This window comes from Pan troglodytes, chromosome 4 (assembly GCF_028858775.2).
Source record: "Pan troglodytes isolate AG18354 chromosome 4, NHGRI_mPanTro3-v2.0_pri, whole genome shotgun sequence".
In the NCBI taxonomy this organism is placed as follows: domain Eukaryota; kingdom Metazoa; phylum Chordata; class Mammalia; order Primates; family Hominidae; genus Pan; species Pan troglodytes.
Genome location: NC_072402.2, coordinates 52,671,762 through 52,743,850, shown reverse-complemented (window position 1 = coordinate 52,743,850; position 72,089 = coordinate 52,671,762). Strand labels below are relative to the sequence as shown.

Below are 72,089 nucleotides of genomic sequence, written 5' to 3'. Positions count from 1 at the left end.
AGATTTACTGAAATAATAAGGAATCCGCTCTGTAGTCTCATGACATTTTATTGGCAAATTCTGCTGAAACTAGTTTGGATCTGATTGTAATCATTGTGTAGGCTGAAAACTGGCTGGAACATATTAAAAACAGAGCTTCCTGATCCCACAGAAATCAAGCAGGTGCCCTCAGGGTAAATAGCAAGTCTCAATGTGGCTTCCTTTCCAAATCCGCAGCCTCTAAAAGCAGTTCCATAATAACTGCAGCTTGGGTTCCTCAACTAACTCTGGCCAAGTTACTTAGACAATTACTCTGCTAACTCTATGTCTGTCCACCTTGGTTTTGACAAGAAAGTTCTAGAAAACAGACATCATTTCTGTTTTTCCTGCATGTACTGTCTGGACCCCGGGTTCTACTGGCAAGGTCTGAGAGGAGTGAGATAGATGATGACACTGCTTAATCGTTATCTACCAGGCACTCTGTTAAACATTGTTTATACAGTATCTCATCATATTATCTCATCAGTTCTATGTGGTAAGCATTATTTTCATTTTATGAATGAGGAAACAGGTCCAGAGAGGCTTAGAATTTTCCTGAGTTCATGGGAAATGAGTCTGCCTCATTCCAGAACCCAAATTGTCCATCAATCCCATGTCCTGCTGCCTATGTAGGATAGAACAAAGAAGATGGGTGCTTTCTGTGTTCTAAAAGGAGAAAGAGGTAATCGCTTTTTTCACCTCCCTAAAGAACTCAGAGTTGGAGTGCACCTAGAGGAGATGTTGCTGCTAATTTGAGAATGGGTTTGGTCTGATGGTGTCTGGGCCTTCCAGAGTTCTGAAACAGGTATAAAGTTTATCTTTGTTATCCCCTCCTATCTTTTTTTTTTAATTTTAATAAGCTTTAATTTTTGGAACAATTTTAGATTTACAGAAAAATTGGGAAAACCGTACAGAGAGTTTCCATATACAAACCCACATGCAGTTTCCTGTATTATTAGCATCAATATTAGTGTGGTACATTTGTCACTGATTAACCTATGTTGACTTTATTATTATTATTATTGTGAGACAGGGTCTTGCTCTGTCACCCAGGCTGGAGTGCAACGGCATGATCTTGGCTCACAGCAACCTCCGTCCTCCCTGGTTCAAGCAATTCTCATGCCTCAGCTTCCCGAGTAGCTGGGACTACAGGCAGGAGCCACAATACCCGGCTAATTTTTGTATTTTTAGTAGAGACAGGGCTTCAACATGTTGGCCAGGCTGGTCTCAAACCTGACCTCAAGTGATCCGCCTGCCTCGGTCTCCCAAAGTGCTGGGATTACAGGCGTGAGCCACCGCATCTGACCTTCAATGTTGACATATTATTATTAACTAATGTCAATACTTTATTCAGATTTCCTTAGTTTGTATCTAATGTTCTTTTTTGTCCCAGAATGCCACATTACATTTAGTTATCCTTTCTCCTTAGGCTCCTCTTCACTGTGACAATTTATCAGACTCCTGGTTTTTTATGACCTTGACAGTTTTGAGGAGTATCAGTCAGGACCCAAGAAATACACAAGGTGAACCTTGATGTTCCCTCAATTTGGATTTGTCTGATGTTTTTCTCAAGATTAGACTGGCATTATGAGTTTTGGGGAGGAAGACCCCAGAAATAAAGTGCCATTTTTATCACATTGTATCAAGGGTACATACCATTAACATGAACTTTATTACTTATCAATTACACTGCTAATGTTGATCTTGATTATCTGGCTAAGGTAGTGTTTTCCATCTTTCTTCACTATAAAGCTACCATTTTTTCCCCCCTCTTATCATTATTGCTCACTTATGAATTCACTATGCACAGCCCAAACTCCCCTCTCCTTAAGGGTAAAATATCTACACAATTTATTTGGAATTCTTCTGCAGGAGAGATTTGTCTCTTCTCCTCTATTAATTTATTTATTCAATCATTTACTTATATCAGTATGAACTCATGGATGTTTATCTTGTACTTTGAGTTATAATCCAGTACTACTTTATTTATTTTGTTGTTCAAATTGTTCCAGCTTTGGTCATTGGAAACTCTTTCAAGTTGATACCTGTGTCCCTTTGACATACCCCATCATTGTAGCCTTTTTTTCTTTTTTTCTCTTTTTTTAGCATTTTGTTACTTTCTGGCACTACAACATGCTCCAGGTTCATCTTGTGTATGTCCCCAGTCCTGGAGTGAGCAATTTATTCAAGGAGTTCTCCTATCCTTTTTGGGTAAGGAAATCCAAAAGATCTTGAGGGCAAAGGGATATTATGAATAATATTAGGCAGGCAAGTAAAATTGTCTGATCAGATTTTCATTTTAGAAGGATTGTTTCTGGCTGGATAAGTCTAGAACTAAAGGCAGAAAGTCAGACCACAGAGGAGGCTACTGTTGCAGTCCACTTAAAAAGAAAAAAGCAAAAAAGCAACAGAGAAGGATAGACATTTGGGAGGCACCTTAGCTTACATTCCTAACAGAGCCATGGTAGTCTGGTCCTGGGATTCAGTCTACCCTGCCACAAAGCGCACAGAAACTTTCTGAATGGAGGAGAAGGATAATTAGAGTAATAGCTAATATTTATTGAGCACTTACTATATTCCAGGCACTGCTCTAAACACTTAATATATAACAACTCATTTAGTCTTCACAACAACCCTTTATGCTAAGCACTATTATTATTCTAATTTTACAGTTGCAGAAATTGAACAGTGAGAGAATAAGTGGCCCAGAGTTTCACAGTGAGTATGCAGCAGCCAGAGACACCAGCCCAGGGGCACTGTGCCCAGCCCCGCACTCTTAAACACAGTACTATAGTGCCTCATGCTGAAAGATGGCTTCAATGTTGACAGCCCTTACTGCTAGAGCCTCAGCATGGCTGCCTGGACCAGCTGACAGGATTTCTAATCCTCAGCTGACTGCAACACTTCTGTTCCCTCTGATTCCTAGCTTATCCCCCAAAGCCAGTTCAGACTGGCCAACCATCGTGCCTGACTCAACGTCTGCATCTGGATCTTCCCAGGCCCTGCTGCCCATTTGATGTGACTCCCTTGCTCATTTTCAATGTCAAAAGCACCTCTATTGTCTGGCACTGTCATAGGTGCTGGAATACAGAGGGTGTGATATTCCTGTCCTCAAGGGGCTCACAGTATGCACATGTGAGTGTGTGTGTGTGTAAAAATAGTGTCATATTTAGTTCTGCTTACTCTGTAACTCCTAACCATGGTATCTGTGCCTCAGTGCTGGGCTGCCCACTTGACCTTAGACCGTCTTCAAACTCATAGCATCCAGGCTTATGCCCAGGTACTATCCCTCCTGGATCTGTCACGACTCTGCTTTCTGCTTGTCTGTGGGGCTTCCGGTCCATGCTGTCGCTCACCCACACCTCCGCCACTAGGAGCCACGTGGCCATCTTCCTCTTTCCCCTGCTGTGAATGGAGTCAGCTGGGGAATGTGCCCGGCCAACCCAGTCTTCCAGACTGCTCTGCTCTGACTCATGCTAAATTTGTTTCCAGAATTTGTTTTCATTCACAGCACTGTGAGAGCTTCAGTCTCTTCTTTTGCTCCAGAAGAAGTAGGAGGTGAATTAGAGATGATTAGCAGTCAAATTTCTTCCACCACTCTCTTCAGGCCCATCTGGATTTTTCTATTTGACTATTTTCTAATTTGAGCCTGAGTCATTCTCCCACCAAATAGTGAGACCGTTTAAATATTCTGCATTGTTTCTCTGATGCTTCAAGTTTCAAAATCCATCTCATACACATTAATGTCTCCCAAAGGGATACTGCTACTGCCTACTTGGTTTGGGGAAACACCTTTACTAAGTCTGACGTAGTGAAACCATTGCCATGATGGTGCAGGGAGATGCAAGGAGATGGGTAATCTCTTGTGAAACTTTTTTTTTTTTGAGATGGAGTCTCGCTCTGTCTCCCAGGCTGGAGTGCAGTGGCGCGATCTCGGCTCACTGCAAACTCTGCCTCCTGGGTTCACGCCATTCTTCTGCCTCAGCCTCCCGAGTAGCTGGGACTACAGGTGCCTGCCACCATGCCCTGCTAATTTTTTTATATTTTTAGTAGAGACAGGGTTTCACTGTGTTAGCTAGGATGGTCTCGATCTCCTGACCTCGTGATCCGCCCGCCTCGGCCTCCCAAAGTGCTGGGATTACAGGCGTGAGCCACAGCACCTGGCCGAAACTTTTTAAAAAGGATGCTAACAGTTCTCTCTCCATTCTCTCCAAAGATTCCAAAAATATTATGCAGTTAGGTTATGTGACATAATGTTCAGTTAAGTAACACACTTAAGACTCACATTTTCTTCATCAGCTTATTTCTAGACATCTTAAAGACATCTTTTATTTTTATTTTCCCAGTTAGAAATAAAGAGCCTTCTTGGTCCTTTCTCTGGCCTTTCTACATTTATGGAAGGGTAAATCTAGATCAGAGACTATGGAGAGGGTGGAAAGGAAGGAAACATAGAAAAATTCTGTCTTATTCTCTTGTTAGACACGTGACTCTCCTTTCACACACCCCACCCCCCCCCCACCCCCGCCAACATGTCACTCACTCTCTGGGACAGTTTCCTCATTGTGCTCCCATAATCCACTGTCAGAAGTTGCTTTGTGAATTATTTGTAGCAAATAAATACCAAAGTGAGAAAATAATTATTTCAATACATGATTGTGAATTCAAAGTTAAAGCTAAGATAGCGTGGCTCGCATTCTCTTACATGCGACATTCTCTTATGATCCACTTTCTTGAGTGGGAGGGAAGGTGGAGGAGTTTCAGTGTGTGCAACAGTTGCACCTAACCCACTGCAGTGTGTGTCTTGTGCATGCTTCATGGAGATTTGATTGACAACCACAGACCAGGGTATCTTTTCCACAAGTGGCATCTATTCACTCCTCCAGGGCAAGAGCCTTCTGATATTTTCAGTGGGTTCTGCTGACAGCTGTGAGGTAAGTTAAGTCCTGACCCCAAGCAGAGACCCTCATCCACTTGTCCTGTCTGCAGGGTAGAAGCTCTGTTAGTAGCTTCTGGTCATTTCTGGCTACCCTAAGTCCCCACCAGAAAACTCTCAAAGCCATAATAAGGTGAGAATGAGCAGGTCACCATGAAGATCAGCTGTGCAATGGGCAATGAGTGGACAACCACTGCTTGGACACATTCTGTGGACACAGCCTCTCTGATGGGCCTCCCCATGCCTGGGAATGGCTGGATATGGGGTGTAGCGAGTGACACATACAGCTGCTTTGAACGAGTCAAGAAGGAGGAGAGGAAAGAAGAGTTTAGTTTTCTATTTGGAGGAAGTAGATCAGGTCCATAGATGCCTGCAGGGACTGGAGATAGTCTTTTAAAGGTTTTTAGCAGTGGAGAGAAGAGTAGCCAAGAGTGTTGTGTTTGTTGCTTGTTTTCTTTTCTTTGCTTTTTGAAGAGGAATTGCACCACCTGTTCTTCCCCTGCTTCCACCCTTCAAACAAGCCCAAATGGATGTTTCCGTGCAGGTCCTTTCCATACAGACAATAAGCATCAAAGAACAGTTTGGAACAGCTGAAGCAGAACCTTTGCAGAAGCCCCTCTGTCGAGTCCCCCGCCCTGCAATCAGGAAGCCTCTATGTTAGGCCAAAGTGTTCACCAAGAAAGCTGCAGCCAGAGACTAAGGCTGGGAAGGACAACAGGAGAATATTTTCGCAAATGCTTTGCCTCTGTCCTCCCTTTCTGCCAGTAGCCACAGGAGACCCACAGTCAAGCAAATTCTGCCATTAGTTCCTGTATCTGTTTCAGAAATCAATATTAGCCAGTTTTTCCTCTACACCTTGTAAACTTCAGGCACGGCTGTCAGCTGCACTCTGTGCTCCCTGAGAGTGAGCCATCGGAGGGCTCCCCCAGGGCTGGGGAAGCGAAGGGAGGCCAGTCTTCTGTCTTGCTTGCCTTCATTTTTTAAAGTGCATTTTCAAACAGTTTGAAAAGACTGCTGGCTGCTGCTGGGCTCTGTTTCTGGCTGGTTGCATCTGATCCGCTAGATAAATGTTGCCTCTAGCAGGAATTGCGGTGTGTGTTCAGAAACATAAAGTTGTTGCTTAATGAGACCAAGGAGGTGACAGGGCCAGCCTTAACATGAAAAAATGCTGAGGAGGAGGTACCTGTGGGGTGTGATTCAAGTCCCCTGGACAGGAATGGAAATTCTCATCACCTTAATTCCATGGTGATACATTCTAACTTCCTGTATGTAGCTCACACAGTAGCATGGAGGAAGTAATAATGATAATAATAACATTATAGTACTTTAAGGTTTACAAAATACTTTTACATCATTGCATTTTTGTGGAATGGTCCCCACTTAGTCAAGCTTCAGATAAAATTGTGTGGGTGCTTCTAGAAAAACCTCTCGCTCATTGTCCTACTCTTAAAACTATTTCTCTGAGTGGTTTGCATGGTAAAAAGGAGCCTATCAGGAGAAAGTATTTGTTATCAGTCTCTGGGAGGCAGAGTAGGTGACATAGGAGAGGTCAAGATGTTAGAAAAGCTGTGACCTGTCCCCACCCAGCCCCACAAACCAGTCTTTGGGTCACTGATGGAGGAGATGGGAAGTTGCTATTTTTCTCTGGGGCTGGAACTGGTGGTCCACACAAGGCTCTTCGAGATCCAAATGACTTTCCATATAGCACAGAAGAACTCCAAATAAAACATGTAGATACCCCCCCGCAGGGGGTGGAGCTTAACCCCCTCCCACAGAATGTGGGCTGGACTTACTAACTTATTTCCAAAACATAAAGTATGGAAAGGCAAAAGAGAGCAGAGTGGAGAAAGCTGGTTAGCACCAGCAGTGATATGTTATGTTGATTTCAGGGACCCTCTGATCAGGCCATATCACCACTAGGTTTTCTTCCCAGCATCTGAAAATCCTATCTTAATCATGAGAAAATATGAAACAAACACAAATTGAGGAACATTCTACAAAATCACTGAAGAGTAGTCTTTAAACTGAAAGGTCACCAAAAAAAAAAAAGCAAAAAAAAAACCAAAACCAAAAAACCAAAGCACACACACACACACACACACACACGAAAAGAATGAGAAACTGTCACAGATTGGAGAAGACTACGGAAACATGACGACTAAAGGTAACGTATTATCCTGGACTGGATCCTGGAACAGAAAAATGACATTAGTGGAAAAACTGGTGAAATCCAAATAAAGTGTGTACTGTAGTTAATAGTATTTTACCAACGTTAATTTCTTAGTTTTGACAAGAGTACTCTGGTTATGTAAGATGTTAATATTAGGGAAAGCTGGGTGAAAAATATACAGGAACACTCTGTTCTATTTTTATAACTTTTCTGAAAATCTAAATTAAAAGTTTTTTTTAATGTTTTAAATTACTAGGAAGCCAGAGTACAAAGACAACTGGAGAATACACACGTAGAATAAATAAGCTGAGAATAATGGAAAGTTGGATGAGAGAATTGACATTCCACAAAGGTTTTACTTCTCCAAACAGTTGTTCAGATCATCTTGGGTCATCTGGATTTTGGCCATTTCGTCACAGGAAAGGCAAGCAAAGAGTAACAGTGATCTGTGTGTGTGTGATGGGAGCACTGGGGGGCAAGGGGGAGATCAGAGATTCCACCTAAAAGTTTGTTGTTGGGGAGATATGCTTATCCATGCATTGGGGAACCAGGTTTAAAACTAGTTCTTTGGGAATGTCTTAGAAGACCAATCTAAATCAAAAACTGAGTTAATGATGTTTTTACCTACCATTTTTCTCTAAGGTCTTGAGGCTTTGTTATCAGAGAGGTTGGGATTCTCATTTGTTGAAGGCATTTTGCCCTGGCATTGTGCCAACAGTATAGAAAAATCAAGAAACCTTCCCACATATTTTCAAAAGATGATACCCACTTGTACATTTCTGTTGGGACCAAAGCTAGCCTTTCAAGTATATGTGAATAATGGCTTAAAGGTTATCTCCAATTCAAGCTGATCTATTACTTTAAAATCCTCTATTAACAGTTTCTTTTTTATGTTAAGCATACCTCTTGCCAGCCTCTGTATCTTTTCCTCTGTATTTGACGGTGCGACTAAACAGACTTAGAGTCTCTTAGGTTTGCATGCAAAAGGTTTATTTGGGTGTGCTTTTGGAATTAACACCTTTGAGGGGTGAGGAAAGCAGAATTTAGCAGGGAGAAAAGTTGAACCATAATGCAGTTGCAGTAGAGGTCTCAGACAAACCTACTGATAATGTTGGAGCTGAGATAGCCCTTTATATTTCAACACATTGAGGAAAGAGAGTGGGGGTCCAACCTATAACTAATTATTAGATATATGCCAGGCAGTGATGTAAACTTGGGTAAGGTATCTCCCTTTGGCAGAGGGAGATTGCTGGAGAGGGATTTGAGTATGAGCTGTCAACAGCCAACATTCTGCAGCTAGAAAAATAAGTACCTTGATCCTGAAAGGGGATCTCAGAGGCATATCAAAGCATCCCTACAGTCGTATCATTGCAACACTTGAATATTCTTCCAGAGGGAGTTAAACACATGTGGAAATAGCCTCAGGATTTTGGTTGGTTTATCTTTATATGAAAACTTACAATATGGTAATAGAGTGAACTGTACCCCCACCACTGTAGCTGATCTCGAAGCCAAAACTGGTGTCCTTCATCTTCTGTCATTACCCATTCTAGATTCTTTTCACTCTCTATTATATCTCTGATAGTCTTGGTGGCTAAGCTGAGAGGGAAATCAGTCTTTATTCTTGAGTGTTGAGGTACTGGTCACCATGCCCATCTCAGGCAATAGCTGCTATTTGACTACATTTACTGAAGATTGGCCAGAGGAATACCAAGAGATGCTCCAGTGAATCACCTGTGTGTCATAGTATTCCCTGTCCTCATTGTGTAACTTCCCCAAGAACTGGATCAATTACCACTGCCAAGATGGTGACTCCTTTCCTTGCCTGCTAGTTTCTTGGTGTAAGAAGAACAAAGTGACTGGGCCGCAATGATAGCTTACAGTTTAATAGGATTCTTGCTGTATCTCCTGGTGAAAATAATCATAACTTTTGGATCCAGCACCTTTAGACCTACAGAACCTAGAGCTGCAGAAACAGAATGCAGAAATTCCTTCGATCACTGCAAGTAATGCTACCCCAACCCTGGATTCTTAGACTTGTTCATGGGGAATATGTTATTGACTTTGGGTACAAGTTACATCCTGGAGGATGAAATCTGATACTGTTAGGGTATCTTCTTTAAGATGTCAAAATCAAAAGGTTCTTCCCTGTCAAAAGGTTGTTACAGAAGTTCATCAGATCTGGAAGGTGAGGAATATGATAAAACTAGTGAATCCTAGGATTCCAAATTGGTGGCATAGAAGTAAGCTGGCTCCACTCCTCACAATAGAAAACCAAAAACAAATATACAACACTGAGATTATCACCAGCAATATCCCAGAGCTCAAATATGAGAAGGGGACAGTTCCTGGGGCCACAGAGAAGTGAAAAAAGTCCAAGAAGATGGGAAAGGAATCGGATGTCCACAATGCCCCCTGCTCAATCTGCCCAGCACAAACGTGAAAAATTTGCTCCCAATTCATAGTTTCCACACTGGAACAAATGAAGTCGAGGTGGACAGCAAGTTTTTCCACCATCTTGGGTTGCCTGGCAGGAGACCTATTCCTGCTTCAACCCATGGAAGCACTGAGAGTACCTGAAGAGAGAAATATTCCTGTGGACAGCCAGAGACTAAGGGAGGGAAATGGGACCACCATCCCCAGCTCTGGAAACTCTTCTCTGGAACTTGGCCAAAGGAAACAGCAAAGCAAAGTGGCTGTTCAGCAGCACCACACTTTAGGGGGTTCATTCCACAGGTCCCCTGGGCATGAACCCCTAGCCAGCCTGCACACATTACTGGGTTATGCTTTTTGTGACCTCCCCTATTCAAGATGGGTGGCACTCTGTTTACTGCAGTAAAGGCAAAGCTGGGCTTAAGGCATCATTTAGTGCCGAAAAGGAGGTAGTGACCTAGCAGGAGGGGAAAAAAAAAGAAAGAAAATCAACAGGTAAATTAAGCAAGAGAAAGAAATAAAGAGCATTGGAAGAGGAAAGGAAGTCAAATTAGCCTTGTTTGCAGATGACCTGATCTTATACTTAGAAAATCCTAAAGACTCCACCAAAAAACTCTTAGAACTGATAAACAAATTCAGTAAGTTTACAGTATACAAAACAACATACAAAAATCAGTAGCATTTATATATGTGAACAGTGAATAATCTGAAAAAGAAATTAAAAAGCAATAGCTACAAAGAATAGAAAATACCTAGGAATGAATTTAACCAAAGAAGTGAAAGATCTACAAGGAAAACTATAAAACACTCATGAAACAAATTAAAGAGGACACAAAAAATGGAAAGTTATTACTTGCTCCTAGATTAGAATAATGAGTATTGTTAAACTGACAATACTACCCAAAGCAATTTATATACTTAATACAATCCCTATCAAAATACCAATGACATTATTCACAGAAATAGAAAAAATAATCCTAAAATTTACATGAAACCACAAAAGGCTCCAAATAGCCAAGGAAATACTGAGCAAAAAGAACAAAACTGGAGGCATCATACTACCTGACTTCAAAATATAATACAAAACTATAGTAACCAAATCAGCATGGTACTGGCATAAAAACAGACACATAGACTAATGGAAAAGAATTGAGAACCCAAGTATAAATTCATGCATTCACAGCCAACTCATTTTTGGCAAAAGTACCAAGAACATACAATGGGGATAGGACAGTCCTCTCAATAAATGGTGCTGGGAAAGCTGAATGACCAGAAAAAAATGAAATTAGGCCCCTCTCTCTCACCACATACAAAAATCAAATAGAAATGGATTAAAAACTTAAATATAATACCTGAAACTATGAAACTACTGGCAGAAAATACTGGGGAGATGCTCTAAGACATTGGTCTGGGCATATAATTTTTGTGTAAGACCTCGAAAGCACAGGCAACCAAGGCAAAAATAGAAAAATTGGATAACATCAAGCTAAAAATCTTCTGCACAGCAAAGGAAATAATCAGAATGGAAAGACTTCTCACAGGGTGGGAAAAAAAATCTTTGCAAATGATCCATCTGACAAGGGATTAATAACCAGACTATATAAGGATCTCAAGCAACTTCATAGGAAAAAAGGAAATAAATCAATTAAAAATTGACAAAAGGTCTGAATAGACATTTCTTTTTTTAATTTAATTATTTAATTATTATTATTTTTTCTTTTTTTATTACACTTTTAAGTTTTAGGGTACATGTGCACAACGTGCAGGTTTGTTACATATGTATACATGTCCCATGTTGGTGTGCTGCACCCATTAACTCGTCATTTACATTAGGTATATCTCCTAATGCTATCCCTCCCCCCTCCCCCCACCCCACAACAGGCCCCAGTGTGTGATGTTCCCCTTCCTGTGTCCATGTGTTCTCATTGTTCAATTCTCACCTATGAGTGAGAACATGTGGTGTTTGGTTTTTTGTCCTTGCGATAGTTTACTGAGAATGATGGTTTCCAGCTTCATCTATGTCCCTACAAAGGACATGACCTCATCATTTTTTATGGCTGCATAGTATTCCATGGTGTATATGTGCCACATTTTCTTAATCCAGTCTATCATTATTGGACATTTGGGTTGGTTCCAAGTCTTTGCTATTGTGAATAGTGCCACAATAAACATACGTGTGCATGTGTCTTTATAGCAGCATGATTTATAATCCTTTGGGTATATACCCAGTAATGGGATTGCTGGGTCAAATGGTATTTCTAGTTCTTGATCCCTGAGGAATCACCACACTGACTTCCACAGTGGTTGAACTAGTTTACAGTCCCACCAACAGTGTAAAAGTGTTCCTATTTCTCCACATCCTCTCCAGCACCTGTTGTTTCCTGACTTTTTAATGATTGCCATTCTAACTGGTGTGAGATGGTATCTCATTGTGGTTTTGATTTGCATTTCTCTGATGGCCAGTGATGATGAGCATTTTTTCGTGTCTTTTGGCTGCATAAATGTCTTCTTTTGAGAAGTGTCTGTTCATATCCTGTGCCCACTTGTTGATTGGTTTGTTTGTTTTTTTTCTTGTAAATTTGTTGGAGTTCATTGTAGATTCTGGATATTAGCCCTTTGTCAGATGAGTACATTGCAAAATTTTTCTCCCATTCTGTAGGTTGCCTGTTCACTTTGATGGTAGTTTCTTTTGCTGTGCAGAAGCTCTTTAGTTTAATTAGATCCCATTTGTCAATTTTGGCTTTTGTTGCCATTGCTTTTGGTGTTTTAGACATGAAGTCCTTGCCCATGCCTATGTCCTGAATGGTATTGCCTAGGTTTTCTTCTAGGGTTTTTATGGTTTTAGGTCTAACATGTAAGTCTTTAATCCATCTTGAATGAATTTTTGTATAATGTGTAAGGAAGAGATCCAGTTTCAGCTTTCTACATATGGCTAGCCCATTTTCCCAGCACCATTTGTTGAATAGGGAATCCTTTCCCGATTTCTTGTTTTTGTCAGGTTTGTCAAAGATCAGATAGTTGTAGATGTGTGGCATTATTTCTGAGGGCTCTGTTCTGTTCCATTGGTCTATATCTCTGTTTTGGTACCAGTACCATGCTGTTTTGGTTACCGTAGCCTTGTAGTATAATTTGAAGTCAGGTAGCGTTATGCCTCCAGCTTTGTTCTTTTGGCTTAGGATTGACTTGGCAATGCAGGCTCTTTTTTGGTTCCATGTGAAGTTTAAAGTAGTTTTTTCCAATTCTGTGAAGAAAGTCATTGGTAGCTTGATGGGGATGGCATTGAATCTATAAATTACCTCGGGCAGTACGGCCATTTTCACAATATTGATTCTTCCTACCCATGAGCATCGAATGTTCTTCCATTTGTTGGTATCCTATTTCATTTCATTGAGCAGTGGTTTGTAGTTCTCCTTGAAGAGGTCCTTCACATCCCTTGTAAGTTGGATTCCTAGGTATTTTATTCTCTTTGAAGCAATTGTGAATGGGAGTTCACTCATGATTTGGCTCTCTGTTTGTCTGCTATTGGTGTATAAGAATGCTTGTGATTTTTGCACATTGAGTTTGTATCCTGAGACTTTGCTGAAGTTGCCTATCAGCTTAAGGAGATTTTGCACTGAGATGATGGGGTTTTCTACATATACAATCATGTCATCTGCAAATAGGGACAATTTGACTTCCTCTTTTCCTAATTGAATACCCTTCATTTTCTTCTCCTGCCTGATTGCCCTGGCCAGAACTTCCAACACTATGTTGAATAGGAGTGGTGAGAGAGGGCATCCCTGTCTTGTGCCAGTTTTCAAAGGGAATGCTTCCAGTTTTTGCCCATTCAGTATGATACTGGCTGTTGGTTTGTCATAGATAGCTCTTATTATTTTAAGATACGTCCCATCAATACCTAATTTATTGAGAGTTTTTAGCATGAAGGGTTGTTGAATTTTGTCAAAGGCCTTTTCTGCATCTATTGAGATAATCTTGTGGTTTTTGTCATTGGTTCTGTTTATATGCTGGATTACGTTTATTGATTTTCATATGTTGAACCAGCCTTGCATCCCAGGGATGAAGCCCACTTGATCATGGTGGATAAGTTTTTGATGTGCTGCTGAATTCAGTTTGCCAGTATTTTATTGAGGATTTTTGCATCGATGTTCATCAGGGATATTGGTCTAAAATTTTCTTATTTTGTTGTGTCTCTGCCAGGCTTTGGTATCAGGATGATGCTGGCCTCATAAAATGAGTTAGGGAGGATTCCCTCTTTTTCTGTTGATTGGAATAGTTTCAGAAGGAATGGTACCAGCTCCTCCTTGTACTTCTGGTAGAATTTGGCTGTGAATCTGTCTGGTCCTGGACTTTTTTTGGTTGGTAAGCTATTAATTATTGTGAATAGGCATTTCATAAAAGAAGACATACAAATGGCCAAGAAGTACATGAAAAAAATGCCCAATATCACTAATTATCAGAGAAATGCAAATTAAAATCACAATAAGATAGCATCTCACTCCAGTTAAAATGGCTTTTATTTTAAAAAGACAGAAAATAGAGAAAGGGGAACCCTCCTGCACTTTTGGTGGGAATGTAAATTGGTATAACCACTGTGGAAAACAGAATGGAGATTCCCCAAAAAACTAAAAATGAATTATCATATAATCCAGCAATTCCATTGCTATATATATAGCCAAAGGAAAAGAAATCAATATATGAAAGAGATGGCTGCACTCCCATGTTTATTGCAGCACTATTCACAATAGCCAAAATACGTAATTAACCTAAGTGCCCATTAATGGATGAACGGATAAAGAGAATGTGATTATATGCACAATGGAATATTCTACATTTATATATTAAAAAAGGATAAAACTCTGTCATTTGCAGCAACATGGATGAAACTAGAGGTCTTTATGTTAAGCAAAATAAACCAAGTACAGGAAGACAAATATTATGTATTCTCACTTATATGTGGAAACTAAAAAAGTGGATCTTATAACAGAGAGTGGATTGGTGGTTACCAGGGGCTGGAAAGGGTAGTGGGAAGAGGGAGATTAAGATAGGCTTATTAACAGGTACAAGTATACAGTTTGATAGAAGAAATAAGACCTAGTGTTTGATACATTTGTAGGTTGACTATAGTTTACAATTATCTATTGTACATTTCAAAATAACTAAAAGAGAATAACTTGAATGTTTCTCACATAAAGAAAAGACAAATATTTAAGGTAATGAATACCCCAATTTCACTGATTTTATCCTACAAATTATATGAGTGTATTAAGTTATTACACGTATCCCCAAAATATGTACAACAATCATGTATCATTTTTAAAAAGTGCATCCTATGGTCATGTGCATAGCATTGTATCTCCCTTGTAGGAAAGTGGGTCCCATGGTCAAATGTGATGTAATGCACAATCCTGTGTTGGTGAATCAAACACTCTATAAGGCAAACTCGTACTCAGAATGTGTGCCAGTTTCAATCAAGATATACAGTTGCCCTTTCCAAGTTAGAAGGGAGTTCAATTTAATCAACTGTAAACAAGCAGCTGGTTAGTTTCTTCATGGTATGATATCAGAGAATTATATTATATATCTTAAAATTATCACAGTCTACCTTCAAGTGATAGCATATCACTCCATGTATAGTATAAAAGTCTTTCAGCAGTATGCTTCCTTTCTCCCTTTCTGGCCACTGTACTATTGTTGTTATACATTTAACTTCTATAGATGCCATAAAGTGCACACTACACTGTTATTATTTTTTATTTAAGCAAGCAATTATGCTTCTAAGAAATTTAGATAAGAAAATGTCTATATTTACCCAAGTAATTACCATTCTCAAGTCTTTTAATTCCAAATTGTCTTCTAATATCATTTTACTTCTGCCTTAAGAACTTTCTTTACATTTCTTATAATACAGGTCTGCTGGGGATAGATTATTTCAACTTTCCTATATCTGAAAAATCCTTTCTTTTGTCTTAATTTTTGAAATCTATTTTTGCTGGGTTATGAATTTCAGGTTTAAAGTTAGGTTTTTTTAAATTTTTCCTTTCAATGCATTTTAAATGTTGCTCCATTGTCTTCTTGCTCACGTTGTTTCTAGGGAGAAATCTGCAGTCATACCTATGCTTTTTCCTCTGTACTTATCTTTTTTATCTGTCTGCTTTAAAATTTTTATCTTTGTCACAAGTTTTAAGAAATCTTATTATGATGTGCCTTGGAGTTATTTTCTTTTTTCTTTCTTTTTATTCTTGGAGTTTGCTGAGCTTCTTGTATCTGTGAATTTGTAGTGTTCATTAAATTTGGAAAAATTTTGGCCATTATTTACTCAAATATTTTTTCCATATCTCCTTCACTCATCCAGAGACTCCAATGTGCCATTAATCTCATCCAGCATATTTTTCATCTCAGACATTTTAGAAGTTCTATTTGGGTCTTCTTAATATCTTCCATGAGTCTATTCAACATGGTCAATCTTTTCTCTAGCATTCTTCTAGGTCTCACCTTATTTGTTTGTTGTCTCTTGGTAATCACCATCCTTCATTCCCTGCTGTCAAATGTCATGAAAATCATTGGATCACATTTTTTTCTGGGTTTTCAGATGAGAAAGTAAATCATGTCCCTGTTATTCCGTCTTGGCAGCAAATTAAAAATAGTCTAGGTTCTTTTAAAAATCTCAATCTTTTAAATGTAAATTTTATCATAAAGAATGACCAACTAAATTCCTAGCACCTCATGACAGATATTTATGGCTACCCACCTAATAACTATTATCCCTCTTTCCTTGCTAACAGAGCCAATTTTGCTTTAATTTGAAGGTTCTAATCCTCAGGGAATGCAATAGCTTGTTCCATGCCATGGGAAAAAAAGGAGGCAGTTTTATTATTCCTTGTTGATGATTTGGTCAAGGTGTAGGTATGTGTCCCAGTCTGCTGGGGGATTTCTGGAAAAGATTTTCTCCCAGATAAAACTTAGAGCTGAAGATAAAACAAAGCTTTCTCTTTCCCTGTTTCATTCTTTCATTTGAAGATTTTTGTGAGAGGATTTGATGCTTGGATGTGTCAACCAACTTACATCCATGTGGCAACAATCTAGAGTAATATTGTCAAACACAGAAAGTAAAGAGAGGAGAATCATAGAGAAGCTGACCCCCACATTAAACCACAGAACTATCCCTGGGCTCACCTACCTTTAAACTTCCTATTAGGTGAGATAATACACATTCTCAATACATAAGCCAGTATTTTTTAGGCTTGTAGCCAAATACATCCCACTTGATGTATTTTACCACGTCTCAGTTTCTCAGATTTATCCAACTGCTTTCTTCCACAATCAGAAAGATGATGTTCTGAGAATGAAGGCTGCCATCAGAGGAGGTGGAATCTTAATGGCATAAAAACTACTTCATAATTTTTTAAAGGAGTGGCATTGCGTAGCCATAATCCTAGGCAGTCAGAGCCCTGTAGGCTTTGCCTCTTAATGTTAGAGTCACTTAACAGACAATGGCTATGCAGAAGTTGCAATGATAAGGAACTTGATGGTAATGTCCCCAGGAGAGCTGTATTGATTCTTGAGTAGAATACTAACTTCTAATGACCAAAATCCACAGGAAAAAAAAGCCCTAGCCAAAGATACTTGAAATAATGTATATTAATACAGTTCCATCATAAATAATACATACTATTAATATGGTTTTAAATAATGTATAATGCTAGATTTGCATAATAAATAATACATAAATATGTAATCAGCCCGTGAAGTCATATGAAATTAGTAACCATGAAGGAAACAACCTAGTAACATGCTATGAGAGGAAAGGAGGCCTTAATCAGTGCTGCCGTGTCATCTTGTGGCTAAGAGAAACACCAACCTTGTATAAAGAATTTGATCTACATATTTTACTAGTGAAGAATAGTAGCTAGTAACAGACCTCAGTTACAGTTAATAGACTTCCTTTTGGTCTATAAAGAAAACATTGCTTTTTAGCAGTGTTAAAATTAGAAAAAAATCTCTAATCCATCACTGATTGAAAGGGTATAGAAGAGTTGTTTCCTAAAGCTGATACAACACAAACCATTATCATTGACCCTTTCAAATTCTTCCATTTTTTTCAGGAATTCACTTGTGTTATCTTATTTAGTCTGTCTAGTAACCCTATGTGATGGACAATATTTTTCTCATTTTCCAACTCAGGAAATGATGGATGAGGGAGGTTAAGTAGTAAGTTACTTAACTTACCCAAGGTTACACAGCTAGTTGATGACAGAGACAGGCACTCAACTCTTCTGAAACTAAACCCTATTGTTTTTCTACTATATTACCCTGTCTATCATTTTTAAGGTATCTCTTCTCTGTGGATTAAGATCCTGGATATTTTATAATTCAAATTTAGCAAACCTTTGAAGAATTTCTTCTGTGTGCTTAACATGATGTTAGACATCTCATGTAGGTGATGTCATTTATGCCCCACAATAAACCTATTGGGTATTTGTATCTTCATGTTACAGATTAGGAAATAGAGGATTAGAAAAATGAAGTGGCTTGTCCAAAGCCTCAGAGTGTGAACCAAAAGTTGAGCCCTGTGTCTCCATACCACACCACACTATATCTCTGGCAAAAGGCAATGAAATGTGACCCCTTGTTTTAGCACCAGTTTCCTGAGGAATTCTCCAAAGAGCAGACCCAAAGCCCAGGCTCCTTTAGAGTGTTGACTCCTGCCCAGCAATATTAATTGCTTTCTTCTGGAATAGGAAAGGTAATGTTCTAGGAGTGGAGGTTGCTGCCAAAAGATTGGCGGGGGGGCATTACCAACTGCAGACTTTCTTCACAGACTTGTAAAGACACTATGAGCAGCCTCAGTCAAGCCCACTCAAGGTACGTTAACAAACACTCAAATTCTTGAGTCCCTCATGTTCATGTTCCACTCCTCCACAATATGTAGTTGGCGAAAAGTCCCTACTCCTTTTAATAGCATTCTTGGAAATTGTGCTTTCAGATCAGTTCTTCTGGGAAAGACATAACCTGCTGAAGAAGTACTGAGAAAGGCTGAAACTGTAAATGTCGAGTCTACCCAGGAGAGTAAATATAAACTGCTTGCATCTTTCTGGCTGACTTATAGCTTATCAAGCACACATTAAACCTTTAAGCCTTTTTTTTTCTTAAGTAAGAATAAATCTAAGTTGACTATTCCAGCATATGTATTTGTTTTCCCTACACTGTCTATAAATCATGTCCAAGGTGAGTATTTATAAGCCTGAACAAAAACTAGACAAACAATTCTGAGAATAAGTGACAACTGTAACAGTTCATGATAACACAGTCACAACAAAGGAAATGCTATGCATTAAGTGATTTTTCTTGCAAATCCTTTATACATATGTCAGGTTGTGTGCTGGCAGAGTGAAAGAGAATAAATCAAAGAGAATGCCCATATAAGAAAGGATTTTTAGGCAAATGATGTCTTGTATGCATAAATCAAATAGTTATTGTAAAAATTCAGAGGAATAGCATAGGTTTCTATGGAGTTTTAAACAATGAGGTTATTTAGCAACTGCACAACAATTTATTTTATGGAGCAGCTTATTTGCTCATTAAAGCTTATGCCATTTCAGGTAAGTAGACCCGTACCATTAGTTAATTTTATAGACAAGATAACTGAAGCAGGGAATTGTTAATAACTTCCCCAAGGTCACATACCAGGTATGGGTTGGGCAAGGACTTAACTTCAGAACTCTTGCCTTCATAATCCTAAGTTGCAGGTCAGGGTAGTGGTGCAGCTGCCTGTTAGCTCTCTCTTCAGTGAGGGACAGGCCAGGGGGACATGCCTAGACATCTGGGGTTGGGTGATAAAGGCAAAGACTCCTGGCAGTAAATCTAGAAGTGCCAATGATTGGTGTTGCCGTTAGCATTTCAGCTGGACCATGAACCCCATCGGGATGCCTATGAGAGGCAAACACACGTCTGTAATACAGCCTAGAGTGAGATGATCATGACAGTAGATCTAAAGCTGTAGTTCTCAATTCAGGCTGCAATACCAGGAGGGACCTTAAAACCCATGCTCCAGGATCAATTAAATCCAATTCTCTGAGATTGGGGCTTGGACCGGGACAATTTCAAAAAGTTACCCAGGTTTTTCTAACACGTGGCCAGAGTTGAAAACCATTGGTGTAAAGATCCTTCCATATTTGCTGGATGTGGTTGGGCAGGTTGTTCATTGCACAAGGACACCTAACTAAAGAAACCAGAGAGAACTGAAATTCAGCCCATACATAGTGTGCCCTAATTTGGGGGTGGCATTTGTTCTCAAAAAAGTCACTTTTTATCTGATTCCCACAAAGAAGGCCCTGGATCACTCTCTATTCTTAGGTCTGCATTGCTGCATATGCTACAAATTCTATTTTCAGTTTATTATGCATTCTTTACAATTATATTGGCATCTATTATATGCTGGGCACTGGGCATACACCGGGGGTGCAACTACAAAATGATCACAGCTCTAGTCTTATTGAATCCCCATTGTTGGGCAGGACAAGTGATTACACAGGGAGTTACACAACAATGTGGAAAGTGCTCCATTGCGGATGACTACAGGAAGCTGGAGAGGATCTAGAAAGGGTGCTCCACCCAGCCACTTTGGGGCTAAGGGACCTCATAGTGGAAGTGGTGTAAGAGCTGAGACTGGAGGAGTCACTGGCAAGATAAAAGGAAGAGGTGGTATTTGAAGCTGAGTGACAGCATTTGAAGAAACTTGGAGTCAAGAGAATGTGGGTTATTGGGGAATGGACAGTGGTTCAGCCTGTCTGCCTGGAGCATGGAGGAAATGAAGGTAGAGGGAAGGGGGCTGGGACTAGGGTAGGTTCTGCCCATCTTCCAAGGGCTGGATTGGCCACTTGCAAGCTTAATCTCTGTGCCTTGCTCCTCAGTCCTACAACCCTTGTTCCATCTTACCATGTTCTCTCACTCCCTCCCTTCTTCTTTTCAGATACGGTTATTAAAGCAGAAAACACCTAAAACACTTGTAGTCAACTTCCTATAATCTATAACTCTAAGCACTAGAAAGAAACAAAAAGTTTGGAAGCAAAAAAAGGGACAAACAAGCACAAGATACAGATGCCACCTCTTCACTTGGTGCCAAATGGCACATCCTCACAATTGGCACAGATTCCTCCTTGCCCACTGCTCTCCTTCCTGGATATGCCTGATTTCACATTCAAAATTACCATCTCAATCCCTGGGCCAGTGGGGGTGCAGCAGGGTGGGGAAATGGGGTGGTATAAATGAAACGAGCTTGGTCATGAGCTAATAAAATTATTGAAGCTGGGTGATAAGTACACATGAGGATTTATCACACCAGTCCCTCTATTTCTTATTATGATTGAGATTTTCCATTATGAAAAGGAGAAAAACAAAAACAAACTTAAGATCCTCTGCTACTTCTTTTCTTCTTCCATTTTGGTTACCATTTCTTCTAGTGACCCTCTGGTTCTTTTTGTTTGTTTGTTTGTTTTGTTTGTTTGTTTAAATCTGGTTTGATTTGACTCAGGTTCCATTTTTTTTTTACTTTAAAATTGTATGTTTTGGTTTTATTCATAGGACTATTTTAATGAGCCAAAATTCCCAGTCCATTAGAATTATGACTTGGCTGATCGACATACACTTCACTCCCTAAAGTTTAGGAGAGTATTGTACAATATGCTCATCCATTTGCCTCCTATTTGGCCCCTCACAATTCTGATAGATAGCTTTCCTTCCCTTCCTACTGGAGTCATGGCAACTTCCAGCATTCAGAGATTCAGTCAGGCCAGTCCTCCGTTTATGTGTCCCTTGTGAGATCAGAAATGTTTCTCCACTTACAGGTGGATAACCTGCAGTGGGAATGAAGAAGATGGACATATTCAGCTTTTAAGCAATTTCAAACCTTGCACCTCCAAGCCTCTGGGATCCCATTTCCACACATTAGCCTGCAGCAACTACGGAACACCTAAGTTCCGTAGATAAGAACTAACACTTGTAAACTAGAATGGAACTTTATACAGCCTCCAAGCCAAGAAGTCATTCACTTTGTTTTATAACATCTGTCCAAAGCCACATCCTGGAGTAATGTAAACATGTTTGCCAAGAACTGTGATCTCTTCTGGACAACCAAGTTACCTTGTACACACATCTACTATCCACAGGTATCACAGTGGGTTCTACACACTTTATATATGTTCTTCCCCATAGATGGAGCTCCTTGAGGACAGGGCCAGACAGGATTTTCTCAATCCCCAGTACCTGGTGTTCTATTTGACCATAGGTGATCCATGTGTGTTTGCTAAGTGAATGAATAGCCTAATTATGCTAAAATTTAAACCTATTTCCTCTAATTTAGAAGAAAATTATTTGAAAATACTGTATTTGGAAATAAAGAATAAGTATATCTCATATTCAAGTTCTCCAGGCAAACATGGCTATGTTATACCCATCTTCTGAGGGCCTCTGCTTCCCCAACATGTGAGCTATGGCTTGGCTTCCTGAGGCTGAGTGTGTCTGACAGAACACAGTCATTCTGCCCCAACTCCTACTTCCTCCAAATCAGTCACTTTAACCAAATAGAGAGAAAGAAGAAAATCAAACTTTTTGTGCTTTTGTCAAAATTAAACAACCAGCTTATTGATGAAGCATTTCTATTATTACAACCAGTGTCTATAATTTCATATGGCTACAACTAAAGTATTTATGGCTCTTGTGTATTCACAAAGGCCAATTAATATCCCTCTGTGCTGTTATTGCCAAGGGACATGATATGGCTTACATCTGTGTCTCTGCCCAAATCTCATGTCAAATTGTAATTCCCAATGTTGGAGGTGGGGCCTGGTGGGAAGTGATTGGATCATGGGGGCAGTTTCTCGTGGTTTAACACCATCCCCCTTGGTATTGTCATGGCAAGAGTGAGTTATCACAAGATCTGTTCCCTTAAAAGTGTTTAGCACCCCCACCCCCACCACACTCTTGTTCCCGCTTTGGCCATATAAGACGTGCCTGTTTCTCCTTCACCTCTGCCATGATTGTAAATTTCCTGAGGCTTCCCCAGAAGCAGAAGCCACTATGCTTCCTGTACAGCCTTTAGAACCGTGAGCCAATTAAACCTCTTTTCTCTATAAATTACCCCATTTCAGGTATTTCTTTATAGCAGTGCAAGAATGGATTAATATAGGGCCCAAGAATGGGGTTGATGAGAGTATAAAGGAAGAACCTTCTCTGCATCAGGGAAATGGGGAGTGGGTTTCCTCCACCTTCTCTTCATTGGTTTCATCACCAGAACACAACAGAAATAAATGAAGATTTGCAACCCATTAGGGAGGCACCCCTACGTTGCACTGCTGTGCACCTAGAGAGAAACACGATGGAGAATCAGCGGGCTCCGCCCTGCCATGCTATTGAAAAGCTACTAGATCACACAGGCATCCAGCTATACATTTCCTTGTACCAGCATAAAGCATACAAATGTGACAGAACTGAACATGTGCTAAAGCCAAATGTGTGTATTGTGATTCTTTTGTAATCTCCTTAGCCAAATCCTAAAATGAGAATTTCATAGTTTTTCCCCTCATTTGAAATCTTACATTTTCTTAATGGGCCTGAAAGGTGGGGGAGTCTTGGACAGCTGTAGCTGAAGCACCCCTCTTCTCATTTCCTCGCCCCTGCCAGTGTTCAGTGCCCTCTGACCACAGACAGCCCTCTGTCTGTGGAAGGAGTTGCACAGACACTGGCTTTGCCACTCCCCAGCCACTCAGTGGAGTTCCTTTTTCAGCTGAGAAACTGAGGCATGGAGAAGTTGACACCATTTCCCTCACAGCATTGCTTGAGTATCTGATAGGTTCACCAATAAAAAGGCCATTAGCATAGGCTGCCATGCGCAAGGTGACCAGCAAACGGGAGGCGCCCCCTCCTCCAGGTTGCCCTCACTGATGTGCTGCTTCTCCAATATTTGGCAGACACATCTCCACTCTTTTCTCTGCCTCTGTCATTGCCCTGGCTGCTCCCCAAGGCCAGAGCCCCTGTCTCCTCTTTGTCTCGTGGCCTTTCTCTCATTAGACACTCAATAAATGCTGTTGACAGACCGGCTGGCTGCCTGGCTAAGATGCCATCTTTCCACCAAGGGCAAATGTCCTTCACTGCCTTTATTTATTGCTTGATGTCAAATCAGCATGAATTCATTTTCCTGAAATGTACATCAGGATTAATGAGAGAGTTAAAGAATTCAAAATTATTGGAGGGTATTGGCACTAATTAGTATCATAGCACTGTAACAGGGCTTGAGTAATGTCTTCCAGGTGTAGAAAGCTTTGGAGTTAAACACGTCAGTCTAACCCTGATTTTTATCTAAACATCCCCAATTTTTATGACATCATTTGTATGTATATCAGCAAATTTCCAACTGTGTGGTTACCTCCTATTACTTCAACTTTGAGAGACAAAAATTAAGTATAAGAATCACATTTTATGTTGTTTAACCATTGTTAAGAACGAACACACCAAATCATTCCTGTTTTTAAAAAAATTGAAGATCCTCTTTCCTTTCAGCACATTGTCAGCAGGCCTTGGGATCAAAATGAAGGCGTCTTGGTCCCAAGCTATGTTCATCAACATTCTTGCTTATATGATCTGCAAGAAGAGAGGGAAAACATATTTAAGTTCTATAAGGTTCTTGAACAGTTTTTTCCTTAGTAAAACATGAAATAAACACTCTTCCCCCCAATAACATAGCATATCCAGTTTTATGAGGCTTATGAAATCGTTCTGAATTTTAAAATAGCTCATCCATTTGTCACTTCCCCTTACCTGACATCCTTTTAAAACCTCCATCACCATTGCTTTCACAAACACTCCCCAAATGCTGTCAGATGGGTTATCACTGCCTTGCACTTTTGTTCTGTTGTTAATTTTGGAGAAAGTCCTAGAGTGTAGCAATATTATTGAACTCATTTCTGCTTAGGTCTCCAGTTTCCATAGCTCCTCTGTTACCAAGTGGCAGTGCACCCTATAGGCACAATAAATAAATAATACAACACTGAAGCTATAACAAATCACAAAATGCATTATTAAAAAATTAAGAAATAAATATCCCCCTCTTACTTAAATAGAGATTGATTTTATAATGTGGAATGCTGAGGAGAGCTGCTCTAAGATATATTAAAGCCTGGGGACAGGGAGAATACACTATAATGGGCATTTTGCTCCCTCAGCCAGAGGAAAAAAAATCCTCAGAGTGAATGGATGTATTTGTGAAATGGAAGTTGCTATTCTCTGTTTGTTCACAAGCCAGGTATGATGCACTGCTGGCTTCATCATGTGAGGGTAGAAAGACCTGCAGGACACATCTGTCTTTCCTAAGCACAAACTGTTAGTCTGGATGAGGGTGATGAAGACAAATGCTTTCCTGGAACTGAAGTTGGAGAAGCACTGTTTCTTTCCTTTAACTTTAAATCACAATTCTGGCTTCCAAAAAGATGTTCTCAAACCAGGATTCTGCCAAGCATCCTCCAAGGTGTCTTATTTAACAGGAGGATATGGCATAGATCTCTCCACAAGGTGTACCCTTCAAGAGGAAATATTACATAGGATCACTTCTCCAGAAACTTGAAGATTTTCTTTTCCTTTTTTTCTTTTTCTTTTCTTTTGGCCACTCTGTGGCCCAGCCTGGACAGCAGTGGCACAATCAAGGCTCGCTGCAGCCTCGACTTTCTGGGCCCAAGCCATCCTCCCACTTCAGCTTCCTGAGTAGCTAGGAGTACAGGCATGTGCCACCACTTCCAGAAAATTTTTATTTTTTGTACACGTGGGGCCTCACTATGTTGCCCAGGCTGGTCTGGAACCCCTGGACTCATTTCATCTAAGTTTTTGACTGGGGAAGAATCTGCTTCGAAGCCCACACATGTGGTTGTCAGCAGAATTCAGTTCCTCAAGGACTATTGGACTTACAGCCTCAATTCCTTGCTGCTGGTTGGCCAAGTTCTGCCCTTAGTTTCTTGCCATATTGGCCTTTCCAGCTTGCTTCACCAGAAACAGCACACATGAAGAACAAGAGAGAGGCTAGCAGGATGGAGTCACAGTGACATACCATGACTGTTACATATTCTATTTGTTAGAAGCAAGTCACTTGATCCAGTCCCCATCAAAGGTGAAGGGGTTACACAAGGACATGAATACCAGAAGACAAGGATCTTTGGGAGCCATGTCAGAAACTACCTACCAGCGTGAGTAAGAAATAAACCTCTCTTGTATTAAGCCACGGAGATTTCAGAGTTGATTTGCCACAGCAGCTAATACCTTGAGTAACACAAGAGAGAAGAGCAGCAGATGGTTCTGGTAAAGTGGAGTCAGGGCAGGCCAGATCCTACAATGCCTTATAAGCTCTGATTAAAACAAAAACAAACAAACAAACAAAAATGGCATTTATTCCAAGTGCAATGAGAGATCATCAAAAGATTTAAGCATGAGAGAAAGAATTGGGGTTTTGTTTTATGATTATTCTTGCTACTGCTTATAAATGCATTGAGAGGAAACAAGAGTAGAAGCAGAGAGGCTTGTCGGGAGGCTATTGTCATCTGATTCAGGATTGGGTAATAAAGAAAATAGGGGTTGAGTGGTTAATTTTATGTGTCAACTTGGCTTGGCCATGGTGCCTAGATATGTTGTAAAACACTGTTGGAGATGTTTCCATGAGAGATTGTTTGGATGAGATCAGCATTTAAATCAGTAGATTTTGAGTACAGCAGATTGCCTTCAAAATGTTGGTGGGCCTCATCCAATCAGTTGAAGGCCTGAATAGAACAAAAAGACTGATCTTCCCCAAGCAAGAGTGAATTACACAGATGGCCTTCAGACTTGAACTGCAACATTGGCCTGTCCCTGGGTCTCCAGCCTGCTGACCAACCCCGCAGATTTTGCATTTAGTAGCCTCCATAATTGTATGAGCCAGTTTCTTAAAATAAATCTCCCTCTCTCACTCCCTCTCCACACACACACACACACGCACACACACGTGTACATGCACATACACATACACTCTATTGGTTCCATTTCTCTGGGGAACCCTGACTAATGCAGCTGGCTTAAGCCCACCCAATACCCAGCAGTAGCAGCAGCTGTGCCAGCAGATTCTGCTGTTTGTTAAGTACCTATAATGTGCTCCAGGCACTCTGCTAGATATTTTGTATGCATCATCTCATCCAATCATCTGACAAATATAGATTTTTACACCCATTTTACCAATGAGGAAATCAAGACTCAGAGAGTTAAGTGAATTACCCAAGGTCACATACCTTGTGGCACAACTGCCTGATCAATTTGTCAGGAGCCCATTTTTTTCAAATGATGGAATGAAAAAAAAAATAACAAAAAAAAGTTTTGTGCTTGAAATCTGAAATGCCATTTTGCTGATGGTCAAAGCAAATTCATTAAATCCAGTACAATTTCCTTATGTATTAAAATAACATTTGCAATCTGTGAGGGGCCTTTCTTTTTGCTAACGCATGGCAATTATATTTTTACACTGCAACTGCAAATATGGTTTTTAGTTTCCCCATTTGTTTCCATACGCATAGTTTTACAGCCAATTGTTAACGGATTAACAACTTTGGGTGAAATCCATCAGTCTGCTCTGGTTTGCCTCTATGGCTGGAAAGTCTGTTGACAAGTACAGAGCACAGAGGAGCTGGCTCTAGCTTGAGCAGGCCAAATAGAGCATTAGTTCCCTTGATAAATGTTTACTGTGCTTCTGCTATGTTCCAGAAACTGTGCTGTGCATTCTGGACACTGCCTCATAAGCAGCAAGGAGTCTTTCTGAATCTTCTGGGTTTGTAGAATATAAAAATGACCTCATTAGGAAATCAGCACATCTAAATAGCAAAGTGTTTAGTCTCAGAAATACATTCTATTTTATGTGTCCAAAATTTCTCCTATCAGTCTACCTAGCTATCTGTCTATCTAGCTATCCATTGAACCATCCATTCATTTCTCTCAATAGTTTCTATGCAATGATCTCTCAATGGCAGTATTTTGAAATAATCAACCAAATGGTAACATCTAAAACCCATTCTCTGCAGAACTTTTTTTCTGTAACCTGTAGCTCCCAAGAAAGTCACTCAAGAGCTGCAGTCATTTGAAAGGTGAGAATTGTTAATCCCCAGGATTTAACCCTCTGCCCGCCCCCCCACCGCCCCCACCAACCCACCTCCTGCACATCTGCACTCCAGCTTCTGGGGCCAGGAAGTCAGAAAAAAAAATTCACATTTAGTTTTGTCCCAAATGGGAAGGATGGACGGAGAAAGTCAGATGGTATAAATACAGCAGGCTTTTATTCTTATAGTTTAAATAGATTTAAAAAGCAGAATGTATCAGAAGAAGGAAAACACAAAGACATTACCCAAAATACAAAGTTAAAATCCTCCTTGAGACCATTAGACCTCCGCTATGGCACACGCAAGTGACCATCAACATCTAAAAGATAACATAAAATAATTCAGTAACAAAAGCCTAAGAAAGCAAAGAGCAAATCATGTTTAACTCCAGCTGCAGAAGCCAGGTGAGGTGAGAAGACTCAGAAAGGACTGTGATTGGATTTATAGGAAGCTGCCATAGAGGAGAGGACTTTTGAGTAATCTAGAAGACAGTAATCTGCAACATTGTTTTTGGTCCATAAAACCTTTCACCCTGTACTATGGCCAGAGTTTTACAGGAGGGTGTATTCACAGACAGTGGCATTTTGGAGGGAGAATTTGTCCCAAGTCATCAGAAGAATACATTCGTCATCTGAAGACAACACATGGAGAGCTTCACCTCCAGCACTTCAGTGTTGCTAAGAATTGTGCAGTCGCCAATAGGAACAGCAAAAGCTAGAAAAGAAATGCAAATGATGCGGTCTGCATAGCTCAAAGGGGAACTATTTATTCCAAGACTGAATTTTGAGAATTACAGACAGAAAGACTTGAGGTATCCAGGCTAGTACATCCTCTTTAGTACAAGAAAGTGGCCTTTCAGGTGGGGACCAACACGGATTGACATCAGAGGTAGGCAACGCAGATCAGCAGGCAGAAGTGGAGTCAAAGGCAATGGAGAACCTGGAGATGGCAAAGGCTTGCTTCATCTATAATAAGAGTGTTTGAGGGCATGGGAAACAGACAAGGAACAGAGAAAGTCACTCTACATAGATCTTGCAGGGTGAGCAGGATTTCACCAGGCTGATGGAAGAAAGCAGGAAACATTCTAAGCAAAATGCAAAAGCACAGAAATAAAAAACAGTATGGTTCATTCACCAGTGAATAGGGATGAGGGATAATAATAATAATTACACTTATTGAATACTTTTACATTCATTCAGTATCTCATTTAATTCTCCTAACCTATCTAGGAAATCAGAATAATTATTTTCATTTTACAAATGAGAAAACCAAGGCAGGGAACCCAAGAACTTGTTAAAGGTAATATATTAGTCAGTGACTGAGCTAGAACTCAAACGTAATTCTACTCCATACTGCATATTGTTTCAGTTTACAATAAAAATATTTATGCTTAAACAAACTGTATATAATCCAATTAATAAACCCTTCCTAGATTTCTCAAAGAACTAAAAATAGAACTACCATTCAACCCAGCAATCCTACCACTGGGTATCTACCCAAAAGAAAAGAAATTGTTATATCAAAAAGACACCTGCACACATATGTTTATTGCAGCATTATTCACAATAGCAAAATCACAAAATCAACCTAAGTGTTCATCAACAGAAGACTGGATAAACAAAATGTAGTATATATATATATATATATATATATATATATAAACACATACATACACATACACACACACACACACACACACACATACATATATATACCATGTGTATTAGGGTTCCCTAGAGGGACAGAACTACTAGGACACATATATATGTTTATTAATGTATAGTTTTAATTAATTAATTAATATTAATAATACTAATAATATTTATTTAATTAATTAATACTAATTAATAGTTTATTAACTATTAACTTATATGATCACAAGGTCCCACAGTAGGCTGTCTGCAAGCTTGAGGAGCAAGAAGAGCCAGTCTGAGTCTCAAAACTGATGAATGTGGAGTCCGATGTTTGAGGGCAGGGAGCATCCAGCACGGGAGAAAGACGTAAGCTGGGAGGCTAGGCAAGTCTCGCCCCTCCAGGTTTTTCTGCCTGCTTTATATTCACTGGCAGCTGAATAGATTGTGCCCACCAAATTAAGGATGGGTCTCCCTTCCCAAGCCCACTGACTCAAATGTTAATCTCCTTTGACAACATCCTCACAGACATACCCAGGAACAATACTTTGCATCCTCCAACCAAGTTGACGCTCAGTATTAGCTATCACAAGTCCACCCCTTGTCAACTTGAACCCGTATACAACTCCTGAGATCATACATAATCTTCAAATAAAGACAATAATGAGGTCATAATTATGCCTAACATAATACAACTCTCCTTGGTACAACTGGAAACACACCAATCCCCAACCCAAATACTATTACATAAAGTTAATAATACTTAAAGGCTGATATGAAGTCAATAAATCTTATGCCACATAATAAAGGAAAGTGAAATAAAATGAAGATATTTTCTTAGTACAAGTGTATACGTACACAAACATGTTTTTAACAAAAGTAGAAGGAAATACTCATGACAGTTACAGTCCTCGTTTCTGCAGCTGGTCACGTGGTCGTAGCTGGTATTGATGACTACCTTCTTCTACTACCCATTCTGTATATCCTTTGCCTTAGGCAAGCACCTCAGCAGGTCATGGTTTTATTCCTGGTGGAGTGACCCAAACCTTCATTCCTGTGGGGTCTGGACCATTTGTAGTCCTGCCTGGATTGGGCTGTTGTAGTTTCCTATTGACCTTAATCACAGGACATGGTAATACTAAGAGACGCCCCAATGGATCTCCTGTATTCCATGCCTGCTCTTCCTTACCTCTGTCGCGGAGTAGTAGACTGATTTCACCTTGACACTTGGGTCAATCACTCCAGCCAACACTGTAACTCCCTTCTTAGCCTGTTGACTTAAAGGTAAGAGGAGCCCAAAGTGTCCAGGTGGCAATCTTAACTTCCAGTTTAATGGAATTGTTGTGTCTCCTGGTGGCAGTGTTCCTCCCTCCGGAACTAAGACCTCTAGGCCAGCAGAACGCAATGTCACAGAAACAGGAAGCAAAATTTTGCTAGTGGATCACTAGGGGTGATGGTGAGTGATGCCACTTCCACTTCCACCCCTTGATTCCTGGACCCGTGAATCCTGGCTATGGGAGAAAGGGTACCATATATTGGAAGCTGATTCAGAGCATACACGGCCTTCAGGAGAACTCTGCCCCAGCCCTGCAAAGTATTGTCACCTAGTTGGCATTGTAGTTGTGACTCCAAAAGGCCATTCCACTGTTCTATCAATCCAGCTGCTTCAGGATGATGAGGAACATGGCAACGCCAGTGAATTCCATGAGCATGAGCCCACTGCCGCAATTCTTTAGCCGTAAAGTGAGTGTCTTGGTCAGAGGCAATGCTGTGTGGAATACTATGATGGTGGATAAGGCATTCTGTAAGTCCACTAATGGTAGTTTTGGCAGAAACATTGTGTGCTGGATAGGCAAACCCATATCTGGAATAAGTGTCTATTCCAGTGAGGACAAACCTCTGCCCTTTCCATGATGGAAAGGTCCAATATAATCAACCTGCCACCAGGTAGCTGATCACCCCAAGGAATGCTGCCATATCGAGGGCTCAGAGTTGGTCTCTGCTACTGGCAAATTGGGCACTCAGCAGTGGCCATAGCCAGGTCAGCCTTGGTAAGTGGAAGTCCATGTTGCTGAGCCCAGGCATAACCTCTGCCCCTGCCACCATGGCCACTTTGTTCATGGGCCCATTGGGCAACGACAGGGGTGGCTGGGGAAAGAGGCTGAGTGGTGTCCACAGAACAGGTCATCCTATCGACTTGATTATTAAAATCTTCCTCTGCTGAGGTCACCCATTGGTGAGCACTCATATGGCACACAAATATCTTCACAGTTTTTGGCCACTCAGAGAGGTCCATCCACAAACCTCTTCCCCAAATTTCTGTGTCACCAATTTTCCAATCATGCTTCTACCAAGTCTCTGACCATCCAGCCAAACCACTGGCTACAACCCATGAATCAGTTTATAATCACACATCTGGCCATTTCTCCTTCCTTGCAAAGTGCACAGCCAGGTGCACTGCTTGAAGTTCTGCCCACTGGGAACATTTCCCTTCACCACTGTCCTTCAGGGATGTCCTAGAAAGGGGCTGTAGTACTGCAGCCGTCCACTTTCGGGTAGTGCTTGCATATCATGCAGAATCACCTGTGAACCAGGCCCTATTCTTCTCTTCCTCTGTCAGCTGATCATAGGGAACTCCCCACAAGGCCATTGGTGCAGACTGGAGGAGGGAAGGCAGGGTGGCAGGAGTGGAGACCATGGGCATTTGAGCCATTTCCTCATGTAACTTACTTGTGCCTTCACAACCTGCTCAAACCTGGTCATGTATATACCACTTCCATTTGATGATGGAATGCTGCTGTGCATGACCCACTTTATGGCTAGATGGGTCAGAAAGCACCCAGTTCATGATAAGCAATTCAGGTTCCATGGTGACTTGATGACTCATAGTCAAACCCCCATAACTTGATGACTCATAGTCAAACCCCCATAAGAGTCCAAGGGCTGTCTCTCAAAAGGAGAGTAGTTATCTGCAGAAGACAGCAGGGCCTTGCTCCAAAATCTTAGAGGCCTCTGCTGTGATTCACCTATGGGGGTCTGCCAAAGACTCCAAACAGCATCCCTATCTGCCACTTGACACCTCAAGCAGCATTGGATCTGCTGGGTCATATGGCCCAAGTGGCAGAGCAGTTTGCACGGCAGCCTGGACCTGTTGCAGAGCCTTCTCTTATTCTGGACCCCACTCAAAACTGGCAGCCTTTTGGGTCACTGGATAAATGGGCCAGAGTAACACACCCAAATGAAGAATGTGTTGCCTCCAAAATCCAAACAAGCCCACTAGGCATTGTGCCTCCTTCTTGGTTGTAGGAGGGGCCAAGTGCAGCCACTTATCCTTCACCTTAGAAGGAATGTCTCGACAGGCCCCACACCACTGGGCCCCTAGAAGTTTTACTGAGGTAGGAGGTCCCTGAATTTTAGTAGGATTTATTTCCAATCCTCTGGCACACAAATGTCTCACCAATAAATCCAGTGTGTTTGCTACTTCTTGCTCACTGGATCCAATCAGCATAATGTCATCAATGCAATGAGCCAGTATGATATCTTGCAGAAGCAAAAAGCGATCAAGGTCTCTCCGAATAATATTATGACACAAAGCCGGAGAGTTGATATGCCCCTGGGGTAGGACATTAAAGGTATATTGCTGGCCTTGCCAGGTGAAGACAAATTGCTTCTGGTGGGCCTTATGGACAGGTATTGAGAAAAAGACATTCGCCAAGTCAATGACTGCATACTAGGTACCAGAAGATGTGTTAATTTGCTCAAACAATGAAACCACATCTGGTAAAGCAGCTGCAATTGGATTCACCACTTAGTTAAGCTTACAAGAATCCACTGCCATTCTCTGACATCCATCTCTCTTATACACAGGCCAAATGGGAACGTTCAATAGGGATGTGGTGGGAATCACCACCCCTGAGTCTTTCAAGTCCTTGATGGTGGCACTAATCTCCACAATCCCTCCAGGAATGCAATATTGTTTTTGATTTACTATTTTTCTAGGTACAGGCAGCTCTAATCGCTTCCCTTTGGCCTTTACCACCTTAGTAGCCCTTACCCTGACAGTCAGGGAGCCAGTGTGGGGGTTCTGCCAGCTGCTAAGTATGTTTATGCCAATTATGTATTCTGGCACTAGGGAAGTGACCATAGGATAAGTCCAGGGACCCACTGGACCCACTGTAAGTCAGACCTGAGCTAAACCTCCATCAATTACCTGACCTCCATAAGCCCCTACTTTAACTGGAGAACCACAATGACTTTTTGTGCCTCCTGGATTGACATCCGCTCAGAGCCAGTGTTCAGTAGTCCCCAAAATGTCTGATAATTTCCCTTTCCCTAAAGCACAGTGACCCTGGTAAAAGGCCAGAGGTCTCCTTCGGGAAGGATGGGAGAGAGATTCACCACGTAAATTGTCGGTAATGTAGTGGGGTCCTTCCTCAAGGGAACCCGGCTTCCCCTTCATTCAAGGGGTTCTGGGTACGTAGACTGGCTCAAGTCTGGAAATTGACTGACAGGCCGTGATTCTCTGTTTTTGTATTTCAAATTAGTCTTTTGTCCATTCGACCTAGAAGTTTTATCCTTATATAAATTAAATAGGAATGCAGTAGGCTTCCTATCAATTTTACTTCCAGGAACGCTGTGATTAATTAGCCAATGCCACAGCTCTACATAAGTTAGACTATTCTGATTGCTGCTTTGTCTCTGCTGTCCATTACAGTAGCTACGACCACCTTGCCTTTGATGGTTGAGTGCTGTCACTTGGCCCCTGCCACCTCAAGATCCAATTATTCCCGTTGTCTTGTAGTTGAGTGACTGCGGTTCCCACTGTTCGATCTGACATACAGAGAACAGCAATTACAGGGCTCTCCAAAGATGCAGGTGCTGCCCTCACAAATCTTTCACAAGGCATTGGTTAAGGGTATATCTTCTGAACACTCCCAGCTGGGATGAGTAGGTCTAAAGTGACTAATCCACTCTACCATCCCAATCTCCCTAAGCCTTTGGATCTCTTCCTCTACATTAAACCAAGGAAGATCAGACATTTCCAGCTCACTCACAGTGGGCCATCACCCTGGCACCTGGCTTTTTGAATACTTCAGAGGTCCCCTGAAGTGTCCAGAAAACAGACGTAAACAGGATTAGTTGACGTGTTTAGGTACATGGGATTGCTAAAATGATGCTCCATCTTCTTAGGCTATATTTTTGTGAATAATATTAATATATGTTCCAAAATTGCATGAGATTTTCTAAAATTCTAATGTCTGAGTGTATGCTATCAATCATAATCAAGGTTTTTATGTTAAGTTATTATAAACTATGGAGATAACCAAACTTCTTTGTCAATCGTGTTTCTAACTGTAACTACCTTGGACATTTTGCTATTCACAGGCAACTGTTGTCTCGTTGTAATCCCTTTCAAAGATGGTTTATAATGAGCTATAGAACTTTAGCAGGTGCTCTCAAATACAGTTCTGATAACTTTAAAAATTAGCCATGATACAATTCAAATAAGTTCTTATAACCTTAAAAATTGTGACATTGGAATAAAGGAAAATGTACAGTACTCATAAAGAGCTGAAATATTCACGAATATCAAGCAAAACAAGAGTTAACTAAATGGACTGAACTCAGGAAGCTGAAGCAAATCTTTGTGACTTTTGCTTGGAATATTGCTGATCCTTGTTTTGTTTTTCAGAGTCAAGGAAATTTATTTTGAACTATTTATGGCATTTAATAATTAAGGTATTAAGGTATACTCCTGGGATCAAAATTTGGAGCATGTTTGTTTCTCTCTGCCTCGTTCCTCTATAATTTGGAAACTGTCTGTAAGTATTCTTAACTTTATGGTGATATAGTTGTTTGTATCAGTGCAATAAGCATCCATTTTTCTTTTGCAACAGGATACAATTGGAGAAAGTGGTTATTTTACCAAGGCTTTGACTGGAAGGATATGCTTCCCTTTAAGGAGTCAAGCTTGACTTACAGAGCTGATAGAAGCCCAGTGGGGAAACTGGCCTCATACCCTTGTCTATGCAGTCCCTGTACAGGGTTCCTGACCTGTGGTCAGTAAAGAATGTCACTTTCTAACAGGTCCAGGAGCTCCAAGTTTATTATGGGACCTTAAGAGGAAAAGATCATCCAACTCACAGGTGTTTGAGGATACAAACCCATGGTTAGGCTTGGCTTTAAAAGGTCTTATTTGAAATTCCTTGTGGAACTGAATTCCTTAAAAGCCAATCCAAAAGGCCTATGTAGAAATAATTATTCTTGCTATTTGTACTTTATGCAAAGAGTCAGGCCAAGCATAAAACTAAAGTCTATTTTGCAAACTACCAGTCCTATGATGATTTATTTTTTAACAAACGAGGACTGGAGAGTGAGAAATCATGTTTCAAAACTTATATTTGTCATTAAATTCTAAACTCACTAGTTGTTTTTAAGTTTTCACCTACATTTTAGACTAACCCTACTTGTTCCGGTGAACCAACTGGCAGTCCCTGGCTGCAGCTCAGAAAGAACAAAAGGGATGGGTGATGTAGAAATTTGGATCAATATTCTAGTTTTGAGCAATTATCCTGCAAATCCTGCCAGGTGATAGAATAAATAGGGTATAAATAGGGTGCCCATGATCGGAGGTTTCCTTTTGGGGAAAGTAAAAACAAGGGAACTAACCAAAGCCAAGCACCATGGACCCAAATCCTAGGAAGCATAACAATAGCTATCAGTTATCTGGATGTGTCACAAGATGTCCTTTCCTCTCCCTTGCTGGAGCACTCAGTTCCACAGTTTCACCTTAGCATTTGGCTTATGATAAGAAGTCCATGCAACTCCCTCCGCAAGATACATTTTTGTCCCAAACTCAATTCCAAGCTTCAAGTCAAAGCCCTAGGAAATAAAACTGGATCAGAGGGATCCAGAAACAGATGATAATGGAAGTTAAAAGGCACAGTGAACGTGAACATGACTGATTTCTCCCGATTAAGCCAACCCCAAGCTTCCTGTTTCATGGAGAAAGGCCACATAAATATCCATGGCATAAATGAGGTATAGGGAACTTCAAGGCTACTGACAACAGGGGAGATAGGGCATACGTGGGTAAGAGTGGATGATTCCTACCCCCTAGGGCCCCCTGCTTCATGGGTGCAAGTCGCTTTACCACCTATGGCCAGTTCTGCCAAGGTCGCCAGAACTCAGGGATGCAAGGACGGAAGATGAAAAGAAGACCCTCTTCCCTCTCTTCCTCATATACCCCGGGTATCTCCTAGGAAGAAAAAGGAACCATGGGTGCCTGGTCCCCTCTTTCTAGAGGGGTAGCCATTCATCTTCAGTTTGTACCCCTTTCAAATGCATCCTGAACCCCCGGGACCCCCTTGAAAAAATGCCTTTTTTCCTTTCTCCTCCTCTGTCCTCTCTTCACTGACAGGTAATTGTGTCTCTGTAATATGGGACACTCCCCTCAGATGCATCCTGCAAACTGGAAAGAGTTAATTTCCCAAACCTTAAACTGGTTGGCCTAGGATTGGGCTCAGGCAGGGGAAGGGAACTCAGAAGCCCAACATGCTGGCAAGAGGGTGAAGTTTTTTTTACCAGCTGGGCTTTTGCCCTCCCTTTCCCCATGCAAACTGGTAAAAGACCTCAGAGTTTTTCAGTTGTTCTTACCCACCCCCACTTTGTTTTGTTTTGATACATGTTTTCTAATAACCTAGTTTTTCTGTTCTTGAGTTCAGGCCATCAAACTCCAAATGGTCATGCAATCAGAGCCTCTGATGATGACCCCTTCTGCTGGGGACCCTTAGATTGGCCTCTGAGGGAGCTCTGACTGCCAGTTCCCCAAAACAGTGCCCCCTGTCAGCAGGAAGCAGTTAAGATTGGTCTTTGTCCTTATGCTTAACCTAACGACAGTTAGATATACTTCTTTAGAGAGGGGAATGAGACAGCCAGGTGGGACAAGGTCTCTGGTGAAACTCCAACCAGCCTGCCCACTGGGGAGGAGACTTGGGAAGTTCACACCCTTTGCAGTGGGGAGGAGCCTCGCCCTTCCTCCTCCTGTGTGGAACCTGGGATTCGAACAGTTTTCACCCAATAAAACCCTGTTTATTCACCCTTTAAACTGTCTGCGAGCCTAAATTTTCATGGCCATGGGACAGACAAGAAGCCTGTCTTTAGCTGAACTAAGGAAAAGTCCTGCAACACTAGTGAGGTGTGGGGTGCTCTTTAAAAAGTGCAAGCAATTTTCTATCTCTATCAGTAAAGACATCAAATTACCTTTGGAAAACACTTCCATTGTTTTAGGAAAATCATTGGAAAGGATCCTCTTCTGACCTGAAAGTAAAGCAAATATGCACACCATTTTTGAAGAAAATTGTCACCCATTAATCTAGATGGAAATGCCTCAAACTGACATATTACACATTTTGTTTACAAGTACAAATTGGCATATATTTAGCAAGATTGTGCCCTTAAAAAGATTTTGTTTCCTAAATTTGATTTTTTTTAATGTGTGGTCTCTGCACATCATTCTTTGTTCTTGGGATGCATGTATGTATGTATGCGTGCACACACGCACACAAACACACACAAGTTCCATCTTAAAATTACTCATCAAAGATCAGGAGCAAAAATCAGATGATGAGAGGATGGACAGGGTGATATATCTTTACCATAAGCTTGGGTTAGGGATCTAAAAGAAGCCAGATGGGACATGCCAAAGTCTGCCCTGGACTGAAAACCCACATGTGGTGTTATTTCAGGTGGTATACCCTAGACCTTGGGAAATCTACTGTCAAATTTTGATTGCCCTGTCTGAGCTCACAGAGCCAGACCACACACTGTGAGTAAGAGTAGTTTGCTCCTGAAGAAAATGGCTGTAAGGCTGAGGGAGGGAAGTTCTTATCTCTTGAGTGCCAGGAGCCCATCTGTCCTCTTGAGAAGGAGGGACATGGAAAGGCTGAGGAGCCCAAGACAAGGATCAGAGCCAGAAGGAAACCAGCTCTTAAAGGGCAAGACCTAGAAGCATGAGTGGAGCTAACCTGTCAATTATCCTCTTCTGTGTTGCAGTATCCCCAAGCTGTCTGAAGAAATTTTTCAGATACTGCTATCTGGTCTTACGCATGCTCTGTAAGGTTAAAGGAAACCTATGTGTCCATACTGGAATAAAGCAGAATGGAATGTAGAGAGCTGATGTAGTTCAGAGAAGTTAAGTGTGAGCTGGCAAGAGCTGGCTTACCTGGTGGTTATGAAGAAGCCATCTGGAGAAAGGAGGGCTGGTAGAGTTGACAAGTGACATCCAGGAGAGAGTAGTACAACATGTGAGCAAGACTGAGGAATTCCCAGAAATTACTTGGCAAGGAGAATCCAGTAGATGAATGAAATTCCAATGGCCTGTGGAGTGAGGGCTCAGACTTTATTAGCTACATATTAAATGAGCTAATCCATGAGTAACAGAGACTGGAACATTCAGCAAATATTTCATGAACTCCTCAACATTTCCTAGCACCTGTGCAGACTAGGGCCATGTGACTAATACTACTGCGTAGGCAGTGGGAGGAAGTGAAGAACCCAGGCACAATTTTGCGGGCACTCCTCTTATTTGAACGATGAATGTCTGTGATAAAGACAGTCATAGAAAGAATAACATGTCTGTTCTTGACTCTCTTTTACAGGTCTTTATTTGAATCAAACTAGGGAGGAATAATGTTTTACCTATATCTAAACATAGAGAGAGGACACTGGAAGCTAGAATCTGAAAAACTGAGTTGGTAACTGGTAAAATGGTGACTTCAGTTCTGGTGTCACAAGCAAGACCCAAATCTCTCTGAGCCTCCACCTCCTTTTGTAAAGGGGAAAGTAACACGTACTTCACAGTGCTGTTCTGAGTGTGTCAGTTAGCCTTGTAAATGCATTGCTTACAGGTAAGTTATGATTACAAATGAGCAGCCTTTTAAGTCCTCAGCTGGTTTTCTGCCCCAATCAAAATGAAATTGGCATGAAACACAAAGGTGAAGAGGCCTCCTCCACTGCATTCAGCCCTTGCCACACCATGTTTTTCCCTTGTCTTTCTAAGGATTTACTTAGATGCATTTACACCAGTTTAACAGTGGAAATTTCCTTTGTAGAGGCCCAAGTGTAGCTAGAAAACCCTCAGACATCAATCAACTTAGCCCATAACAGGTAGCTTGCTTCTTTTGATAAACATATAGGCAAACAAACAAATATATATATTTTTTGAGACAGAGTTTTGCTCTTGTTGCCCAGGCTGGAGTGCAATGGCATGATCTTGGCTCACCACAACCTCTGCCTCCCGGGTTCAAGCGATTCTCCTGCCTCAGCCTTCCAAGTAGCTGGGATTACAGGCATGTGCCACCATGTCTAGCTAATTTTGTATTTTTATTAGAGACAGGGCTTCTCCATGTTGGTCAGGCTGGTCTCAAACTCCTGACCTCAGGCATTCTGCCCACCTCGGCCTCCCAAAGTGCTGGGATTACAGGCATGAACCACCATGCCCGGCCTCAAACAACATATTTTAAAAATAGGGAAACAGAACCAATTTTTAAACCAATATAATCACCTTGGTTTCCTATAATAGACTAGAATGGACTGGGTTTATAATAAGATATAAGTGATCACATGAATTCTTTGCAATCATGTAATAGTTCCAATGGTGGAAAAGATATTTATTTTTATGGACATCTCTTTTTCCCCTTTCAAAGATGACAGTGGTAATAATACATTCAGCACTCTCGCTGAGCAAACGGACTCAGGGCTGCCAGCTTTTCAACACTGTGTGTGTATATATGGCTTCTGTTTTCAGGGTAGCAGGTTCAGCTCCTACTTCAAGGACCTTTCCATGTTGACAGTACTTTGTTACCTGAACTACAAGGCACCTTTGCCCCGAGTGAGTAGGTCTGTTCATTTATCTATTGCTGTAATTTCCCAGCAATCAGCAAGTTCCAGCTCCTTCTCTAATGATGACTGTGTTTTTTATTTGCCAGGCAGCAGGCAGTATTTATCAATTTCCCTGGTGCTTGCTTTTAAGTGATCACTGATCTATAATTCCTCTTTAGTTTATCACTCAGGTCTACTTTATAAGATGACTATTTATGAGGCAATATGAATGTTGGCTGGCCTTGGACAGCTACAGCAACAGTTCATTTCAAGTGTCCCATTGTTATAAATACATTTTGCTCTCAACTCAACTCATCACAAAGTGGAAATAAATAGAACAATGAATTTTCTCCATAGCTTTTCAGTTCTGTGAGCTTGTCTTATCTGGGCTTTTACTTCCCTGTCACCCTGCAAGTAAACTCTCACCTTATAAGACACCAAGAAATCATTACTGGTTCTTTCTGAGATTCCAAACATTAGAATGAAAAGCATTCAGTGGGTATGACTCAAAAACATATGAAATGTCTAGCGGGTATGTATTCAAATACAAGGATTAAATTGCAGTGCTGCAAAAATAAACATTTATAAGATTTTTCAAATACTCTTTGTCTTTTTTCCCCCAAATATAATTTGCATTTGCTAAATTTCTTTTGTGTTTTTTTAAACATCTTGACATTTGAATCTCATGAGAGTCTATTAGGTGTTCCTTAATAAATTATTCTAAATCTCATTAATTTCTTATCTTCAAGGTGCTTCTTTTAACGAAAGAGCATTGAATTGTAAATCCTTTTCAAGGTATTTCTGAGGAGATACTGCTTTGTGACCTTTATGGCCATTATTTTGGCAGAACTGTTATAAAAATAAACTTAGCTCCGAGAGTGTTTAAACAAGAAGAATGTACTTCGGCTAACTTTCCATCTAAAATCATTCAAAATATACTCCAAGGATAGAGAAGAACCATTTTGTTTAGAAAGTCAATCTTTTTAATTCTGCTTTTTTTTTTTTTTTCTGGGTAGACTAAACAAATAAGTCACCAGAGGCACTGTGCATTTTTTTCTATTCCTTTCTCTTGGGATGAAATATGAAATAATCTACAAAGTAATTTGATCCAGCAATTAAAAACAAGGACATGAATTACACTAACAACTGTCACATAGAAAGAATTAATTCCCTCATAACACTGCTTGATGTTACAGACCCTGGGTGATTACAAACAGATTGTAATTGGAAAAGAGCCAAACCAATTCAGGTATCTCCAAAACACAGGCGTAAGCCTCAACTCGCAAATAGAGAACATTTTTTACTACCCACAGGAGTATCTTTTTGCAACTGGTGCTCGGATGTTTACCTAGCGATTACTCAAGGCACCCAGTGATGCAGCCGTCCAAGGTACTGTATGTGGCAATGCCACTGATCCTTGCTGGAAAGCATAACAGCTTCTGGAGGCTGTGTTTCTAGAAATGATGTCCTCTGAGTGTGGACTGCTGGCTGGTTGTGTTTAGTTGTACAGTATGTCATTCTAAATAATGGACATTAGCTGGTGGTTGTGTCATTGGACAAAGGAGGTAGAAGATATTGATGCCTGATGATTATTGGTAGAAATTTCATTTTCTTAATGGCATGCAGGTTTCATGGCCCCTTTCTGATACTTCATCATTTCTGGTTTAAGGCAAGGTAGCCAAGCTCCTTACTGAAGAGAACTGTTGTATTCTGGTACTGTGGGAAGAACTTAATTTGGGGAGTTAGAAAATCTAGGGTGTTCCCCCCACTTATAAAAGGGGTACTAAGTAATTGGGGTTTTCAAGCATAACAAAAGATAAAGAAGAAAACAAAAATCCTTCATAATTAATCTACCTAGGGCAACCACTATTAACATTTTGGCATATATTTTTTTCCCAGTCTTTTTCACATTTTTTGAGGTTGGGATCCTTCTTTAAAAATTTTGTATCTTGTTTTGCTTTATTCTGTTTGTGTAAAATTTGTCAGATGTATTTTACCATTTCATTGAAAATCCTTCTGACATATAATTTATAACAACTGCATAATGGTCTATCTTTTAGTTGCTCCAGAATTTCTTTAAACAGTCTCCTGGTGTTGTTTTCATTTCTAACCACATATTTGTATACAAATCTTTGTCTACATTTTTGCCTTTTTCTTCAGATGATTTTCTAAATGGGGAATTAGGGGTCAAAGGATATGAGCATTTTTTGCAAATTTCTTCCTTTTGAAAGACAATTTTGTTTTCTATGGCAATATAAACTCTGCAAAAACAAACAAACCCTGACATTTAAAGAAGAAAACAAAATCACCACTATTTGTCTCTGCATACACACAATTCCTTCTTTCTTTTCTTCCTTCCATCATTCCTTCCTTTCCTTCTTTCTAAAAAATCAGGGATCATATTATAAAAAATTATTTCATAATTTGCTTTTTCCACCTAGCAACATACTGAAGACACAATGGACATAATATTTTTAGGGCTCTTGATATAGGTCAAATTGATACACAGGAAGGCCACACCAATGCCGACTGTCATCAGTAGGATCTGAAGTATGCATTAACACACGGCAACCACCATTAACATTTTGGCATGTTTTTTCTAGCCATTTTTACATTTTTTGAGGTTGGGATCACTCTACTATTGCCATCACCAAATATTGACTCTATTATAATCTTCGCTATTTAGTGGTAACTTATTATAGCTTTACTTTGTATTTATTTGTGCATTTGTGAAGTTAAATCCTTTTTTCACTTTGGACCCTTGAGTTCCCTCTTTTCTAACTGGTCTTCTCCCTTTGCCTATTTATTGCTGTCTTGTTTGCATATTGATTTGAATGAGCTCTTTATATAATAAACAGTTTATACCTTTTTCATTATTGTGACAAATGTTTTTGTTTCTTATCTCTTTTATTTTGAAATCCAATTTAAAATATTATTCAAATTTATTTTCTTTCTCTATATCATTTTTCTCTTGTTTCTAAATGTAGACAATCCTTCTTCCATACAGAGAATAGCTAAATATTTGCCTTTTGTTTTCCCTTTATGATTTTTATTTCAAAGATTTTTATTTTAATCTACCTGGAACGGATAGCAGAACATAGCAGTAGATTAAAATCTACATTGAACTCTATTTTCAAATGTTCAATATTTCCTGCTAAATTATTATACTCTTTTATCAGATATAAAGTCTTATATATACAGAGGTCTATTTCTGAATTGCGCCTTTCCTTCTAGACTGTAAGCTCCATGCAGGTAGGCAAATTTATTGTAATCACCTCATGCTTATCATATACTATTCTCTGTTCAGCCTAAAGCAACCGAAGGGAGAAAAGAAGAATTGAAAATCCTGTAGGGAAATGAAAAGTAGCCCATACTAAACTTGGAAAAATTTATTCTTCCTTCCCTAAAATGCTACAGGTGTGAATAAAATCTTATAAACCACGTTGGAAAGACACAGAAGATAGACAGAAATGTCAAATCTATGACATGCAATTGTATATAGAAAAAAAGAAGTCCATTTGAAATCTGATTGAATTTTAAGTACGTGGTACTTTCCTAATGAATAACCATGGCCCTTAAATTTTATCTTAAATGCTTAATCATAGGATTTTAATTCTCCTTATTATGGTTTAAAAAGAAAATGCAAATGTTACACTTACCAGCCATGCAAATAGTTGGGAGAATATATTTAAGGTCACATTTCTCTAGAAAGAGAGGCTGCTTGATTCACTTGGATTTCCCAAGTAAAAGTTCAAAAGCACTACTTGCTTAAAGGTTTTGACTTCTCAAATCATAAAGCAATAAAGCAATTTTGGGTTTTAATTCTCTGAGTGTCTCCCCCTTTTAATCAAACATTAAAGAGGCTACAATAATATTGGTAGAATATTTAGAGATAGGTCAGAGGTCTGTGAAGAAATAAACTGCTTCATTTCCAAGGTACTTCTAAGATGAAGACACCTGCTTCGAGGGCGTGGAGATGGGTTGGGGGGCAGGAATTTGTCCCAGGAAAAGTACAGTCACAAGCTACCAGGTTTGCTTAAAGAGATTATGTCAGAACTGTGCTGGCAGACAATATGTGAAAAAAGAAAATAAAAAGTGCTTAAGCCTAGGTTACAATATCATTTGGGGTTAACACATTCTGCTAATTCACAATTCATTCTTGCTTATAATCACAGAGTTAGTAGATTTCTTCTGAAATCACAACCAGCCATGATAAGACAGTACAGCTAATGCCTTACTCTGATGTTATTAAAACCTCTAATTCGTAGTTTGGATTACGTAGCCATGCCGTGTGCAGCAGTGTTAATGCAGAGTGGGAAAAATTTGGACCCAAATTTCCTGCACCATGAAAATTCAAAACAAGAACAACATTGCTGTCAATCAAATCGGCAAAGCCATTCTGATTCAAAGACCAGATTTCCTGATTAAAAATTTGCAATCAGATCAGGTCTTGGAGGATGCAAAGCTACGTGGGGCAAGCATTATTAAACATTTCAAAGTTCCAGTATAACCACTCAGGGTTTTCCACTGTGGCTTCTGGCTTCAGTCACCTTTGAAGTGTTTGAAGCTGTGAGTCTCAGTTGCTTATTATTGGGACACATTTGTCTTCATTGAACAGTAAAGTACAAAGCTTCTAAAAATATGCATCTGAATGACACTGCAGGTACATGACTGCATGTACTAACTCTCTCCCCAAATTCACACTGGGTCTATGAACAAGTATATTTATAATATGAATAAAAGATACTGTAAAAGATCATCTAGTTCTAAACACATACTTGAAGCAATACCTTTTTGAAAATCACCCCAGGAAAAAATGTGGCTATCCCTGTTTAAAACTTTGACCCCCTAGCAGCAATGACAGAAAACACCAAATAATTCTTTATGCAAAATATGTTGGGTTTGTTTTGTTTTGTTTGCAAAAAGCAATTTTTTCTTTTATAACCACAACTGCTTCAACTGAGTTTTCCTTGGGCACCAGACTTAAAGGTGATCTGCTAGTGATGGAAGCATGTCAGTGTATGTTCCCAGTAATAAAAATCTTCCTGGTATCTAACTTAAATCTCCTTTATTCCCGCAAGGTAAGTTCATTCACCACTTCCCTGAGGCTATTCTGTGTCCAGAGATGGCAGTGCTGCTGGAGATGAGAATACAGTCTAGCTTTATCTTTAGAGCATCTTTAAAATATAGATTACAAGAGAGAGGCTGACTACAAAGTGCTGCAGTGTGATATTTAGAGAGCACCCTGCTCTGCAGACCGAAGCCTGCCACTGTATTAATTCATCTCACACCATTTTCTGTTCTCATTATAATTTTATCTTAGGAATTAATACATTCTGCCATTTTCTATTCTGGCTACAATCTAGAGAAATCCGTGAGGCTGAATACATTTTGTACCACTTTGTTCTGCTTATAATGTTAAGATGTTTTCAAGAATGGATTAGTTCAATGCCACTTTCCCTACTTTATCTTGAGAATGAGAACTTAAAGAGTTAGAAAACTTCATCTAGTACAAAGATTGTATAAAGAAGAGAAAATAGGCAAATAGTTTTATTTGCCTTTGTTTTAAGATGCTTTGACCTCCCATAAATTTTAAAGAGACTGCACAAAGGGCATATGTGAGTAGTGTTAGACATGTAACAAAGGTCCTTAGAAAGAAAGAGAAGTTTTCCTCATGAGTCACTCTCCCAATCAAAGCAAATGGAAATCCTTCCATCAAAATTACATTAAAAAAACTCTAACAATTGAAAAGATACAGAAATTCTAACAAAGATTAAAATTTAGCATAAAATGTAAAAATATCTTCTCAATACAACGATTACCAAAATGGCTAAGTCATTTTGAAGACTCATGGAATAACCAAGTTCCTTTGGTCACCAAAATCAAAAGTGATTTTTTACACGGGATTAGGGATGGTGGCACACAAAATCGTGGAAAAACTACACAGTTAGGGTAATGTGACAATTTTGCCTTGTTAAATTATGGGACAAGTTCTTATTTTGACAGAAAGACAAAGTTTAGTGATGCTGTGTTTCATATACAAGATGAAACTAATGATTTGCCAGGAGGAGGTTTGCATATTGAATATCATCTTGAACCATTTTCCATTCTTTACCTGCTGCTTCTCCCTCCCAAATGCTCTAGAGGCTTCCATAGCTTCTCATCTGCTTCCTTCTTTTGTTCAACAGTACACCTTTGTGACATTAGTTGGGGGTACGTGCCATGCTTGGGAAACAAAGTACAGTTAATTGGCTTCAGTATCTCCAGTTCAATTACTTTATTCAGCCACAGACATGACCCAGGTAAAGCCCTTACCTCCACCTATCTAGTTAGTTTCCTCTCCCATTGCCCTTGGTGGTTATTGCCGATTTTGACCTTTTAAGAACATTCTTCATTTCCAGTTTCTCCCTTATTCTCCGCAGAAAACCATAACTTCTCTTTGCAGAAAACAAAAACAAAAACAAACAAACAAACAAACAAACATTGTAGTACTCTCCCTCTTCTATCCTCTCCCAGAAATGTATGTAAATCGATTCCTACATTTGTTTCCCTCGCACCAACCCAGGCATTGGGGTAGGCATTCCTTCTTGCCTCTGGAGGTCCTCCATTCATCTGGTCACAGGTTCACCACCTCCAGGACCTTGCTCCCTTGGTCCCTGACTCTCTTTCCTGTACATTTGATCTCCCCTCCTGATACACAGGCTGGACCCCTTACAATAAATATAATCAATCTCAGGCCTCTCAATTCTCTAAAACATAAGAAATGGGATTTTTAACCTCAAATACCATTCCAATTACCTCCCTTTTTCTTAATTCCCTTCACAGCCAAATTTTCTTTCCTCCCACTAATTTCCAACACTTTGCAGTGTGGCTTCTGCTCCAAGATGCCACAACACTGCTTTCCTGACCCTAGGGTCACAAGTGGCCTCAGTGTTGACATACCTACTGAACACATTCACATGCTTATCTTACTTCTCAGTAGTATTTACACTGTAGGCCACTTCTTCCTGCTTAAAACAGTTTTTTTGTTTTTTCGTTTGTTTGTTTTGAGACAGAGTCTCGCTCTATCGCCCAGGCTGGAGTGCAGTGATACTATCTTGGCTCACCGCGACCTCTGCCTCCTGGGTTCAAGCAATTCTCGCCTCAGCCTCCCAAGTAGCTGGGATTACAGGCACACACCACCATGTCCAGCTAATTGTATTTTTAGTAGAGATGAGGTTTCACCATGTTGGCCAGGTTGGTCTTGAACTCCTGACCTCAAGTGATCCACCCACTTCGGCCTCCCAAAATGTTGGGATAACAGCTGTGAGCCACCCCACCTGGTCTGAAACTGTTTATTTTGATTTAGAGACACTACCCTCTTTTAATACTTTGCCCTCCTGGTGGCTGTTCTTTCTCTTCATTCATCTTTTTGCTCTCCCTTGAAATGCTGCTGTGCCCCAGGGATCCACTATCAGCCATCTGATCTTCCTATGTTCTTCATGGATAAGTTTGCCCAAACATATGGCTTCTTTATCTCTCATAACTTTATACCTTCCAAATCCAAGCTTTCCTTCCAACATTGCCTGCTGAGTTCCTGAATTATTCCCTTCTATGTATCTGTTTTGAGTATCTCGGTGTGATTGTTAATTTTGTATGTCAACTTGGACTGGGCTAAGGGATGCTCAGATAGCTGGTAGAACATTGTTTCTGGGTGTGCCTGTAAAGGTGTTTCTGGAAGAGACTAACATTTGGCTCAGTAGCCTAAGTAAAGAAGATTCCCCCTCACCAATGTGGGTAGGCATCATCCAGTCCACTGAGTAACATCCACCATCTCCTATCCTTGGACATCAGAGCTGGTTCTCAGGCCTTAAGACTCTAAAACTTACAACTGTGTTCTCTCTCCCTCTTGGTTCTCAGGTCTTCAGACTCAGACTGAATTACACCACCACCTTTCCTGATTCTCCAGCCTGCAGACGGCAGATGATGGAACTTCTCAGCCTACATAAGCATATGAGCCAATTGCCATAATAAATATACTCATAGATAGATAGATTGAGGGAGAGGGAGAGAGAGAGAGAGAGAGAGAGAGAGAGACAGAGAGACAGAGAAATTATCCTATTGATTCTGTTTCTCTGTAAGACCGTAACTAAAGTACTTAGGATCAGCATAATTTCTCTCATTGAAATCACCACATCTCCCTTAAGTTCCAGCCAGTTTCACCTTGGCTGGATGTGTTGAGGGTAAGATATGGGAGCTCATGTCACTTGTAAACTGTGCTCCAAGTGATGACTCTGCTTTTTGCAACTGACCAATTTCACAACAAACAAATAAACAAAAAAACACCTGAATGACTCAATTGCTGCTATTTCTCAAGCTATTGTACCAGAACACATTGTGATTTACCCAGTTATATCAGGCTGTCTTACAAATAACCTAAAAATTAATATGATCAACAAGTATCTTACCACATCACAGAATCCTACCCATCCCACTCCCACTACCTGACTACTTTCAAACTCGACGTCTTTGGTTCTTGGATTCTTGAATTCATAGCCAGAATTTCTCACTGGTAAGAGTTCACTCCAGTAACACGAGAACAAGAACAGGAAACACAATCAAGGAATGATTCCAAAGATCAGGAGGAAATGGTTAGTACAACAGTAATCTTTCTTAAGAATTTTCCAGTAACACTAGTTTTGCCTGTCAGGAGAGCAAAGAATTAAACATCTTAAAATCAACTCTCAAGACATTTAACATCCATTTTATACACAAGGAAGATTTCAACCAGCTACAAGTGTATAATTTAAAAATTCAGCTTATTCAGCAGAGTGAATATGGAGAAGGTAATTGCATGTCACCAATTTAGAAACATCAATCGGAAGAGAAGTTGTCCACAATCTTTTGTGGTGTTTTTCAGGATAAGGTTAAAGTGAAGGAAACATCTTTTATAAATATGTCAGGAAAAGAGGTTAGGATTATTTCTATCCACTATTTATATTTAATTTCCCCTTTTATTCTTTTTTTTTTTTTCTTTTTAGATGGAGTCTTGCTCTGTCACCCAGGCTGGAGTGCAGTGGCGTGATATCAGCTCAATGAAAGCTCCACCTCCAGGGTTCAAGTGATTCTCCTGCCTCAGCCTTCCAAGTAGCTGGATCTACAGATGCACACCACCAAGCTAGGTTAATTTTTTTTTTTTTTTTTTGTATTTTTAGTAGAAACAGGGTTTCACCATATTGGCCAGGCTGGTCTCAAACTCCTGACCTCATGTGATCTGCCCACCTCAGCCTCCCAAAGTATTGGGATTACAGGCATGAATCACTGTGTCCAGCCACCCCTTTTATTCTAAAACTATACCATTGTTGCTATTTGAGCGTTAAATACAAGCTACAATAAACAAGGAAATGGACAAACCATTTATCTAAAATGTCCAAATACAGTTTTAAAAGAGTCTCCAGTGAAGGCACTTTTGAAGAGCCAGCATTGACTTCTTGTTGAGCAAATAAGTAATTGTTAAAGTAAATCTACCATCTGAAATAACTCAGACTCATTGGAACCCTTTGAAAAAGATACTTGATTCTCATTAGAAGTAGAATCATTGATTTTCCATTCCCTCTTTTATGGTTTGAACACAGATGAGACTTTAATCAAACATAATTTGAAATGACAATTTGAAATGCTATGAAAACATTATTCTGTGTGAAAAGCAAGACTTTGTGACTGAACATATGAACAGACACTTTCACGTCTTCCATTCATTTTTCTCTAGATTTCCAAAACAGGTTTTTTATCACCCTGGGAGAAGAACAGTTCTTAGCTGCTCAGGGACTACCTTTAGCAGTATGGGAAAAGTAGTTTACTCTCCCATCTCATTCAATCCCTGTTCTTGGCTGTAATCGTGACAGTTAACTTTAATTGTAATGGCAGCCAGTCTGATGAAGACTGTGGACAGTTAGGGACAGAGCTGAAACCACTATACACTCATTTCCCCAAAGACCATGTACCTTCAGGGGGTAATGACTTTGTGTCATTATATCCTGATCCAAAATTCAGCTGATAGACTAAAGGGTAACAGTTCTATTTCCCATTACCAAGAAGCCCAGGCTAGTGGTTCCTATTCATGTTGTGATAGTCTCCAATAAGTTTCTTATTAAATTTCTTACTGCTTGAAGCTTAGAAGACTTTCTTTTTAGTGGTACACCACATTTTATCAGGAAGGTATATTTTAGAAAAGGTAAAAAAAAAAAAGAATATGAAGGGTATATCAGAGCAAGACTAATAGATGGTAAGACACTTCTTTGATATATTTAAATGAGAAAAAGAAAAACATAAATATATGTCAGCTCCAGCAAAGAAAAAAAAGCCAACATTTTTGCTTTTTTTCTACTATATTACAGCTTATGTCAGTAGCTAGAAAGATTATAAATTTTTTTTTGCATTTCAACCACTCTTTCAACAATATATGAAAAGCACAGGCATAAACATATTATTTATTTAAAACTAAGCATCCAGTTATAGTCCAGAGATCACTATAGAAAGTTGGTAAGTGGATCCCTGAGGCAATGGAAACCAGATTTTTTTCTGTCCCCAAAAGACTCATTTCCAGACCCCATGGGGGTTTATCAAGCCCAGTTTCAAGTGTCCTGATCCTTTCAGACTCCAATTAACTTGTGCTGTTATGCTGGTTTTAATTCAGGCCTGTGTTGCTCATCTCCAGTGAGGAAAAACCAACATAGGCAATGAGGTTAAGCAAAGTGGTGGTTGGGAATTTGCAAGGGGAAAATAAAGTCCCCAAGAGAGAGAACACACATTCTAAGCTACCTTGACTATTATAAAGAGTCTCTGATAACCTCATAGTGCCTGGGCTAAGGGTTGACAACAAAGGTAGGCACCCACCCAATGGCTCTGACAGAATCAGAGATCGTGTTTAGCAGGCCTGCTAGAGGCAAACATGTTTTAGTTTCAATTTTTAATTTTTTTATTTCAATAGGTTTTGGGGGAATAGGTGGTGTTTGGTTACATGAATAAGTTCAAGTTATTTAGTGGTGATTTCTGAGATTTTGGTGCACCCGTCACCCAAGCAGTGTCCACTGTGCCCAATCTGTAGTCATTTATCCCTTGCCTCCTCCCACCCTTTTTCCCCAGAGTCCCCAAAGTCCAATGTGTCATTCTTATGCCTTTGCATCCTCATAGCTAAGCTCCCACATATGAATGAGAACATACAATGTTTGTTTTTTCCATTCCTGAGTTACTTCATTTATAATACTAGTCTCCAGATCAGGCGCAGTGGCTCATGCCTGTAATCCCAGCACTTTGGGAGGCTAAGGCAGGTGGATCACTTGAGGTCAGGAGTTCAAGACCAGCCTGGTCAACATGGTGAAATCTGTCTCTACTAAAAATACAAAAATTAGCTTGGTGTGGTGGCATGTGCCTATAGTCCCAGTTACACAGGAGGCTGAGCCAGGAGAATCGCTTGAACCTGAGAGACAGAGGTTGCAATGAGCCAAGATCTTGCCAGTCCAGCCTGGGCAACAGAGCGAGACTCTGTCTCAATAAAATAAAATAAAAAAGAATAGAAAAAAATAAAAATCTCCAATTCCATCCAGGTTGCTGCGAATGCCATTATTTTATTCCTTTTTATGGCTGAGTAGTATTCCATGGTGTGTGTGTGTACATATATATGTGTGTGAGTACATATATATACACATATATGTGTATATATACACATATATGTATATATGTGTATATATGTGTATATACATATGTGTATATATGTGTATATATGTATATATGTGTGTGTATATATGTGTATATGTATATACACATATATGTATATACACATATATGTATATATATACACACATATATATGTATATGTATATCACATTTTCTTTATCCACTCATTGATTGATGGGAATTTGGGCTGGTCTCATATTTTTACAATTGCAAATTGTGCTGCTATAAACATGAGTGTGCAAGTATCTTTTTTGTACAGTGACTTCTCTGGGTACATACCTAGTAGTAGGATTGCTGGATCAAACGGTAGATCTACTTTTAGTTCTTTAAGGAATCTCCACACTATTTTCCATAGTGGTTGTACTAGTTTACATTCCCACCAACTGTGTAAAAGTTTCCCTTTTTTGCCACATCCACACCAACATCTATTATTTATTGATTTTTTGATTATGACCATTCTTGCAAGAGTGAGGTGGTATCGCATTGTGGTTTTGATTTGCATTTCCCTAATCATTAGTGATGTTGAGCATTTTTCCATATGCTTCTTGGCAATTTGTGTATCTTCTCTGGAGAATTGTCTACTCATGCACTTAGCCCACTTTTTGATGGGATTGTTTGTTTTTTTCTTGCTGATTTGAGTTCCTTGTAGATTCTGGATATTAGTCCTTTGTTGGATGTACAGATTGTGAAGATTTTCTCCCACTTTGTGGGCTGTCTGTTAACTCTGCTGCTGGTTATTATTATTATTATTATTTTGCTGGGCAGAAGCTCTTTAATTTAATTAAGTCCCATCTATTTATCTTTGATTTTGTTGCATTTGCTTTTGGGTTCTTGGTCATAAAGTCTTGAGGCAAACAGATCTTTACAGCACACATCAGGGACTGGGGAGAGCCTGAGGAGGGCTGGCTTTCCCTACTGTGTCCCCCTCCTTTTTCCTGCCTTACATACATGTCTCTCTCATTTCATTCCTGTGAGTCAATTCTGAAACTGTTGAAAGAGGATTGGCTATACTTCCCATCAGCCACCTAGCAGCCTTCAACCACAACCAGCTTTTCTTAAATGCATGGCTGGCTTCAGAAGAGAAAGCAAGGAGAAAAAGACAAAGAAAAAAGGTAGACAACATCCAGACAGTAGGGAGGCAGCTCTGAGGCTTTTGCATGGAAGATACTGATTCCACATCAGCAAGCCAAATAGGCACTTTGAAGAGTGCCTAGACTTGAGTCAGTCATGGGTAACAATCTTTGAATAGGATGACTACAGCTGGTCATATACTTAAGCAAGGTTTAGACTAAACAATGTGGCCTGTGTGCCTTTTTTAGTGTTTATTACATTCCATTTGCACTAATCCCCTTGACATTAAAAAAAAATCTTCTATGGATGCAAATTCATACTATATTATTTCCATGCATGTAAATAATCATATATATGGCAATAACAATATTAGCTAACATATATTCATACTTGCTGTGGCCACATACTCAGTATTGCACTAAGCATTTCACTTGTCTTATCTCAGTTTATTTTTACAACAAACCCTATAAGAAAATGTCCCCTCAGGAGGCTTATCTGTGAAATACTGTACAATCCCCGCACTCAACTGATGAGAAGACTGAGGTCACATAGCCAACAAGTGGTAGAAGAGTTGGTACTCAAACCAAGGTATTTCTGGCCCCAAAGCCATTTTCTTAATCCTTACCCAACACTGGTCTGAGAACAAATCTCAGATCTCATTTATCTGAGCCTCAGATTCCTCAGTTTAGTGAGAGGACTGAATGGCACTATCTGCCAGCTCTGAAATGCTCTACTAAATGAAGGCTTGCTAACTTTGCAGGAAAAAAAGCCATTGAGTCAGGATTTACAATCACATCTCTCTTTTGGTCAGAACTTCAGGTATGTTTCTGAATAAGTGTTTCCACAGTTTCCTCCTGTGTGTGGTGAGTCTGAGAATGTCCTCTTTTGTTAAAAAAAAAAAAAAATCCTCCCCTAGATTCCACATACCAGCTGTAACCTTTTTCTTTGCCCCTTTTATAACCAATGCCTCATAACAGTGGTCAATACTTGCTGCCAACCCTTCCTCATTGTCCATTCTTGCCATCCTGCTCCAGTTTGGCTTTTGCCCAACAATCCACAGAAACCCCTCTTATCAAGGTCTCCTTCAGCCTCCATGATGATCTTCACCTGGAAGGAAACTATAGTTCCATGATACAGAAGAACAGGCAAAAGAAAAAAAAAAGGCATCTACAGAACAAAACAACATTTGTGAACTATCTTCCCTGAAACTCTTAAGCTAAGTACAAAATGCAAATACACATCATTAGACATGTATTCATTATTTTTCATAAAATATCTTAGTACCACAAGAGTTTCTTTTCCTTATTACACTGGTAGTTATTGTGTTCAGGAAAACTGTTAAGTAGTTTAGATTTTATTTGAACAAATATACCTATTTTGCTATTGCTATATATCACCTTAGCATATACTAGGATTATATTACATTTGTTGAGGCTGCCTAAACTAAAGAAAATTTCAATATTTTGTAGCCATAGGAGATCGTCTGAATTGCCTTCCTTGGGCTTAGGTAGGAAAACAGGCTGAAGGATTAATGACTCACCTAATGTCACATAACTCATAATGGTAGACCTGGAACTAGAAGCCAAATCTCAGAATTCAAATCGAGAATCATGCCATAATACCATTCTCCCTTGATATATTTCAAAAGAGGAGTGGATTTGACAGAGTGAGATATGCCTTTTACTAGTCAGTAAGTGACAAGACAGTACTTAAGAAGAATTCTGAATCTCTCCTTTCTAACCCGCCTATTCCCACCCTGTTCTCAATATGTGCTTTGGCCACTTGGGAAGTGGTCCCAAGTCATTGTTTAGTCATGTTAGCTACAGTAATTAGATTTGCAAATGTTTCATCATTAAAAAAATTAGATTAGATTCAAAGTTATATCAATAATAACACCATTTTTATTCATTTTCATTCCAATATGCTTTTCGGAGTAGAAAATAATACGGGAGGTACAGTTAAAGCTAGTACACCAGGAACTTGGCCTGACATGCAGGCTGTCTTAGGGATGCCTCAGCCTGTCCTCTAGGCTCTACGATAGGAATGGGAATGCCTGTGTACAATTGTCACCACCATGTATGGCAAAGCAGTGGTTTCAAGATGGCCAAAAGGCAGCTCAGATGTTTGGTATGAGACATTCTCACATTGCTTTGCTTTCTTGTTACTAAACATACTACATATTGGGCAGATAATTCTTTAGAACAGAAAAGTTTGGAAACAAATTTTCTAGATGTTCATGGTTGGAGGATCAGTAGAGGACATAGCTCTCCAACCAAATCCCATTCCATCTGGTCATGAGCCAGATAAGCCAGCCACCGGCTGGGCAAATAGCATTGATGAGAAGAAAAGATGTTCCCTTTAGACTGAAGAGATTGGTTTCATAAGAAACCAACCCTGACAAATTTTTCTGTTTCTTTAAAACACAATACTACATTTAAAATGGAGTTGGCCTATGTATCTTTGACCAAATCTTGTTTTCACTTCTGAAATTAGCAGCAACAAGGGAGTTGGGGGGAAAAGCCACCCTCCTCCATCTCCCTGAAGGCCAGAACAGCAGGTGTGCCTATTTTCAGAGGTAAGTGAAATATTTGCCAAATCATTTGGCACATTTCAACACAAAATGTGCCAAATTACCTGTCAAGGCTAAACGGCCTTTTTAGAAGAAAGATAAATGGCCTTCCATACACATTTGCATGGACCCACAGTGCCATCCAGTGGCTCATTATATCGGTCACAAGTGTGCAGGGCTCCACTTGTCTCCCAGGGTTTGGTTCCAAGCTGACCATCCTTGTTATGGCATTGGTTTATTTGGTACCCAGAGCCTTTGGGACTTGGTAAGGTGCAATGCATGCATTTGAAATGAGCTGGGTTGGAGGAGAGTTGGTGTCAAAGCTTGGATGTCTTGCCTATGGTGTCTTGGTGACAGCGCAAGTTTTAGAGATTCTCCAACTAGCAAACATCCATGTACCTTCTTGCATTGAATCAATGCCAAGAACAACTTACTAAACATGTCTAAACATTCCAGATCTTTGTGTTTAGTCTCTAGGCTTTGTCACCTTATGGGGACTGGGCCAGCCAGAGTATAGCAATCAACTTCATTTTACTTCCACTTGGTAAACAATTTTAAAATTCTCTACTTGTCCAATTTCTCCTTTACAATGCTTTTTTTAAGGGACTGAATTTCTCTTTACCAAGAATTCCAGGACTGCTGGGCCATATAAGTTGACGAAAAGTAAGTAAAGAGGAAGGAAGTTAGGAAATAAAAGAGGGAGAAAGAAAAAACAGAGAAGACAGGTTTGATTCTCTTCTTTTCAGACAACTGAAGGGTCAAGCTGACACTATCTCTTCAAATGTCAGTTTCTATAAACTGTAGAGCAAACAGGGTTTTTTAAAGGAAAATGGATCGTATGGTAACAGCAGCAGCTGTATGTTCCCATAAAGAGGTAGATTCCTTTTCAGATAGTAGCTGTGCAATGCTTGTAACAAAACACGGAGCTGGACCAATCAAAAGAACTGAGAACTGCTTTACTCACTCACCAGGTTGGTTCTGAAGGGGTCAGAGTTCTCACTGGGGGAACATTCTGGAAAGGAAACAAGAATCTGAACAGAAATTACAGATCGCTACAAATAGGTTGATTCTTTTCCCATTGGCTTTCCCAGCACAGCTGGACAGTGACCTGTAACATGGTTTAGCTTTAAATTATCTGAACCTGTCAGACTAGATTTAGACATTTTGGTTTGTCACTTTTTCACCTTTTTTTTAAAGGTTCCATCAAGCAAATCCACTGCTCTGATCAGCAGCCTGTTTCCTTCCCAAATAATTTAAATCCATGTGGTTCTAATCTTGACAGACCTGGGTAGACCATACCCACTGGGGCTATAGCTGCCATTTTCCATTTGCTATTTAATTTTATTTTATTTTAATACACTATTTGAAATAATCAGAATTGAAGGAAACATGAAGACTATTAACTAGGCTAATATCCCCATTTTACAGACATGAAAATTGAGGCCCATTTTCCAGTCTTCCTTGTCTAAATGAATACAAATCTTTGGCCTACAGTAAGAGGACATAATAGAAAAAGAGTCAGTTACTTTCACATTTTTTACATTAAGGAAATATCTCCAAACTTGATGTCTTCAACAAATATAATCTAAGAGTTTGGTGAAAAGATTAAGAGAATAGTGTAACTACATTTGTGTCCCCTCCTGCTGCATTCCGGGAGAGGATGTGGAATCTTCAGTGATACGTGGAATGACATACCCATTTGTGCTCTGGTAACAGAGATTCTGAGTTGCCCAGTTCTGGTGTCACTAACAGTCGGGCTGACTCTTTTGGACTTTGAAGCCTTGTAATGGAGAAATTGTGGTTTTTCTGGATTATTCCATCTGAGATGAAAAAAGGCTTAAAAAACAAGTTCTGTAAACACAGTGCCTGATCAAAGACTTGGGAGAATGATATTATATAAATGCCTGTCTGAACAGTAGAAGCCCAATTAGGAAAGGACATGGGAAAAAAACTATTTAAAGAAATCATGATTAGGCTACTGGCTGCCAAGAATGTCTTGCTTAACAGATTACAGATGATTCCCTATTGGAAGAAGGCCTCCTAAAGCAATAGCCATAGGACAGAATGATGGAGAACTGCAGGCCAGAGCAGTTGCTTAGCTGAGATTCAGGGGAGGGGCCTTAAAGTGAAAATCGGTACTGTGTATTCTCTTTTAGAGTCTCTGTCACATCAAGATTCAAGATCTTGTGGTTACAGTAGAGAAATACCCACTCTAACCAGTTCAAGTTAAAAAATAAAAACAGGCTGGGCACGGTGGCTCACGCCTGTAATCCCAGCACTTTGGGAGGCCGAGGCAGGCGGATCACGAGGTCAAGAGATCAAGACCATCCTGGCTAACATGGTGAAACCCCATCTCTACTAAAAATACAAAAAATTAGCCAGGTGTGGTGGCGGGCGCCTGTAGTCCCAGCTACTCGGGAGGCTGAGGCAGGGGAATGGCGTGAACCCGGGAGGCGGAGCTGGCAGTGAGCCGCCATCGCGCCACTGCACTCCAGCTTGGGTGACGGAGCGAGACTCCATCTCAATAAATAAATAAATAAATAAATAAATAAATAAAATAAAATAACAATCCCAAAAAGATGAGTCAGTTATTGTTAGACCTCATCTGACAATCAGACACCCATGGGCATAAAGCAAAGTTCAGCTGGATCTCAATAAGGCCTCAAACTTAGAACTCAAGAGTCAGTAACTGAGTACTGATAGAGATATCTCTCTCCTCTTCCTTCCCTATCAATACATATTTATGGACACCTATATTAATAAGCAAAATATACAAAGATTTCATCCTTGTGTAGCTTTGCATTCTAACTTTCCTGCCCCATCCCCATTTCTACACCTCCCTGCCATCTGTTATTTGTTCCATTCTTCTCTTTACAAATGAGCTTTCCTGACTTACTCTTAGTCTCAGCTTCTCTATAACTTCAGCAGGGATTGACTTTCACTATGTTACAGAATCCAGCTCTGATTCTCTATGACCTTCTATCTGTAGAGTTTTCCAACTAAATGCTTACAGTTAGCCACCTCAACCATTGGCTGGCTCTGAGTAAGAAGTCATTCCTGATGAAAGTTACAAGGTGTAAACATGGTGGCCTAGGCTAATCTCTTGGTCTCAAGTCACTAATGGATGCAGTCATTGATAGGGTCCTTGATGGACAAAGTTCTCAGAAAAAAATGGGCTGTTGTTGAGGTAGACATCCCAAAATACATCTACCATTTAATTATATATTTGTTCAAGTTTATATGAATATTCTATGATAAATTTTAGAATATGTCCCTGACTATGCTAGACTACTAAATCTTCCTTTCATAGCACGAATTTCAAGATGATGTGGTCAATTTATGCCAAAATGTCTATCACTTTCCCATCACTAGCCAGTTCTTCTTTGTTGGTCAGGATTTAGAATCAAGTAGAAATTTGCCCAATTGCTTTCTCTAACTTCTAAACTATGAAATTATCAACAAGACAATTCAACAATTTACCAGATGCTCTGCTTTTAGCAGAATGACACTTGCAGCATATGTCCAACTAGAGTAATGAGGTATTTCAGCAATCTTGTTTCTGTGCCAAATTTCAAAAAAAAAGTCATCCATATTATTGTCTAAGATTCTTCAAGTCTATGTCTAGTTTTGAGGCTGTGGTAGTGGTTATGAAAATCATGATATTACTTTGGTGTCTCTTTTCTGTTGTCCTCTAGCAAGTTCTTTGCCAGGTCTTATCCTTATCCTAACTCTCAACAGGGTTACTTTGCGGAAAAACTCCTGTAAATATCAATAGATACATTTACTCATTTAGGAACAAGTAACAGATATGATATTATAAGACCTCAGCAGTGATTTTCTGTTTGCTGTTGGAACTGCCCATTTTAAGAGGTTTTGCCTGGGCTTGTTATGAGCCATGTAAAATCCTTTCCACTGCATTTCTGCTCCAGAAGGCTATCTTGCGACACCTCAGTGACAGTGATAAAAAGGGCCAAAATTGGGTGAAGCTCAATTGTGCATTCAGATATATGCAGAAAGTCAGGTAATGTGGTCAGCCTTGGGATGCCATGCTCAGAAGGAGTCTCTGTGAGCATCAGTAGTGTGAGCATCTTGTTGGGTATGTGAAGGATGAATGGGATCATTCTGAAATGAAACTAGAGCTAATTTGTTGAGCGGAATCACAGACAACTGACAACAAGCTTTACAATATTAAGAGTCTTCCATTTGAACTTCACAAATACAGGTACGCAGACATCCACCATGACAATCAACTTGTCACATACTGGTACAGCTGTTATACATCTGTCTGGTTCCTGGCAGAATAATTTTCTTCATCAAATTTGTCAAAATGGGAAATCCATCTGTTGGCTGATGATAGTAGAAACTTTCTGTGCAAGGCGAAGTATAGGATCATCAGAAGGTTACCAATAATTTGGGAAAGTTTAGGGCCTTAGACATAAATGATTTCTGCTGATACTGTCACTCTTGAATGAGCAACACTCTAGAAGACTGAGCTGAGAAGCTTTTTCTATGAGATATCTTCATCAAAGTATCTGCTTTTACATAATAGGATAAAGTTTATGTTGCCTGTAATTGTATCAGCCATAACCTACTGCAGTTTTAAATTGACTTCTGCTTTTTAAATAGCTCCTATATGAAGATATCACTGAGTCCCCACAATAACCCTGTGAAATGTTAGAGCACTTCATAATGCCTTCATTTAGTATATGAGGATACTGAAAGGCATGATAAATTATACAGCTTGCTCAAAGGCTCTAGAAATTGCATGACTTTCTCAAAGTCATATGCCCTTGTTAGTGAGCAAAGTGACTAGAACAGTCTAGGTATTCTGACTCCTGGCCCAACACTCTTCACCACAGCACTTTATTTTCTTTTCTTTCACATTGAGCAAATCTCATCCAATGGTTATTCTTTTGGTCCAAAATGGCTGCCTCAGCTCCTACCTTCACATTTGTCTCTCAGCCATAAAAGTAAGATATGAGAAATTTACTTACCTTCCACTGGTTAAAATTTAGCCACATGGTCACATACAGCCATAGATCACCTGTAAAATTTAGTCTTTTTTTTTTTTATGAACAACCATGTGCCCTGCTAAAATTCAGGGGGAGTCTATTACTAAAAAAAGAAAGAAAGAATAAATTTGAGGAGACAAGTGCCTGCTACAAGTATCCAAAGAGAACACCAAGTAAAAATGGCTCCACCTACATCTTGTTTGGGGTGATATAATTTTAAGAGCAATGTTTTCTGGGTTGAAATGGGGCCTTCTAAATGGCTCTCAGAATGTCAACAAGCAATTGCTTTCCTGGACCACTCAGTTCCCAAAGAATTTTAGTATAGGAGACTTAGGCACAGCTGTAGATAGCACTTTGTAGTTTATGAAATTATATCATGATCATTTGATCAACATTTTAGCAAAGTTATCCAATTTCAATATAGAATGAACAGGCTTACACTAAAATGGAAAGGGTGGGCCATGAGAAAGAGTGGATGTTGTGCTGAAGCCCATCCCCCCAAAAATAATTAAAGAGCCTTAGTTCTATAATGTTTTCTCATACCTCTAATCTCATGGTTCCCCAAAAGATTTGTAATTGATGCCCTTGGTCTTGGTTCTCATTGTGAAATAAGGATAGATCCTAGAGCCTTCAACATTCTACCACTGGGAGAGCAGTTTCAAAAGAGAAATCCAGTAGGCCAAAAGAGAAAATCTGATGAATAATGAAGCACAAAGAAAGGAGAAGCTGAGAAAATAGTTTCGTGGAGGAGCTCAGTATAAGAAGGGGAAATGCACAGCAAATGATGGTGGATGACAGATACAATTCTTTCTCTGGCTACTTTCACCTTTCTTTGAGATTTTTGTTTCTCTCATTCTACTTACATTCACCCTTCCTCTCATTGTGATTTCTGTCTTTTCAGTGGATTTTGAATAATCTGACCTTGAATCTCTTAAATATGACTATATCAGTAGCTCCTTTGTAGCAACTTTGTGTGTGTGCACATATAAAAGAAAATCCTATGGCATCTCAAAAGGTAATGACTGGATTCATTCAATTAGAGTCAAGAATACTGTGTTTCTCTTTTGGGAATCTCTCTGGCAGCCCCAGTGACAAAGCAAGGGGAGAAATGGGTGAGATGAAATTCCTTCTTTTGCTAAACCACAAGGGCCCTAGCTTGCCATTTCACAAGGCATTGCCTTTTCCACTCATCAGAGTAAGGCAACAGCCCCCAGAGCGATCTTGTAATTATACACAGCTTTGCTCTTACAAGGTGATATGCAGATTGAGCTCATTTATCAACTCTTCACTTATCAAGGATGATTATTTTAAAGACAGTAAAATTTGCTGCCTTTTAAAAACATGGGGGATAGTTTCTCCACTGATAGTTTCTTCTGAATAAAATTATATTGGAATATACAACTCAGCCTCTAGGCAGAAATAAGTGCTTTTCACCAGCCCTGTCTTTGTCATCCTGGAGCACAGCTATCATTTGTTTTTAGTGTGTTCTTGTAGATGAGCCACCCCTGCTCATCATTTCAGCACTGGAATCCTTTGGAATGTTCAATCTCCTGAATTTCAAATGCACTGGAAAGCCCACTGCTCATCTCCTTACAGGAACAGTGAAGCCAAAAACAATGTATCTGCATGGAGCTGTAGAGATTATGGGCTTCCAGATGTATGTGGACTCCTGATGCCTCAGTTCCTCCACAGCTCTCGCCTATGCCCCTGCCTCTTTCAGATGGACTGCAAACTAAAGCCCCTCCTGTCAGACCTGGGACCTAGGCTCAGCCATGGCTGCTGGGTTCCAATATTGGCCTCCTATGGGGCCCTCTTTTGCAGAACAGCTCAAAATAATGCAGTGTTCCCAAGGAGCTCTGGGTTCCTGGCATGCTCTGGACTCCTGGTTGCTCACCTTCTACCCCTACCTACCACACTGGTACAGCACCAGCAACAGGCTTCAGGTTGAGGCCTTCTGCTTAGTTTTGACAATTCCCCATCACTGATGCCCCTGTAAGATGAGACAATTATTGAACCCTCCGTCAGCAGGAAACTGGGATGCTGTGTCATCCTCCTGCCAGTCTTCAGGGCTGGGGTCCTGCCACTTAAATACAGATTCTCTAGAGAACAATAGCCCACACTCTTGGCTACTGAACCTCAATTGCCTTAAGAGGAAAAATAGCACACACTAGACCCTGAGCTAAGCTGGAATTTGTTCTCTTATGGTAGAGAGTCTCATACATGTTGGCTTTAATCTTCAACCTCTTAAAAACATAAATTGCAGTCAAGTGATATCGTATATTTATTTAATTTAGATAATTCAAGTACGCATCCTCTCTCAAAAATTAAAAAATATAAAATATTTCTCACATGATTTTATATACTTTATTTAATCTATATATTTTGCTTACTCTCTATATTATACATTTATAAATATATATTATGATACAATGCAAATCCCAGGCACAGGGCCAATCACTGATAAATAGCAGGTGATCTCTTTGGACTGTCAAACCAGCCATGTCAGAACCGCACTCCACTTCATTAGCCTGAACCACCAGGCAAATGGGTCCCCAAGTCCCTGCTCAGCCCCCTTCCTACCAAATGCCTAATACTAAGGATGCATGATGCCTGAGTTGCCAGAAGCTTTGTCAGCTGACAGTATACCAACAGGGCCATCATCTTATTCATAACACCGAGTACAGTGAAGCACACTTAGAGCAGCTAGTTTGGACACCACTTGTTTGTACTGGCCCTGGAAAGAGAGAAATATTTAGCATTTTGCCGCTAACCACAAAGAGGCACTATTTGAATACTATACTTGGGAAAGGAAGAATATTCATGACTGTCATTTTCCACCCCTTTCTGGATTCTCATCCCAGCTGTACCTATAACTAATTCTCAGGAGCTAGAGCAAATCATCTAACTCTTCCAGGCCTAGGTTTCCTTATCTGCATAATAAGATGGTTGAGCCACTTGTTCTTTCTTGTTCCTTCCAACTCTGACGTTTTGTAGTTTCTTACACACACACACACAAACACACACACACACACACAAAGATTTTTCCCATCAGACACCTGGTTCCTGTAGTTTCCCTAAAGTAGAGCTTGAAACTTGCTAAAGAGCCCCAGAGCACGGCTTGATGGAATGTCTTCCAGCCCAGACTTGGTGGTTTGTCCACATCAGAGCCTTAGGTGTTATCTGATATGTACCTGTGAAGTCAGGGGGCTTCCTCACTGTAGGGAGATCCTGCCCAGGATGAAAGCTATGGTGGTCACACTGGGGAAGATGACCTCTTTCCTGTCAAGGGCAATGGCATGGTTATTATTAATATCTTTCATTAATTTGTTTCACATCTTTTTGCACAAAGCCGAAATAAAGAAGGAAGGGAGGAAGGGAGAGAGGAAAGAAGGGAAAGGAAAGGAAGGGAAGGGAAGGGGAGGGAAGGGGAGGGAAGGGGAGGAAAGGGGAGGGGAGGGAAGGGGAGGGAAGGGGAGGGGAGGGAAGGGGAGGGGAGGGAAGGGGAGGGAAGGGGAGGGGAGGGAAGGGGAGGGGAGGGAAGGGGAGGGAAGGGGAGGGGAGGGAAGGGGAGGGAAGGGGAGGGGAGGGGAGGGGAGGGAAGGGGAGGGGAGGGGAGGGGAGGGAAAGGGAGGGGAGGGGAGGGGAGGGAAAGGGAGGGGAGGGGAGGGGAGGGCAGGGAGAAGGAAGGGTGGGCAAGCAGGCCCAAAAGAAGAGTAAATCTTATTGAAAGTCAATTTGAATTTCTTTCTGGGTATAAGACAGCTTCACAAATGGAAAAATTATTATCTATGAGTACAACTTTTCAAATTTAAGAGAGTCAGAAAACTTAAGGCCAGAGACTCTGCACAGCAAACAGCTCCTGCATCCAGGCTTTCTGTCCCAGTAGCTCCTATCCAGGTGATTTGAATGAATCTGAAGGCAAAATTTGATTGGATCATTTACTTGCTTTTCTGCATCCAAGCCACTCTGGTACTTCTCCAACTTCTCTGAACTAATGCATCTCATCAAGCCGACTTGATGTGCTGCTCTGCCCAGCCTTCAGCAGAACATCTCCTGGGACTACCTAAAAGCAGATTACCCTCTTGCTCCTTTTGAATTTGCATCAAGATGAAATCCAGTTCAAGGAAACAGCAAAGGCAGCCTTAAACAGGGAAAGCAAAGGAGATTTTGCAAGACAGCAAACAGCTCTCTGAAGACCAGAGAGAAAGAAGAGGGAATTGACTTCTGCTTTGGTTGACATTAATTGACTTCCCAGGAGTCTATAAGACCAACTGATCATCTTCTGCCCATAACATCCAGTCCAGGTGTCATTTCCCCCATAAGGTGTCTTTGGATGCCTACCTTCTTCCCCATCCTCTTGGAGACTGGAAATATTCTTTCTCTCTCCCCTCCTTCACACACTCAGAGCACTTAATATTCCCTACTGTGTAGACTTACTACTATTATAATATCCCCCTTCTAGATGGTGAGTTCCTTTAAGGGCAGAGATTACTTGAGAATCTGAATATAACTTAGAACTAAATATCATTTATGTAGTTATATAGCAGCTATAGATATAGAAATATGTTCCACCATGCCTGAGCACAGTAGGGACTGGATAACTATTTGGCAAAATAAAAATGAAAGAATAAATAATAAATTCATTGAGCCTGTTTTTGACCCCCTTGCTGTTCTCTCATCATATGAGCTTTTGTTTTCCTTAAAGAGATAATTTACCAAAGAGGAAAAGAAGAAAGTCTAAAATAAGGGATCTACAACTTCTCAGCCCATTTTTGACCAAGCCTGGGAGTGGTCTCACTGTCAATTTCTTGCTTTTCCTCCTCTGCTCATCTTTGCTTTGAGAAGGCAAATACAACAAGCAGGAGAGGGACAAGCTTACCTCCCTCCCTTGCATGCTCTTTGCAGCAATTACCCTCTTGCGAAAATCTCTCCACTGGCAGATTAGAAGTTCAAAAAGCCTCGCCTCATTGCTGACCTAAATAGAATTGTGGCAGCTGATAAGGCCAGGCAGCTCTGGGGTCTGCAACTGGAGGCTGGCTAGGGAAGGGCCAGGAGCCACCTCTGCTTCCCCAGCATCCCTGGGCGCACAGTCTGGTGGATTATTGACAATGCTGAGTGATGTGGATGGCATTTATTAATTTTCAATAGCTGCTATAAAATGAACTTCACGCCATCTGCAAAATTAGGATTCAGAAGCAGCCCTGGATATTAAAATATTTGTGGCTGCTTCTGCTATTATATAAGATTTTACATTTTATAGACTCCCTGTGGGACTCAAAGTGTAAATTAAGATACATATTTAGAAGGCAGTAAATAAACTTAGGAAAGCAGCAGTACAATTAATGAATGGACAAAAAACTGCATATGGGAGGAAAAGTAGTTATTCTACATAGAGTCAAAAGCTAAATGGGATTTAAACATTCTCCTGACACCACCGTTAAGACATAAATATCAAAAATAATATACTAGAATTCATAAGGAAGATTTTTTAGCAAAGTGAATAAACAACTCTATGTATAACAGAGAGATCCAGAGAGTAATACGCTTCCTCTTCCTTACCATCCCACTGGACTCTGGAACTTGTCTAATTATTCAAAAGCCTTCTATAATATTATCTCCAACAGAGCAAATGTTTTGATCAAACAGATTCCATGGAAAGCATTCCAAGGCCTTATTCTAATGTCACCCAATTTTCTAGGATAATTACCATATTGTGTCACTTTCTCTTTACCCAACATTCCTAATGAAGACACAATCACAGTATGATTCAAAGATGTAATGGCAAATCACAGTCAATCACTATTAGTTCCCTAGGCATCCCGGTTTGACTTGCAGATCCCTCGTGGGCAGGACCGTCACCCTTTTGAATGAGGGGTGCTCATTGTGGTGTTGGCCCTGGGGTAAGACCAGCTGCAGAGGGACAAGTCCCTGCCTCTGGTAGGATTTTAAAAAAGAAAAAAGAATAACAGTAGTTTTAGTATTTGTCTAGAAAGTTCTCTCCAACATTCCTTCCATGTGCCCTTTGAGGTAGCACAGGTAACACAGAGGAAAGCTGGTCTCTCATCTCCTCTAGCAATGCAATAGTGTGTTGGCCCATGTTCATCCATGATGGCTGTGATCATGTCTGATGCCTCAAAACAAATGTGTGTTAGGGTGCCCATCCCCATGAGACCAGCCTCACAATCAAGACCAGGAGCCCAACTGGCAGGGAAACAGGCAACAGTGGGTTACAAGAGAATAACTGATTCCATGGATATTTTCATGCTGTGGCTGCCCAGGACGAGGCCACCACCCATGCCCTCACTCTCTCTCCCAATCTGCTCTTTCCTTCTGGCCACACTTCCATTCCACATCAATCAAGCCCCAGCCTCAGGAGGCTGGCCTCTCCTGATTCGCCTCTGAAATGCTACTGGTACTAATGGCAGTTGGAGCCTTAGGAAACCATTCCCTGAAGTATCACTCAACTGAAACGTAATCCAGAGATAGAAAAGGTTCTGGCCTGCTGCTTTGTATTAGAACAAAAATAATCATGGTAATAGCTTGCATTCTCCTTGATACCTTTCATTCAATAATGTCAAGCAATTTGTATGCAAGTAATTAAGAAAACACGCCTTTGTGATAAGTTACTAATTTAGCTCCCATTTTAAAGAGAGACAGAAAGAGACTTAATGATTTTCCCCATGGGAGACCAGAGTAGGTAGCAGAAGCATTGGGTATGCAGTGATTTGTGGCATAAGATCTCTCATGTTCGTCTCTAATCCCCAATATTGGGCTCACAAAATTGCTTCGGAGCGGGAGTTGGTCTTGAGTCTCTAGGGTGGTGTTGTGTTCTATTCAAGAGCTGCCTGGTTTTGCTGTGGGGGCAGTTGCATTTCATAGCTGTTGGTGCATATTTTTGTACTCTCCTTTCATCACATGATGTATATCATTCCCCTCGCTGGCATTTCCAATCACTGAGAGCAGCAGAACCAAGGAATGAATTGGAGCACTGTAATTTTTCCCCTTCATTGATTTGGGGGGAGGAAGAGAGGGGCTGGGGAGGGGAATGGGTAAGGTGAAATGTTCTTTCAAATCTCCCACCCGCATCACAATTCTGTGTTTCTTGTACCTCAGGACTGTTCATTCAGGCTCCCCCATCTTCCCATTCCACCAGCCTCTGTCAGGCTCCCAACAGGCCAAAACTGCTTTGGTCCTCAGACCACTGGGGCCATTGGCCCAGAGGACACCATGCAACCCCGGACCCGGCTGCTGCCTGCCTGCCTGCCTGCCTGCCTGCCTGCCTGCCTGCCTGCCCCCTCCTGCTCATAAACTTGGCTGTTTGTCAGAAAGAAGTTTAGAAGTTTAGATTTAGGGTAGGAAATGACATTTCATATTAGAAATAGCATTATTTGGTGGTGGTGGTCATTATATGTAATTATCCTTTTCATGTTGATATGCCACGTATTTTGAGCCTGTTGTTACTGGAAGATATGCCATTAAACTCCTATTTCATTCATATGAAATTTAAGCAGACAAAGGGAAAAGGACAATTACTAGATTGCTTTTAAATGCATTTTTTCACTCCAAGGCCGACCAAGAACTTGGAGAAAATTCGGTGGAGGTATAAAAATCCTTTCGTGAAGTAGACAGAACTTGGAGAGGGAAGATGGAATTTATAGTTGCTATTAAAATGGTTGTTGGTGTTCTTGAAGGTAACTATGAGCTCTGTTCTTAAATAACCTCGATAATTATAGCACTAATTAGCACAGGTAGGCACACATGAAAGTGTAAGTGTAACATGCAAATAGATAAATATACTGGCAACTGTATCGATAAAGCACTCTGCAAACATAAACTGCTATATAAATGGGAATTAATCACATAAGTAGGCATACAGGATGGGATGGTTATTCATATAACTGCAAAGATAAACAGTATGCACAAACAGGCAATGCATGCTTTTGAGAACGAAGCTTCTCCACACCTCCCATCTCCCCAGCCTCCCTTAGTAGTAAGTAAACTGTCAGGGAAAACGGAGGCTCTGGCCCTCTGTGGTCCAGTCTGATAGCCAGTGGTCACATGTACCTGAAGAGCCCTTCAAATTTTGCAAGTCCCAAATGAAATATGCAGGAGTTTAAAATAGACAACAGATTTGGGGTGGCTATTTGGTGTGGGACAGGGAAGAGAATGTAGACTACCTCATTAATAATTTTTATATTGATTACAAATGGAAATGATAATATTTTAGATATCTTGGGTTAAACAAAGTCAATTATTAAAATAGATTTTACCTGTTTCTTTTTACTTTTTTAATATGGCTACTAGAAAATTTAGAATTATGTTTGTGGCTTACAGTACATTTCTATTGGACAACATGCTCTGGATTCATGAACTTAAGTTTGTGGGAGCTATAGAAGAAGTCAAAGATAAGGAGCACCAATCAGCTCCCTAGGCTATGTTCTGCCTTGTAATCTCCTGCCTGTGAAATATAAGGGAGGCTAAACGAAGGCTGTTTCTCCATGCTGTGAAGGTTGGTGGTGAACAAAATGGTCAGGCAATCCTCATCAGCCTGGGACATGCAACTTTTGGCACCACACACATACTAAAATAAAGCAGCCAGGGGCATGACTGGCTATTTGGGCTTCTTACCTGGGCAGGTGGAAGAAAGAAAACTTCAGGTTTATCACGCCTGCATTTTGGCAGACTCCTGTCTGACTGTCAGGCATGCCAGCTGTTAGTTATTCATGAGCAGAGAACGGGGTTGGGGCAGATGTAAGGGAGACTTACTTGGGAGTGGGAGATGGAAATGCTGGTTCAGTGTAGCTGCTGGAGGAGGTTTGCCTCAGAAGCCACCATACACTGGCCTTGCAGTGCACCTATTTGTCCCAAATGAAGAGGACTTACAAGAATACATTTATGTGTCACCTGACACAGTGTTTAATTGTTAGATAAATGTTGGTAATTGTGAAGCAAACTCTAGTTATGGTGCTAACTATAACTCAGGTTATCGTGCTCTAGTCCTCTTTGAGTGGGTTATTGAAAGCACTTGAATTCTTATTTGCATGTTATTTGCATAAACTCATGTAGTAAGTTCAAAAGGCTGTAACTCCGAGAAAGCACAATTCAGGTAGATTAACTTAATTAGAACAATACCCTACAATTGAGTGCAAATCTCATATTCGAAGATCAATGCATTTGAAGAATATAACAGATTTGTAAACCACTGGATCGCATTCCAACTCATACACCACGATACACAACCTGCACAGAGCTGACAACAGGTGCCCTTTTTCTGACATCATGTCTCCTGTGGGCCATCAGGCACAGAAGAATATTTTTAAATGGTCTACCTTTCTCAGAAATGTTTATCTTCCAAGGCAGTTAATGTTCATCCAGTCCAATCTCTCCCTGATCCTGAGTGACCAGTGAGGGATCTAAGCCCCAGAGAGAAAATCAATTTGTCCAACATGACATAACCACCAGAGGCTGGCCCAGGACCAGAAAATGTCCCCTGGCCAGGCCCGCTTCTAATAATGGTGATGCGGGGGCTGGAATGGAACACTAGAGAAGGTTCACACACCCCAGGGATAGCCATCCAAATGTCACAACTCCCATTCTCCTCCCTCAACAATATACCTTCCTAACATCCCAGCAGGCCAGGTTAAATGCTATAAATCTTGCATTTCGCGGGGTATTCAGAATGTGATCCAGCCAGAGGGGCATTGCAGGTGGCCCTGTAGATTCCTGTCCCCATGTGAGAGACACAGCCAGAAAAGTGCCAGAGTGAGGTCCTCCAAAGTGCAGCCCGAGCAGGACCCTGGCATCTAGCATTGAAGGAGGTTTCTTCTCTGGTCCTGACTCGCAGTCCTGCACGTCTTTGCTGTCTTGCAATACACCCTTCCATACAATTCAGTGCACAGATGACTCTATTTTATTCTGATACTAATTATTATTCCTGACAAGGGAAAGAGTTCTTGGATCTCAGAAAAGAGGAAAAAAAAAAAAAAAAAACAGTAAGTTCTGATTCCCTTGGTGCATTCAGGTCTCAGTGCTTCCCTACATCTTCTCCTCTGTCACCGTGCAACCACATGCACATGCACACAGACACACACACGCACACACCTGGATGACCCTATAAGTAGGGTCAAGAATCCTCCAAGAGGCACAGGAATCACTCTTTCCTGCCATTTGTTTGTTTGTTTGTTTGTTTGGATTACCCAAAACTATACTGATTTGCATGTTGTTTTCATAAATTTGCATAGCACATTCAAGAGGCCCTTTCTCTTCAGCATCCCACACTGCTGTGGAAATGTGGCCAGTTTTCCCTGTGTTGCAAAGGCATACAAAGAAAAGCTTTATTTCTGCAAACATTTATTACAATGAAGCTTTTAAATGCTACAGAATATAGAAGGACTTTCTTTTAATTAAAGTACCAGTGTGAGGAGTTTTTATAAAGCCATCCTTTTCTTACTGTGGTCATTGGGCAGCTTGGCAGCATGAGAGTGGGTGGCCAAGGGAGGTGCAGAATGTCCTGCTCTGGGAGGGATGCATTTAAATGATCCATCTGGAACAGTCTCTAGAAATCATCTCAGCCCTGTCTGTCCTCTGAGCCTCTGAAATCCCGCTTGCCCTGTGGTTTGTGCCCCAGAACTCCCACGGTAATGTTGCCAGCAATGCTGGGCACCCCTGCCCATCTGGCTTGGCTCAGGGCTTCCTGGTCCACAAGTGAGGCTTGGAAAACTGTGTGAACTGTTGATGTGCCTTTTAGGTTTCATTTTTGGAATAATAAACACACTGTGCAGGACCACCTGATTCCAATCATTCAAAAGAAGTGGGAAAAAGGTTTTTTTTCAGCCTCATACATGAATGTGATATTATAACTCTTGTTGAAAATAAGTCATATGTGTACAGCCCTCATAGTCTCTCCCATAACAGCCTTGCCTGTGTGCAGTCCTTCCCTCCCTACTCCTGCCTAATAAGTCATCCATTCACCTTTGCTGTGTTCCTCTTACCTTTTAACAATGGACCATTCATTGAATAGAAAGTCAAGAGAAAGGGGTAGAGGTTATACAACCCAATTCCTCATAGTTCTCCAGCTCTTGCACAAGGAATGGCCAAAAAAAGAAATGGAAGAGGCCTAGCATACTGCCTCACGCCTGTAATCCTAGCACTTTGGAAGGCTGAGGCAGGAAGGAAGATCACTTGAGCCCAGGAGTTCAAGACCAGGGAGGCAACATAGGGAGGTGCTGTCTCTACAAATAATAAAAGAAAAATGGCTGAGCACAGTGGCACATGCCTGTAGTCCCAGCTTCTCCAGAGGCTGAGATGGGAGGATCACTTGAGCCTGGGAGGTAGAGGCTTCAGCGAGCCATAATGGCCACTGCATGCCGGCCTGGGTGACAGAGCGAGATTCTGTCTCAAAAAGTAATAATAATAATTGAAGAAATGAAAGGTTTACCGACAGAAAGAGGGAAAGAACTGAAAAGAGAAGAAAAACAAAGAGACTGACCTTCCCCCAGGCCATG

At 40.4% G+C, this 72,089-nt stretch overlaps 2 long non-coding RNA genes across 2 annotated transcripts in view; one reads left to right on the top strand and one right to left on the bottom strand.

The window, feature by feature from the left end:
* The window catches only part of LOC134810013 (uncharacterized), an 8,014-nt gene extending 469 nt beyond the window's left edge, over window positions 1-7,545 (top strand). Inside the window, exon 3 of the long non-coding RNA XR_010157075.1 lies at window positions 7,378-7,545. This is a non-coding gene — a long non-coding RNA (uncharacterized LOC134810013). The remainder of the gene's footprint in view (window positions 1-7,377) is intronic.
* A 16,461-nt stretch (window positions 7,546-24,006) lies between these two features.
* On the bottom strand, window positions 24,007-48,630 carry LOC107974668 (uncharacterized). The gene is made up of 8 exons (XR_008548314.2): window positions 46,534-48,630; window positions 46,334-46,443; window positions 38,561-38,715; window positions 38,364-38,449; window positions 37,600-37,656; window positions 25,777-25,939; window positions 24,366-24,564; window positions 24,007-24,188 (listed from the first exon to the last, which is right to left on the bottom strand). It is a non-coding gene; the product is annotated as an uncharacterized LOC107974668 (long non-coding RNA).
* Between the last annotated feature and the right edge of the window lie 23,459 nt (window positions 48,631-72,089).